This window comes from Nomascus leucogenys, chromosome X, assembly GCF_006542625.1.
Source record: "Nomascus leucogenys isolate Asia chromosome X, Asia_NLE_v1, whole genome shotgun sequence".
Classification (NCBI taxonomy): Eukaryota; Metazoa; Chordata; class Mammalia; order Primates; family Hylobatidae; genus Nomascus; species Nomascus leucogenys.
In genome coordinates this window covers 22,508,017-22,579,933 of record NC_044406.1, presented here as the reverse complement: position 1 = coordinate 22,579,933, position 71,917 = coordinate 22,508,017, and the positions used below count along the sequence as shown (strand labels likewise).

Here is a 71,917-nt window from a genome sequence, read left to right as displayed (position 1 = left end):
TGGGTTGATTCCATGTCTTTGCTATTGTGAATAGTGCTGCAGTGAGCATATGTGTGCATGTATCTTTATAATGGAATGATTTATATTTTAGAGGCTATATACCCAGTAATGAGATTGTTTGGTCTAATGGTATTTTGGCCTCTAGGGCTTTGAGGAATTGCCACTCTATTTTCCACAATGGTTGAACTAATTTACACCCCCACAAATAGTGTAAGAGTGTTCCGTTTTCTCCAGAACCTCGCCAGCATCTTTTGTTTTTTGACTTTTTAATAATCACCATTCTGACTAGTGTGAGGTGGTATCTCATGTGGCTTTGATTTGCATTTCTAGAATTATCAGTGATATTGAGCTTTTTTCCGTGTTTGTTGGCCGCATGTATGCCTTCTTTTGAGAAGTGTCTGTTCCTGTCCTTTCCCCACTTTTTAATGGGGTTGTGTTTTTTTGTTGTTGTTTGTTTTTTTTTTTTTTTTGAGACGGAGTTTCGCTCTTATTGCCCAGGCTGGAGTGCAATGCCATGATCTCAGCTCACCACAACCTCCACCTCCTGGGTTCAAGCAATGCTCCTGCCTCAGCCTCCCAAGTAGCTGATATTACAGGCGCACACCACCACGCCCAGCTAATTTTTGTATTTTTAGTAGAGACCAGGCTTCACCATGTTGGTCAGGCTGGTCTCGAACTCCTGACCTCGTGATCCGCCTGCCTCGGCCTCCCAAAGTGCTAGGATTACAGGCGTGAGCCACCATGCCCGGCCTGGAGTTGTTTTTTATAAACAGCTATTTCAAACCAGAAAAAAAATGTAAGGAGAGGTGAATAAGAACTTAGGTTTTCTGGGCTGGGTGTGGTGGCTCACGTCTGTAATCCCAGCACTTTGGGAGGCCGAGGTGGGCTGATCACTTGAGGTCGGGAGTTCGAGACCAGCCTGACCAAAATCCTGACCTGGCAAAAACCCTCCTAAAAAATAGAAAAATTACCTGGGCGTGGTGGCACATACCTGTAATCCCAGCTACTCGGGAGGCTGGGGCAGGAGAATCGCTTGAACCTGGGAGGGGGAGGTTGCAGTGAGCTGAGATTGAGACATTGCCCTCTAGCCTGGGCAACAGAGCCAGACTCTCTCAAAAAAAAAACAGAATTTAGGTTATCTGTGTGTTCATTGAATACTTAAGTAAAATTTATATGAATATGTGTTTTATATCACATAAATTTTTGGTACAACAATTTAGCTAAAATAGGAAGTTATGTTTCAATAAATGCATGCATTAGTTAAGTGATGGTGAAAACTGGAGGTATTCACTTTAATCTTACATTCTTTTGTTTTTCTTTTTTTTGAGACAGAGTCGTGCTCTCTCGCTCAGGCTGGAGTGCAGTGGTACAATCTCAGCTCACTGCAACCTCCGCCTCCTGGGTTCAAGCAATTACCGTGCCTCAGCCTGCCAAGTAACTGGGATTACAGGTGTACGCCACCACGCCCAGCTAATTTTTTCGTATTTTTACTAGAGACAAAGTTTCACCTTGTTGGCCAGGTTGGTCTCAAACTCCTGACTTCAAGTGATCTGCCTTCCTCGGCCTTCCAAAGTGCTGGGATTACAGGCCTGAGCCACCACGCCCCGCCTTAATCTTACATTCTAAATATTTATACCAGCCAATTACAAAAACACACTGAGGTGATTAAAATGCTGGGATATTATATAGTGGTGATGATTGCACATCTTTGTAAATATGCTAAAAACCAGTTAATTGTACAGTTTAACGGGGTGAATCTTAGGACATGTGAACTTTATCTAAATAAAAAAATCCGGCCGGGCTTGGTGGCTCATGCCTGTAATCCCAGCACTTTGGGAAGCCAAGGCAGGTGGATCACGAGGTTAGGAGTTTGAGACCAGCCTGGCCAACATAGTGAAACCTGTCTACTAAAAATACAAAAAAATTTCCCGGGCCTGGTAGTGTGCACCAGTAATCCCAGCTTCTCAGGAGGCTGAGGCAGGAGAATCTCATGAACCCAGAAGGTGGAGGATGCAGGGAGCCCAGATCGCGCCATGGCACTCCAGCCCGGGATACAGTGCGAGAAGCTGTCTCAAAAAACAAAAAAAAAAAACTCCAGCGAGATGGCGCCACTGCACTCCAGCCTGGCTGACACAGTGAGACCCTGTCTCAGAGAAAAAAAAAAAATACAGGCCATGCGTGGTGGCTCATGCCTGTAATCCTAGCAATTTGGGAAACCAAAGCCGGAGGATCGCTTGAGCCCAGGAGTTCCAGACCAGCCTGCACAACATAGGGAGACCCCCATCTCTACAAAAAAATACAAAAATTAGCTGAACGCAGTGGCTCATGCCTGTAGTCCCAGCTACTAGGGAGACTGAGGTGGAAGGATCGCTTGAGCCCAGGTGGTTGAGACTGCAGTGAGCTGTGATCGAGCCACTGCACTCCAGCCCGGGCAACAGAGAAGACCCTTGCCGGGCGCGGTGGCTCACGCTTGTAATCCCAGCACTTTGGGAGGCCGAGGCGGGCGGATCACGAGGTCAGGAGACCGAGACCACTGTGAAACCCCATCTCTACTAAAAATACACACAAAAAAATTAGCCGGGCGTGGTGGCGGGCGCCTGTAGTCCCAGCTACTCCGAGAGGCTGAGGCAGGAGAATGGCGTGAACCCGGGAGGCGGAGCTTGCAGTGAGCCGAGATTGCGCCACTGCACTCCAGCCTGGGCGACAGAGCGAGACTCCGTCTCAAAAAAAAAAAAAAAAAAAAACAAAAAAAACAAAAACAGAGGAGACCCTGTCTCAAAAGTAAAAATGAATAATAAATCATAAAATCCAATGTTAATAGAATAATAATATGCTTCATCGTCAGAAACATTTATTGGAAGTAGAAACATCATAGGAAATAAAACATTTATTAAAAAAAATAATATAGTTGGCCGGGCGCGGTGGCTCACGCTTGTAATCCCAGCACTTTGGGAGGCCAAGGCGGGCGGATCACGAGGTCAGGAGATCGAGACCACGGTGAAACCCCATCTCTACTAAAAAAAAATACAAAAAATTAGCCGGGCGTGGTGGCGGGCGCCTGTAGTCCCAGCTACTCGGAGAGGCTGAGGCAGGGGAATGGCGTGAACCCGGGAGGCGGAGCTTGCAGTGAGCCGAGATCGGCCACTGCACTCCAGCCTGGGGACAGAGCGAGACTCCCTCTCAAAAAAAAAAAAAAATTATAATAATATAGTTAACAATTACTGGCACTAGCCGAACAAGTATTAACATTAATTCTCACAAAATCCAATGAGGTAGATACTGTTATTCCCATTTTACAGGTGAGAAAACAGTCCTAGAAAGATTGAATAACGGCTAGGCACAGTGGCTCACGCCTGTACTCCCAGCACTTTGGGAGGCCGAGGAGGGCGGATCACCTGAGATCAGGAGTTCGATAACAGCCTGGCCAAGATGGTGAAACCCCGTTTCTACTAAAAAATACAAAAAAAAAAAAAAATTAGCCAGGCATGGTGGTGGGTGCCCGTAATCCCAACTACTCGGGAGGCTGAGGCGGAGAATCGCTTGAACCCAGGAAGCAGGCAGAGGTTGCAGTGAGCCAGGATCCCACCACTGCACTCCGGCCTGGGTGACAAAGCGAGACTCTGTCTCAAAGGAAAAAATAAAAATAAAAGAAAGATTGAATAAATCCAGCACTAGGGGGGGGGATCACAGTCAGAGATCAGTAAGTCACTAAACTGGGGGGGGGGGGGGGGGGGGGGGGGGGGGGGGGGGGGATTCAGTCAGATCCAGTATGAGAGACTCTTAAAAAAAAAAAAAAAAAAAAAAAAAAAAAAAAAAAAAAAAAAAAAAAAAAAAGCAGATGATTATAAAAAAAAAAAAAAAAAAAAAAAAGCTTTTTGAGATTATATTTACATATTACAAAATTCACCAATTTTAGGCTGGGCACAGTGGCTCACTCATGTAATCCCAGCACTTTGGGAGGCTGAGGAGGGTGGATCATCTGAGGTCAAGAGTTTGAGACCAGCTTGACCAACATGTTGAAACCCCGTCTCTACTAAAACACTAAAGAAATTATCCGGGCGTGAGGCGCACGCCTGTAATCCCAGCTTCTCGGGAGGTTGAGGCAGGAGAATTGCTTGAACCCAGGAGGCAGAGGTTGCAGTGAGCTGAGATCGAGCCATTGCACTCCAGCCTGGGCAACAGAGCGAGACTCCGTCTCAAAAAAAAAAAAAAAAAAAAAAAACCAGTGTCGTGGCTCAGGCCTGTAATCCCAACACTTTGGGAGGCCCAGGAGGGCGGATCACCTGAGGTTGGGAGTTCCAGACCAGCCTGACCGACGTGGAGAAACCCCGTCTCTACTAAAAGTACAAAATTAGCCGGGCGTGGTGGCACATGCCTGTAATCCCAGCTACTTGGGAAGCTGAGGCAGGAGAATCACTTGAACCCGGGAGGCGGAGTTGCCATGAGCCGAGATCCCGCCATTGCACTCTAGCCTGGGCAACAAGAGCGAAACTCAAAGAAAAAAAAAAAGCATCCAAAGTTCACTGTATTTTTTTTAAAGAAGCAGATCCAAGAAAACCCCGATGGGCGGGCGCGGTGGCTCACGCCTGTAATCCCAGCACTTTGGGAGGCCGAGGCGGGCGGATCACGAGGTCAGGAGATCGAGACCGTCGTGGCTAACACGGTGAAACCCCGTTTCTACTAAAAAATACCAAAAATTAGCCGAGCGTGGTGGCGGGCGCCTGTAGTCCCAGCTACTCGGGAGGCTGAGGCAGGAGAATGGCGCGAACCCGGGAGGCGGAGCTTGGAGTGAGCCGAGATCGCGCCACTGCACTCCAGCCTGGGCGAGAGCGAGACTCCGTCTCAAAAAAAAAAAAAAACCAAAACAAAAACCAAAAACCAAACCAAAACAAAACAAAATTACTGATCAATCGGTATTTTCAAATTTTTGAGACATTCTTAAACCACTCTTCCTCATGTTAAAAAGCAGTTGAGGCCGGGCTAGGTGACTCACGCCTGTAATCGCAGCACTTTGGGAGGCCGAGGCGGGTAGATCACGAGGTCAGGAGTTAAAGACCAGCATGGCCAAGATGGTGAAACCCTGTCTCTGCTAAAAATACACAAATTAGCCGGGAGTAGTGGCCAGCGCCTGTAATCCCAGCTACTCGGGAGGCTGAGGCAGAGGATTGTTTGAACCCGGGAGGGGGAGGTTGCAGTGAGCCGAGATCGCGCCACTGTACTCCAGCCTGGGCGACAGAGCTAGACTCTGTATGAATATATATATATATGCACACACATATATATATATATGCACACACACATATATATATATGCACACACATATATATGAGACAGCTTTATTGAGATTAAATTTACATACTATAAAATTCAACAATTTTAGGCTGGACGCGGTGGCTCACGCCTGTAATCCATCCCAACACTTTAGGAGGCCCAGGCGGGCGGATCACCTATGGTTGGGAGTTTGAGACCAGCCTGACCAACATGGAGAAACCCCGTCTCTACTAAAAATACAAAATTATTCGGGCTTGGTGGCGCATGCCTGCAATACCAGCTGCTCGGGAGACTGAGGCAGGAGAATCACTTGAACCCGGGAGGCGGAGGTTGCCGTGAGCCGAGATCCCGCCATTGCACTCTAGCCTGGGCAACAAGAGCGAAATTCCGTCTCAAAAAAAAAAAAAAAAAAAAAAAAAAAAAAAAAAAAAAAAGCGTCCGAAGTTCGCTGTATTTTTTTTAAAAGCAGATCCAAGAAAACCCCGATTACTGATCAATCGGTATTTTCAAATTTAAATTTTTTTTTTTTTTTTTTTTTTTGAGACGGAGTCTCGCTCTGTCACCCAGGCACCCAGGCTGGAGTGCAGTGGCGCGATCTCGGCTCACTGCAAGCTCCGCCTCCCGGGTTCACGCCATTCTCCTGCCTCAGCCTCTCCTAGTAGCTGGGACTACAGGCGCCCGCCACCACGCCCGGCTAATTTTTTGTATTTTTAGTAGAGGCAGGGTTTCACCGTGGTCTCGATCTCCTGACCTCGTGATCCACACGCCTCGGCCTCCCAAAGTGCTGGGATTACAAGCGTGAGCCACCGCGCCCGGCCTCAAATTTAAATATTTTTGAGACATTCTTAAACTACTTTTCGTCGTGTTAAGAAGTTGAGGCCGAGCTCGGTGACTCACGCTTGTAATCGCAGCACTTTGGGAGGCCAAGGCGGGTGGATCATGAGGTCAGGAGTTAAAGACCAGCCTAGCCAAGATGGTGAAACCCCGTCTCTACTAAAAATACAAAAATTAGCCAGGCATGGTGGCGAGCGCCTGTAATCCCAGCTACTCGGGAGGCTGAAGCAGGAGAATTGCTTGAACCCGGGAGGCGGAGGTTGCAGTGAGCTGTGATCGCGCCACTGCACTCCAGCCTGGGCGACAGAGTGAGACTCTGTCTCAAAAAAAAAAAAAAAAAAAAGCAGTTGAGTGATTTTTTTTTTGTTTATCGCCATGCATTTCTGTACAAATTTTATCATAAAGTGCTATTTCTTTTGTTTGCAATAAATTTATTTCCATAAACACTTATTAGACAACTATTATGCAAAAGTATAGTAAGAAGTGAAAGGATAATATGAAAGCCACAATGAAGAATACTGAGAAGCCAAGCTCACTCACTTATAAGTACTCATCAAGGTTGATTATTTAGGAAATAAATATTATAAATGAAAAAACGAGGAAAATTAGGGAAAGTGAGGCACAATATGAGAAGTGAAGAAAGGAATTCATTAAGGTGATAATTGCTACCTCTCTGTTTTTTTTTTTTTCCCCGACTTTTAAGTTCAGGGGTGCATGCGCAGGATGTGCAGGTTTGTTACATAGGTAAACTGTGTGCCATGGTGGTTTGCTGCGCAGATCATCCCATCACCTAGGTATTAAGCCCAGCATCCATTAGCTGTTCTTCCTGATGCTTTCCCTCCTCCCACCCCCAACCCTCGGACAGCCCCCAGTGTGTGTTGTTCCCCCGCATGTGTCCATGTGTTCTCACCATTCAGCTCCCACTTATAAGTGGTAACACGCGGTATTTGGTTTTCTGTTCCTGCGTTAGTTTGCTGAGAATAATGGCTTTTGGCTCCATCCATGTCCCTGCAAAGGATATGATGTTGTTCCTTTTTTATGGCTGCATGGTATTCCATGGTGTGTATGTACCACATTTTGTTTATCCAGTCTATCATTAATGGGCATTGTGCGTGTATCTTTATAATAGAATGATTTATATTTTGGAGGGTATGTACCCAGTAATGAGATTACTTGGTCTAATGGTATTTCAGCCTCTATGGCTTTGAGGAATCGCCACTCTGTTTTCTACAATGGTTGAACTAATTTACACCCCCACGAGTAGTGTAAGAGCATTCCTTTTTCTCCACAACCTTGCCAGCATCTGTTGTTTTTTGACTTTTTCTTTCCTTTTTTTTTTTTGTGACTGAGTCTCACTCCGTCACCAGGCTGGAGTGCAGTGGCACCATCTTGGCTCACTGCAACCTCCACCTCCCGGGTTCAAGTGATTCTCCTGCCTCAGCCTCCCAAGTAGCTGGGACTACAGGCACGGGCCACCATGCCCAGCTAATTTTTGTATTTTTAGTAGAGACGGGTTTCACCATGTTGGCCACGATGGTCTCCATCTCTTGACCTCGTGATCCGCCCGCCTTGGCCTCCCAAAGTGCTGCGATTATAGGCATAAGCCACCACGCTCAGCTTTTTTTTGACTTTTTAATAATCACCACTCCGACTGGTGTGAGGTGGTATCTCACTGTGGTTTTGATTTGCATTTCTCAAATGATCAGTGATGTTCAGCTTTTTTCCATATGTTTGTTGGCCGCATGTATGTCTTCTTTTGAGAAGCGTCTGTTCATGTTCTTTGCCCACTTTTTAATGGGGTTGTTTGTTTTTTATAAACAGCTATTTCACACCAGAAAAAAAATATAAGGAGAGGTGAATAAATAAGAATTTATGTTTTCTGGGCCGGGTACAGTGGCTCACGCTGTAATCCCAGCACTTTGGGAGGCCGAGGCTGGCTGATCACTTGAGGTCAGGAGTTTGAGACCAGGCTGGCCAACATGGCAAAGTCCCATCTCTACTAAAAAATACAAAAATTACCTGGGCGTGGTGGCACGTGCCTGTAATCCCAGCTACTCAGGAGGCTGAAGCAGGAGAATCACTTGAACCTGCGAGGCAGAGGTTGCAGTGAGCTGAGATTGCACCACTGTACTCTAGCCTGGGGAACACAGCGAGACTCCGTCTCAAAAAAAAAAAAAAAAGAATGTAGGTTATCTGTGTGTTCATTGAATACTTAAGTAAAATTTAAATGAACATGTGCTTTATATCACATAAATTTTAGGTACAACCATTTACCTAAAATAGGAAGTTATGTTTCAGTAACTGCATGCATTAGTTAAGTGATGGTGAAAACTGGAGGTATTCCCTGGAATCTTACATTTTTTTTTTTTGAGACAGAGTCTTGCTCTGTTGCCCAGGCTGGAGTGCAGTGGCACAATCTCAGCTCACTGCAACCTCTGCCTCCTGGGTCCAAGCAATTCACGTGCCTCAGCCTCCCAAGTAGCTGGGATTACAGATGTGTGCCACCAGGCCCAGCTAATTTTTTATTTTTATTTTTAGTAGAGACAAGGTTTCACCTTGTTAGCCAGGCTGGTCTCGAACTCCTGACCTCAAGTGATCTGCCTGCCTCGGCCTCGCAAAATGCTGAGATTACAGGCGTGCACCACCGTGCCCAGCCTTAATCTTACATTCTTTTTTTTTTTTTTCTTGAAACGGAGTCTTGCTTTGTCCCCCAGGCTGGAGTGCAATGGTGCCATCTCGGCTCACTGCAACCTCCGCCTCCAGGGTTCAAGCGATTCTCCTGCCTCAGCCTCCCGGGTAGCTGGGATTACAGGTGCGTGCCACCATGCCCAGCTAAATTTTTGTATTTTTAGTAGAGATGGGGTTTCACTGTATTAGCCAGGATGGTCTCGATCTCCTGACCTCGTGATCCACCCGCCTCAGCCTCCCAAAGTGCTGGGATTACAGGCGTGAGCTACCGCGCCTGGCCCCATTCTAAATATACCAGCCAATTACAAAAACCCATTGAGGTGATTAAAATGCTGGGGAATTATATAGGGGCAATGATTGCACATCTTTGTAAATATGCTAAAAACCAGCGAATTGTACAGTTTAACCCGGTGAATCTTAGGACATGTGAGTTTTATCTATATAATAAAAAAATCCTTGCCAGGCGCGGTGGCTCACGCTTGTAATCCCAGCACTTTGGGAGGCCGAGGCGGGCGGATCACAAGGTCAGGAGATCGAGGCCACGGTAAAACCCCGTCTCTACTAAAAATACAAAAAATTAGCCGGGCATGGTGGCGGGCGCCTGTAGTCCCAGCTACTCGGAGAGGCTGAGGCAGGAGAATGGCGTGAACCTGGGAGGCAGAGCTTGCAGTTAGCCGAGATTGCGCCACTGCACTCCAGCCTGGGCGACAGAGCGAGACTCCGTCTCCAAAAAAAAAAAAAAAATCCGGTGAGACCACGCCAGTGCACTCCAGGCTGGGTGACAGAGTGAGACCCTGTCTCAGAGAAAAAAAAAAATCTAGGCCAGGCGTGGTGGCTCATGACCGTAATCCTAGCAATTTGGGAAGCCAAAGCTGGAGGATCGCTTGAGCCCAGGAGTTCCAGACCAGCCTGCGCAACATAGGGAGACCCCCATCTCTACAAAAAATACAAAGATCAGCTGGGCACAGTGGCTCACACCTGTAGTCCCAGCTACTAGGGAGACTGAGGTGGAAGGATTGCTTGAGCCCAGGTGGTTGAGGCTGCACTGAGCCGTGATCAAGCCACTGCACTCCAGCCTGGGCAACAGAGGAGACCCCGTCTCAAAAATAAAAATGAATAATAAATAATAAAATCCAGCCGGGTGCGGTGGCTCACGCCTGTAATCCTAGCACTTTGGGAGGCTGAGGCAGGCGGATTGCCTGAACTCAGGAGTTCGAGACGAGCCTGGGCAACACGGTGAAACCCCGTCTCTACTAAAATACAAAAGAAATTAGCTGGGCGTGGCGGTGTGCGCCTGTAGTCCCAGCTACTCGGGAGGATAAGGCAGGAGAATTGCTTGAACCTGGGAGGCAGAGGTTGCGGTGAGCCGAGATCGCGCCACTGCACTCCAGCCTGGGGGAGAGAGTGAGACTCCGTCTCTACAAAAATAATAATATTAATAATAATAATAATAATAAAATCCATTGTCAATAGGCAGAATAATAATATGCTTCATCGTCAGAAACATTTATTAGAAGTAGAAAAGTCATAGGAAATAAAATGTTTATTAATTTAAAAAATTGTTAACAATTATTGGCACCACCCGAACAAGTATTAACTTTATTTAATTCTCAAAAAATCCAATGACGTAGATACTCTTATTCCCATTTTACAGGTGAGAAAGCAGTCCTAGAAAGGTTGAATACGCTTGTAATCCCAGCACTTTGGGAGGCCGAGGTGGGCGGATCACGAGGTCAGAAGATCGAGACCACGGTGAAACCCCCCGTCTCTACTAAAAATACAAAAAAAATTAGCCGGGTGTGGTGGCGGGCGCCTGTAGTCCCAGCTACTCGGAGAGGCTGAGGCAGGAGAATGGCGTGAACCCGGGAGGCGGAGCTTGCAGTGAGCCGCGATTGCGCCACTGCACTCCAGCCTGGGCGACAGAGCGAGACTCCGTCTCAAAAAAAAAAAAAAAAAAAGAAAGGTTGAATAACATGCCCAAGATTCTACAGCTAGTAAGTAGCAGAGGTGGAATTTGTAGTCAAGTGTGAGTGTACTCTTTTTTGTTTTTTTTTAAAAAAGGTTTATTTATATTAAATTTACATACTATAAAATTCACCAATTTTAGGCCAGGCGGAGTTGCTCACACCTGTAATCCCAGCACTCTGGAAGGCTGAGGTGAGTGCATCACTTAAGGTCAGGAGTTGGAGACCAGCCTGGCCAATATGGTGAAACCTTGTCTCTACTAAAAATACAAAATTTATCCAGGCAAAGTGGCGCGGGAGTGTAATCCCAGCTACTTGGGAGGCTGAGGCAGGAGAATCGCTTGAACCTGGGAGGTGGAGGTTGTAGTGAGCTGAGATCGCGCCACTGCACTCCAGCCTGGGCAACAGAGTGAGACTGAGTCTCAAAACATAAATAAAATAAAATTCACCAATTTTAAATACACAATTCCATGATTTTTAGTGAGTTTACAGAGTTGTGCAACCATCGCAACAATCCAGATTTGGAACATTTCCATCACCCCAAATAAATCCTTTGCATCTATGTTCATTCAATCCCTGTTTCCATCTCCAGTCCCAGGCAATTACTAATGGACTTTCTTTCTCTAAAGATTTGCCTTTTCTAGACATTTCTTTTAAATGGAATCATATAATATGTAGTCTTTTGTGTCTGACTTATTTCATTTAGCATAATGATTTTGAGGTTCATCCATGTTATAGCATGTATGAATATGATGTTGAATAAAATTTCATATCACATTTTATTGATCCATTCACGAGTTGAATAGATATTTGGATTGTTTTCACTTTTTGGCTATTGTGAATAATTCTGCGAATGAAAATTTGTGTACAAGTCTTTATGACAACATATTGTCATTTCTCTTGGTAAATATCTAGTTGTACAATTGCTGAGTCCTATGGTAAATCTAGGTTTAATAGTTTGAGAAACAGGCCGGGAGCGATGGCTCACCCGTGTAATCCCAGCACTTTAGGAGGCCAAGGCAGGTGGATCACCGGAGGTCAGGAGTTCAAGACCAGCCTGTCCAACGTGGTGAAACCCTGTCTCTACTAAAAATGCAAAAATTAGCTAGGTGTGGTGGTGGGCGTCTGTAGTCCCAGCTACTCGGGAGGCTGAGGCGGAAGAATCGCTTGAACCCCAGAGGCGGAGGTTGCAGTGAGACAAGATTGCACCATTGCATTCCTGCCTAGGAGACAGAGTGAGACTCCGTCTCAAAAAAAAAAAAGTTTAAGAAACATTTCAATTGTTTCCCAAAATGGCTGTATCGTTTTACATTCCCACCAGCAGTATATGAAGAAGGCTCCAGTTTCTCCACATCCTCATCCACCCTTGTCTTTTGTTTTGTTTTTGAGACGGAGTCTTTCTCTGTTGCCCAGGCTGGAGTGCAGTGGTGCAATCTCAGCATACTCCAACCTCCATCTCCCGGGTTCAAGCGATTCTCCTGCCTCCCGAGTAGCTGGGATTACAGGCAGGCGCCTGCCACCATGCCTGGCTAATTTTTTGTGTTTTTTAGTGGAGACGGGGTTTCACCATGTTAGCCAGGATGGTCTCGATCTCCTGACCTAGTGATCCGCCCGCCTCGGCCTCCCAAAGTGCTAGGATTACAGGCGTGAGCCACTGCGCCCAGCTTTTTTTTATTTTGTAAAGGAAAGACGGGGTCTTGCCGTGTTGCCCCAGCTGGTCTCAAAATCCTGGCCTCAAGCAGTCATCCTGCCTTGGCCTCCCACAGTGCTGAGATTATAGGCATGAGCCACCATGCCAGTTCGGTGTGGTTTCAATTTGCATTTCTTTAATGACTAATGGATGTTCAGCATCTTTTCATGTACTCATTAAGCCATTCATATCTCTTCTTTGGTAGAATGGCTATTCAAATATTTTGCCTACTTTTATTTTTATTTTTATTTTTTTAGAGAAAGGGACTTGCTCTGTCATCCAGGCTGGAATGCAGCAATCATAGTTCACTGCAGCCTTGAACTCTTGGGCTCAAATGATCCTCCTACTTCAGCCTCACAAGTAGCTGGGAGTTCTGTCATCCAGGCTGGAGTGCAGTGGTGCAATCATAGCTCACTGCAGCTTGAACTCCTGGGCTCAAAAGATCCTCCTGCTTCAGCCTCACAAGTAGCTGGGAGTACAGAGGCATGCCACCATGCCCAGGCAATTTTGGATTTTTTTTGTAGAGATGGGATCTTGCTGTATTGCCCAGGCTAGTGCCCTTTTTATTTTCTTTCTTTCTTTTTTTTTTTTTTGTTTTTTGGAGACAGAGTTTTGTTCTGTCACCGAGGCTGGAGTGCAGTGGCATAATCATGGCTCACTGCAGCCTCAACCTCCTAGGCTCAAATGATCCTCCTACCTCAGCCTCTCAAGTAGGGATCTCAACTGGGATCACAGGGGTGTGCTGCCAGGCCTGGCTAATTTTTAAATTTTTTGTAGAGACAAAGTCTCAGTATGTTGCCCAGGCTGGTCTCAAACTCCTGGGCTCAAGTGATCCACCCGCCTCAGCCTCCCAAAGTGCTGGGATTACAGGTGTGAGCTACTGCACCCAGCTCGGTGCCCATTTTTTTTGAAAAATTTAAATATTTTTTGAAATAGAAACAGGGTCTCACTATGTTGCCCGGGCTGGTCCTGAACTCTGGAGCTCAAGCAGTCCTCCCACTTTGGCCTCCCAAAGTGTTGGGATTACAGGCATGAACCACCGCACCAAGCCCATTTTTAAATTGGGTTATTTAGCTCCTTAATATTGGGTTGCAAGAGTTTTTTTTTTTTTAATATTCTGGATTTTTTAAAATATTCTGGATACAAGTCCTTTATCAGATATTTGATTTGTAGATGTTTTCTCTCAGTCTGTAGTTTGTCTTTTCATTTTCTTACTGGTGTCTTTGAAGAGTAAAAGTTTTTAACTTTCTTTTTTTTTTTTTTTTTGAGACGGAGTCTTTCTCTGTCCCCCAGGCTGGAGTGCGGTGGCGCGATCTCGGCTCACTGCAACCTCCATCTCCTGGGTTCACGCCATTCTCCTGCCTCAGCCTCCCGAGTAGCTGGGACCACAGGCGCCCACCAACACGCCCGGCTAATTTTTTTGTATTTTTTAGTAGAGACAGGGTTTCACCGTGTTAGCCAGGATGGTCTCGATCTCCTGACCTCGTGATCCACCCGCCTCGGCCTCCCAAAGTGCTGGGATTACAGGCTTGAGCCACCGCGCCCTGCCTTAACTTTCATGAAGTCAATTTATATATTTATTTTCTTTTTTATGAATCATGCTTTTCGTGTCATATATAAGAATGCTTTGGACCAGGCGCAGTGGTTCACACCTGTAATCCCAGCACTTCGGGAGACCGAGGCGGGCAGATCACAAGGTCAGGAGTTTGAGACCAGCCTGGCCAACATAGTGAAACCCAGTCTCTATTAAAAATACAAAAAATTAGCCAGGCATGGTGGCAGGCGCCTGTAATGCCAGCTACTCGAAAAGCCGAGGCAGGAGAATCTCTTGAACCCGGGAGGCAGAGGTTGCAGTGAGCTGAGATTGCGCCACTGTACTCCAGCCTGGACGACAGTGCGAGACTCCATCTCAAAAAAAAAAAAAAAAAAAGAACACTTTGCCTAACCCAAGGTCACAAAGATTTACTTTTATATTTTCTTCTTAAAGGTTTGTAGTTTTAGCTCTTACATTTAGGTATGTGATCCATTTTGACTTAATTTTTGTGTATGGTTTGAGGTGATTTTTTTTTTTTTTTTTGAGATGGAGCCTGGCTCCGTTGCCCAGGCTGCAGTGCAGTGGCACGACCTCAGCTCACTGCAACCTCCACCTCCCGGGTTCAAACGATTCTCCTACCTCAGCCTCCTGAGTAGCTGGGATTACAGATGTGCATCATCATGCCCAGCTAATTTTTATATTTATTTTAGTAGAGACAGGGTTTCATCATGTTGGCCAGGCTGGTCTGGAACTCCCCACCTCAGGTGATCCGCCCACTTTGGCCTCCCAAAGTGCCGAGATTACAGGTGTGAGCCGCTGCACCCGGCCAAGGTGAAGGTTTAAGTCTATCTTTCTTTTTGCCTGTGGATATCCAGTTGTCCCAGCACTATTTGTTGAAAAGACTACCCTTTCCCTATTGAATTGTTTTAGCACCTTTGTCAAAAATAAATGGACCATTAAAAAAAGAGTTTAGTGGCCGGGCGCAGTGGCTCACGCCTGTAATCCCAGCACTTTGGGAGGCCAAGGCGGGTGGATCACAAGGTCAGGAGATGGAGACCAGCCTGGCTAACACGGTGAAACCCTGTCTGTACTAAAAATACAAAAAAATTAGCCGAGCGTGGTGGCGGACGCCTGTAGTCCCAGCTGCTCGGGAGGCTGAAGCAGGAGAATCGCTTGAACCTGGGAGGCCGAGGTTGCAGTGAGCCGAGATTGCACCACTGCACTCCAGCCTGGCCACAGAGCGAGACTCTGTCTCAAAAAAATAATAATAATAATAAAAGAGTTTATTTCGCCTGACGTGGTGGCTCACACCTGTAATCCCAGCACTTTGGGAGGCTGAAGTGGGCGGATCATGAGGTCAGGAGATCGAGACCATCCTGGCTAACACGGTGAAACCCTGTCTCTACTAAAAATACAAAAAATTAGCCGGGCGTGGTGGCAGGCGCCTGTAGTCCCAGGTACTCGGGAGGCTGAGGCAGGAGAATCGTGTGAACCCGGGAGGTGGAGCTTGCAGTGAGCTGAGATCAGGCCACTGCACTCCAGCCTGGGTGACAGAGCAAGACTTCGTCTCAAAAAAAAAAAAAAAAAATGGTTTATTTCTGGACTGTCATTCTGTTCTTTTTTTTTTTTTTTTTTTTTTTTTTTTTTTTTGAGGAGTCTCGCTCTGTCCCCAGGCTGGAGTGCAGTGGGTGATCTGGCTCACTGCAAGCTCCGCCTCCTGGTTACGCCATTCTCCTAGCTCTCAATAGCTGGACTACAGGCCCCCACCACGCTGCTATTTTTGTATTTTTAGTAGAGCGGGTTTACGGTCTCGATCTCCTGACTCGTGATCGCCTGCCTCGCCCCAAGTGCTGGATCAGCGTGAGCCACCGCGCCCGGCCCCATTGATCTATAAGTCTATCTTCATACCAGTATCACACTGTTTTGATTTTTGTAATTTTATACCACATTTTGAAATTGGGAAGTAGTCCTTTAACCATGTTCTTTTTCAAAATTATTTGGCTATTTTTGGGGCCTTTGCATTTCCATATCTATTTTAGGATCAGCTTGTGAATTTCTATAAAAAAGCCTGCTGGAGGCAGTTGGGACAAAACTATAGAGCCCAGGGGCAGTCCCTGAATGACCAGGCCAGTGTTGCCCCTGGTGTCACTAAGTGGTCCCCTGCTGGTTTGTTGGGAGTGAAGGGAATCCAGGCTGGCAGAGCTGGAGCCAGTTGGGGAGCAGGGTTCTGGGAGCTCTGCAAAATCAGTAGCAAGTGCTGGGAAAGGTGCATGCCGGAGACACTCAGAGCTCTGAAGACTTGCTTGAGGCTAGCCCAGTGAAGAAAAACCCAGAGATTCATGTTTCAGAGCTCCCAAGACTTGCTTGAGGCTAGCCCAGTGAAGAAAAACCCAGAGACTCATGTTTCCAGAGGTCAGTCTGTCAGGCAGGAAGGACCCAGGATTTGAACCCAGCTTCAGTCTGCAGGCTCTGAGGCTGCCCAGGCTGGGAAAGTCCAAGGATGGGTCCTGGTGGTGCTCCACTTCCAGTTCTTTAAAGAATGCTGCTTTTTATTCTCTTAACCCCTTCAAGTGGGTGCAGACTTCTCATTAGCAGCTGGAAGACATTCTTCCCACATTTTACCCTTCCTGGCCCAAGAGAGCATCCAGAAGGCAGTAGGACCTGGTTTTTCAGGTACTGGGAACAAGGGTCTCACTGCTTGGACTCTGCTTAGAGTAGGGATGGTAAATATCCTGCCTGCATGGCTTTACCCCCCTGCTAATCCCAAAGCAGGTATGTTCTGGTTGTCACAGAGTTTCATTGAGCCCAGCTGCAGCCACGTGGCCATCTGGAGCTGGTGCTGTAGGTGACCATCTGGTACACTGAGGGGACCAGTTTGCCTCCTCCACTCTATAAGTTGTCATCTTGGGAGACAGGGAAGAGAAGGTGGTGGGCCAGTCCTGTGTCCTCCTCCACTTCCCATGCCCCTACGTTACCCATCTGTGTCTCCTCTGCAAAAGGAGAGGAAGAGGCATTAAGGGATGAAGGGTGATTATGTATTACTTATCCATTTCTAAATAAACATTTGTTATTCCAAAAAAAAAAAGAAAAAAGCCTGCTGGATTTTCTTTTATTGTGGTAAAAATTTACCATCATAACCATTTTTAATTGTACGTAGTGTTAGTTTTTTGTTTGTTTTTGTTTTTGACGGAGTTTATCTCTGTCGTCCAGGCTGGAGTGCAGTGGCATGATCTCACTGCAACCTCTGCTTCCCAGGTTCAAGCGATTCTCCTGCCTCAGCCTCCCGAGTAGCTGGGATTACAGGCATCTGGCACCATGCCCAGCTAATTTTTGTATTTTTAGTAGAGATGGGGTTTCACTGTGTTGGCTAGGCTGGTGTCAAACTCCTGACCTCGTGATCCGCCTGCCTCAGCCTCCCAAAGTGCTGGGATTACAAGCGTGAGTCATAGCGCCCGGCCAGTTGTGTTAGTTATATGTGCATTGTTGTGCAACCGATCTCTAGAACCTTTTCATCTTGCAAAACTGAAACCCTGTACCCATTTAATTTTTAAGACAGGGTCACGCTATGTTCCCCTCAGGCTGGCCTTGAACTCCAGGGTTTAACAGATCCTCCTGCCTTAGTCTTCTGAGTAGCTGGGACTACAGGCATGTGCCATCACACCCAATTAAGTTTTACCCTGCTCTCCTGCTGGGTGGTTTTTTTTTTTGTTGTTGTTGTTGTTTGTTTGTTTGTTTTGAGACGGAGTCTCGCTCTGTCGCCCAGGCTGGAGTGAAGTGGTGCGACCTCGGCTCACTGCAAGCTCCGCCTCCCGTGTTCACGCCATTCTGCTGCCTCAGCCTCCCAAGTAGCTGGGACTACAGGCGCCCGCCACCACACCTGGCTAATTTTTTGTATTTTTAGTAGAGACGGGGTTTCACCGTGTTAGCCAGATGGTCTCGATCTCCTGACCTCATGATCCGCCCGCCTCGGCCTCCCAAAGTGTTGGGATTACAGGCATGAGCCACCGTGCCTGGCCATCCTGCCCGGCCAGCCTGCTGGATTTTTAATAGGAATTGTTTTGAATCTGTAGATCAATTGGGAATAACCATCATCTTGACAATATTGACATCTCTGGCCGGGCGCAGTGGCTCACGCCTGTAATCCTAGCACTTTGGGAGGCCCGAGGCGGGTGGATCACGAGGTCAGGAGATCGAGGCCATCCTGGCTAACACGGTGAAACCCCGTCTCTACTAAAAATACAAAAAATTAGCGAGGCGTCATGGTGAGCGCCTGTAGTCCCAGCTACTCCGGAGGCTGAGGCAGGAGAATAGCGTGAACCCGGGAGGCAGAGCTTACAGTGAGCCGAGATCATGCCACTGCACTCCAGCCTGGGCAACAGAGCGAGACTCCATCTCAAAAAAAAAAAAAAAAAAAAAAAAAAAATAGCGGCGGGTGGCGGGCCTGTAGTCCAGCTACTCGGAGGCTGAGGCAGGAATGGGTGAACCAGGGCGGAGCTTGCAGTGAGCCGACATGCCATGCACTCCAGCCTGGGCGACAGAGTGAGACTCCATCTCAAAAAAAAAAAAAAAAAAAACCCTCCAATCCCAGAAGGCTATCCTGCCTCACCTATGCTTAACATTCTCACCTCCCTCACCAAGACAGTGCTGCCTCTTCTAACAAGTCCCTAAGACAGCATGAAATTCACCCCTCCTTTTGTCCAGGCCTGTGCCCAGACGTCTATGTGTGAAACTATACCCCTGCTTTCTCTTCCACTACCCACACACAAAGCTGAGGAGGCCAGAATTGACTTACCTAAAGTCCCTCTCTGCCCTGTATCTAGAAAGAAATTCTGTCTTAGAGATAGTTTTGCAATCACTAGGTTTTTATTAATTTTTTTTGTTTTGTTTTGTTTTTTGAGACAGAGTCACACTCTGTCACCCAGGCTGGAGTACAGTGGTGCAATCACGGCTCACTGCAGCCTTGACCTCCCGGACTCAAGCGATCCTCCCACTTCAGCCTGGGTAGCTGGAACCACAAGTTCACAGCACCACGCTGGGCTAATTTTTGTATTTCTTGTAGAGATGGGGTCTCCCTATGTTGCCAGGCTCGTCTCAAACTCCTAGGCTCAAGCCATTCGCCCCCCTCGGCCTCCCAAAGTGCTAGGATTACAAGTGTGAGCCACTGCACCCAGCCTGTTTTTTAGTTTTTTTAATTTTAATTTTAATTTTTTTTGAGACGGCGTCTTGCTCTGTCGCCCAGGCTGGAGTGCAATGGCATGATCTCAGCTCACTGCAACCTCTGCCTCCCGTGTTCAAGCGATTCTCCTGCCTCAGCCTCCTGAGTAGCTGGGATTACAGGTGCCCGCCACCACGCCTGGCTAATTTTTGTATTTTTAATAGAGACAGGGTTTCACCATGTTGGCCAGGCTGGTCTCGAACTGCTGACCTCATGATCTGCCTGCTTCGGCCTCCCAAAGTTCCGGGATTACAGGCGTGAGCCACCGCACCCGGCCATCACTGTGTTTTTAAGAACTTAGTTTTAGAATCAATAAATAACCTCAGAGCCTACATTCAATCTTCTCTATCCTTAACCACAGTCCCCAAACCCTGAAGTTGTGCTGCTGGCAACAATAGTTACTGGAGGTTTTTTTTTCTTTCTTTCTTTTTTCTTTTTCCACTTCTTTCGTCATACAACACCATGTAGCAGCTCTTTATTCCTGCTACTCACCTCAACTCTGGCACTCACACTTAGAATGTGTGCATGTTTGGGTACACATCTACTGAAATGCAGTACTTAAGAATATGTAGCTTGGGCTGAGTGCGGTGGCTCACGCCTATAATCCCAGCACTTTGGGAAGCCAAGGCGGGCGGATCACCTGAGGTCAGGAGTTCGAGACCAGCTTGGCCAACGTGGTGAAACCCTATGTCTACTAAAAATACAAAAAATAAGCAGGGCGTGGTGGCGGGTGCCTGTAATCCCAGCTACTTGGGAGGCTGAGGCAAGAGAATCGCTTGAACCCAGGAGGCAGAGGTTGCAGTGAGCCGAGACTGCACCATTGCACTCCAGCCTGGGCAACAAGAGCGACACTCCATCTCAAAAAAACAAACAAAACAAAACACAAAAACAAATATGTGGCTCGTATCTTGAGGCTTCTAAAGCATAGTGTTATTTTTCATTGGTTCATAAAGAACTTAAAAGTGATTAATTTTGCTGAGCACAGTGGCTCAAGCCTGTATTTTGAGCTACTCAGGAGACTGAGGCAGGAGGATCCCTCGAGCTCAGGAGTTCGAGGCTGCAGTAAGCTATGATCACTATGATCGCACCATTGCACTCCAACCTGGGCTACAGAGGGATACCTCATCTCTTAAAAAAAAAAACTTATTTTTTAATGATTAATTTTGGGAAAGGGGGTATGTTACTCCTTTTAACATTTTCATTTACTAAGAGGCATTGTCTACGTTGCATTTCAAAGTAAATAGATGTAGTTAAAATTATGACATTCGTTTCATCTTTCATTGATAGTGGATGTTTAGCAATTACAGTACTTTTCTATCTGGCTTAGCATAGCACACTCTTTGTCTTACTCTTATCTCACTGGCTACTCCTTCTCTGTCTCCTTGACAGTCCCGTATCTTCTCCCGGATGACTCCCTCACACTGCTGTGCCTCAAAGCCCACTCCTCACTGTACACTCAGCCCCTTGATAATCTCATAACTGAAGCTGAAGCATAATGTTATTTTTCATCGGTTCATAAGGAGCACACAGATGATTACTTTCTTTTTAAGGTTTTCATTTACAAGGGGGCATTGTCTACACCATGTTTCAAGGTAAATATATTCCATTAAAATGGCAATATTCATTGCATCTTTTATTGATAGTGAATGTTTAGCAACTTCCAGTAACTTTCTCTCTAGCTTGTAGCATTCCACACTCTTGTCTGATCTCCTAGAACCAGTTCCCTCTGTTCTCCAGGATGGCTCCCTGGGCCCAGTCCTACCTCTGGGCCCAGTCCTTGCAGCTTTTCCTTCCTCCCCACTCCCTTCAAAACTGATCCTCCTGAGGTCTTTGCGATGTCAGGAAATGACAATTCCGTCCTTCCAGTTGCTCAGGACGGAAAACCTTGATGTTATCCATGACTCCTCTCTTTTCCTTTATCCCTACCTCCAGGAAATCCTGTTGGTTCTTCCTCCAGAATATTTGCAAAGTCTAAGCACTTCTCACCATCTCCACTGTAGCCTCCATTCCATTCCATTCCATTCCATTCCGTTATCCGAATAGTCTCCTAACCCATCTCCCTGCTTCTGCCCTAGTCCATCTAAATTCTGTTATTTACATAGCAGCCTGAGTGTCAAATCATACTGGTCCTCTTCACAAAACCTTCCAGTGGTTCCCAATTTCTCACAGGCCAAAGACCTTACAGTTGCCTACCAGGTTTTATGCACTCTGGTCCCTAATTTCATTCAAGGCAAGGCTCAAATGATACCTCCTACTTTGATCATCCCAGTTAAAACTGGAACACCCTTCCCCAGCTCTGTTATTTTCCATAGCATTTATCACATTCTGATTTGGGGAATAGACGCCATAGAATTAGTCCAGGCTGACCACCACACAAACAACAAATCTAAAAATAGCAAACTCCACCACCACCTGGATTGGGAGTGGGTTAATACAGAGTCCAGAGTTGCTACAACATATTATCTAAAAGAAACAGGATGTACAAAGAAACAGCAAAGTGTGACCCATACTCAGGAAAATAAGGAGTCAACAGAAAACTACCTCTGAGGGTTCAGTGTTACTGCCATCAGTGCAATTATAGTTTTTTTTTGTCCTGCATTTTCACATAAGATTATATTAGAAACAATTTCATAAGTCATTAAAACTTCTATGAAAATAATATATATATTTTTTGAGGCAGAGTCTCCCTCTTTCGCCCAGTCTCCCGGATTCAAGCACTTCTCCTGCTTCAACCTCCCAAGTAGCTGGGATTACAGGCATGCGCCACCACGCCTGGCTAATTTCTTTGTATTTTTAGTAGAGATGGGGTTTCCCATGTTGGCCAGGCAGGTCTCAAACTCCTGACCTCAAGTAATCCACCCACCTCAGCCTCTCAAAGTGCTGGGATTACAGGCGTGAGCCACCACACCCGGCCACATTTACCACATTCTAACAGGCCACATAATTTGCTTATTTATTACCTGACACATGTAATCCGTACAAGGGCTAGAGTTTCCATGTTTTATTCACTGATGGATCCCCAGTGGGTAGAACAAGACTTGGCATGTACTAGGCACTTACAAATACTTATGGAATGAATAAATGAATAGTATAGTAGATTGCAAACCAACAATTTGTGGAATTAAGTAGGAATAAAAATACAACAATGTGAAGATCATTTACTATGTTAATATAATTACATGGTACAGTGGAAAGATCATGGGGTGGCTGGGTGCGGTGGATCACGCCTGTAATCCCAGCACTTTGGGAGGCCGAGGTGGATGGATTACTTGAGGTCAGGAGTTCGAGACCAGCCTGGCCAACATGGGAAAACCCATCTCTACTAAAGTTACAAAATTTAGCCGGGCGTGGTGGTGTTTGCTTGTAGTCCCAGCTACTTGGGAGGCTGAGGCAGGAGAATCACTTGAACCTGGGAGGCAGAGGTTGCAGTGAGCCAATCACGCCACTGCACTCCAGCCTGAACGATAGAGAGAGATTCTGTCTCAAAAAAAAGAAAAAGTAAAAAGAAAAGTGATTACCAAGACAACTACCACAGACTGGGAATTTCTGAAAAGCCTCAACTTTTCTTTTTTTTTTGAGACAGCGTCTAGTTCCGTTGCTCAGGCTGGAGTGCAGTGATGCAATCTCGATTCACGGCAACCTCTGCCTCCTGGGCTCAAGCTATACTCCTACCTCAGCCTCCTGAGTAGCTGGGACCGCAGGCCTGCGCCACCATGCCAGCTAATTTTTTGTATTTTTAATAGAGACGGAGTTTCACTATGTTCGTCAGGCTGGTTTCCAACTCCTGACCTCTAATGATCCGCCCAACTTGGCCTCCCAAAGTGCTGGAATTACAGGCGTGAGCCACCACGCCCGGCCTCAATTTCTTAAAAAACAAAAACAGGTGGGAGGAGGAGGGTATACAGTATCCTAAATCCTCAGAACCCCTGGGGAGGAACCTCATTCCAACTCCACCAGCACTCCCAGGCCCAAGCCTCTAGCATGCTTCCGACCTCGCTAGCTGCTAAATAGATAGCTATTGAGGAATGTGTATTCTCAAATACTTAGGCTAGAGGGCTAAGAAAAGACAGCTTCCATCTACCTCTGTGGGACTCTACCAGTGTGAAAGGATACTCTGAAGGTATTTAACAACTCCCATTACAGTCCAGAAGTTGGTGGGGAAAGTTAAAATATATTTTCTTTTCTTTTTTTTTGAGACGGAGTTTTTGTTCTGTTGCCTGAGCTGGAGTGCAGTGGCTCACGCTTGTAATCCCAGCACTTTGGGAGGCCGAGGCGGGCAGATCATGAGGTCAGGGGTTTGAGACCAGCCTAGCCAACACAGTGAAACCCCGTCTCCACTAAAAATACAAAAATTAGCTGGGCACAGTGGCGAGCGCCTGTAATCGCAGCTACTCGGGAGGCTGAGGCAGGATAATCGCTTGAACCCAGGAGGCAGAGATTGCAGTGAGCCGACATCCACTGCACTCCAGCCTGAGAGACAGACTCCATCTCAGAAAAAAAGCAAACAAACAAAAACAAAACAAACAAACAAAAAAAAAAAACAAGAAAAGTTAGCCGAGCATGGTGGGGCACGCCCGTGGTCCTAGCTATTCGGGAGGCTGAGGTGGAAGGATCGCTTGAGCCCGGGAGGTCAAGGCTGCAGTGAGCTGAGATCATGCCTCTGCCCTCCAGCCTGGCCAACAGTGAGACCGTCTCAAAAAAAAAAAAGTAATAATAACATAAAAATAAGAAATAAGAGTGAAAGAGGCATCATTGATTGAAGATAACTTGGGGGGGGGGTTATATAGTAAACGTATAGATCGATCGAAAGACACAGCCCAGTTTTAGAAACTACATAAATATCCAAAAAAGCACATTTGAAATTCCACATATGAGACCTTGCACGGCCGGGCGCGGTGGCTCACGCTTGTAATCCCAGCACTTTGGGAGGCCGAGGCGGGCGGATCACGAGGTCAGGAGATCGAGACCACGGTGAAACCCCGTCTCTACTAAAAATACAAAAAATTAGCCGGGCGTAGTGGCGGGCGCCTGTAGTCCCAGCTACTCGGAGAGGCTGAGGCAGGAGAATGGCGTGAACCCGGGAGGCGGAGCTTGCAGTGAGCCGAGATCGCGCCACTGCACTCCAGCCTGGGCGACAGAGCGAGACTCCGTCTCAAAAAAAAAAAAAAAAAAAAAAAAAAGAGACCTTGCAACGTCAAAATAAGGAGGGACGGGGAGCATGGTGATCACACAATGGCTTATGACATCACTCACTACATTTATACCTGGTACACAGAGCGCAGAAACGTTTCAGCTCTTGCTTGAATCAAGAACAGAAGTCTCTCTTTAGACAGGTCAGTGCCACATAGTAATGTATAGCTTAAAATGTTAGTTAATGTACAAAAATCCAAATTCAGCGTTTAGATGTTCGGGAATAATGCATGAAAATTTAAATATTCAGAAGTGGAATGTATGCATTTTTAAAGTTTATTTTATGATTTAATTTTCAAAAATTTGTTTTAATGTGAAATTCTGGGGTAATTTGTCATGTAGTAATAGAAATACAGCAAGCAGGGATTTTTAAATAACAGAAATATCTTAAAGGAGCTATTGGAAAACATGGAAAAAAGTGTGAACAACTTGGGAATTTCAGTGTCTTACAGTTTTTTTTAAAGCTTGTTATAGTTTAAATTGGAATAAGGAAGCTTATTTCCAAAAGATTGAAGTGATTCTGTTATCTCTCCCACGAAGTAGTCTACTTCAGCAAAACAGTACACCGTGTGCTATTTTGGCCTCTTGGGAAAGATGGCATGTTCAAGTTTGCTAGAAAGAGGTAATGATCGCTTTTAGCGACACCTCTCACGGAAAGTTCATCGAGATATTGGTCTAGAGAGAAAATGGCGGCGGGGGGTGGGGGTGGGGGTGGGGGAAGCCGAAATACCTCAGTTTAGGATCTGCTATGGGCAATGGATGCCCTAATTTAAGGTTAATTGTAGAACCACGGGCTTCCAACTGTGTATTTCCGTCATCTACACTTTTCCCAGAAAGAGATGCCATAATAAATTTACAAAACAGTCCTATAGTCTAGTTTTATATTCTTGCCAAGAAAAGGTAATACTTAAAAAGTACTAGCTAGAATTCTATAGCTGATGTGTTAAAAACGAACAACAAAAAATCACTGCCCTCTGAATGTTCGTTCTTGATTATTTTGACGTAAGTAGAGACAGAACAGCTTTTTTAAATCCGGCATTATCTCCGGGTGGTGCAGACATGCAATTTTTTACGAATTTTCCCACCCCTGGGAAATCGATTTCTGAAACGTGTAATTGTTGTGCAGTAAGCCAAGTGGACAGTGACGCAATAGTCCACTGCAAGTTGCTGTACAAAAATGATGTCATTTGGCGCAGATCTAGTCACTTTTATAACAGGTAGCTATGGAAAAGCTCCCTCCACCTTGTCCCCGATTCCCCCACCCCCACCGTGGCCAAGATGCAAAGACACTTTCCTGGCTTCCTAGCCCTCAACTTGTCGAGGGTGGGCGCACCGCAGTGGCTGGGGGCCCATCGCTCGTGCAGGCGGAGAGAGACCGCTGCAAGGAGACGAGGACAGCTGAGTGTCCTCAGCCCCGACGGCGGCGCCGCGGGGGAAGCTGCGTCGGGCCCAGTCCGGGGCCGCGACGCCCGGTCGCCTGTTTTCCTCGGTGGGAAACCGCTGGCGTGGCGGGCCAGCAGCCGGGACGCGGGGCGCCGCGGGCGCGGGACAGCCTTCCCCGCCCCCTCTTCCCCCCAGTTCCCACACCCGCTCCCGCTCCCGTGGCGCCGGAAGTGACGCGTTTTGGGCTGAAAGATGGCGGCATTGGCGCTAGACCAGGGGGAAGGTAAACACCAGCCAGGCCACGGGCTGGCCCCCTCGGGGCGCCAGCAGGGGCCGAGGGGGGGCCTCCCCGGCCAGCTCCCCGCCCCCAACGGCTTCCCACCCTCCGCCCTCTCTCCCAGCGTGGCGGGCTTCCGCGTCAAGACGACGGCGCACGGGGCCCCCTGCCGGCCAGCCCCGCCTCCCTGGGCGGGCCCCGGGCGGCTCCCGCGGCCCGCAGGGGGCGCGCGGCCCGGAGCGGCCCCCGGCTCGTGGCCCCGCACGCCCCGCCCCTTCCCCGCCCCTTTCCCGCCTTCCTCCACCCCCGGCGTGGGTGATCCCGAGGCTCGGCGCGCTTCGGGGCAGAAGCCCAGAGACGCCGTCCTCGACGCTGCCTCAGCTGGTGCTTCTGTCTCTGCCTGCTGCCCCCTCAGCCCTTTCCCCCTCCCGCGGCCCCAGTCGGCCCTCCCGCCGAGCCCCGCCGGGTGCTGCGAGGCCCCCGGCGTTGGCAAGGTCGGTCCGGGCCCCGACGCCGCGCCGCCTCGTGCGGAGCCCGACTGTCTGGTTTCGCGACTCAGCGCTGTCTTCTTTCCCAGGACTTATCCAGAGGGGGCTGCAGGCGAGCACGCTCGTGCCCCGCCGGAGCGACCCGGCTCGTGCCGGGAGCGGCCGCTCGTAGACGTCCGAGGAGCCTGCCGAGTGCCGTCCCGGCGCCCGACCGCCCACCCATCGGCCCGCTGGCCCGGTTCTTCCTGATGCAGACTGCCGTCCACTAAAGGCTGGACAGGACCCCCCGAGGTACGTAGCCGCCCCTGGCCGCCGGCCTGCGGAGCCCGGGCTTCGCCCGCGGCCCCGAGCTAGGCACGAATTCGCCGGCCCTCTCCGCACGGACCCGAGTCAAACATTTGGTAGACGCCGGGACCTCATTTGTCTTCGAGTTTACTTAAATTGTTTGAAATGTAATTTTTTTTTTTTCCAGACAGAGCGAGGAAGAAAAAGGAAGAAGCATAATTCAGCCATTTTTTGCAGCACACAGCTGCAGGTACCATGATTATTTTTTGCCTAACCCGTTCCTTCCCTTTAACAATTCAATTTATGCCTGAAATAGAACTATGCAAAATGCGAGGCATAAAACTAGGAATCGGAAGGTCTGGGTTCGACTTGGGTGACTCCGAGAAAAAATCGCGTACCGAGCCTCGGTTTCTTATCTATGAAATATAGTCGGTACTACCAACATCGCAGGGTTGAGAGGACTATATGAGGTCATATATGTGAAAATAAACCTTAACTGTAGAGTGTTATAAGAATACAAGGCCGTTTTTTAAGTAACCTTTGGTAGAGTGGTTAATGTAGTGGCTAACTGTTGCTGCCTCTTTATTTCTATATTATAAATATAAGCAAATAAGTACAGAATAATAGTAAAGCAGTGCTGTGAATCCATAGATCTATAATAGTCACGTTGCTTGGCCTTCCTCCTACGAAGTGCTAACTGCTTATTTAAATAACGGTATTCTTTAATTCAAATGTAACGTTACCGTAGGGGCTTTGCTTTTTCATCGTTCTAGGCCGCTTTAGGCCCCTTTTCTTACTCCAAATATTTAACACCTTACATTTGTTAGTCTTTTCTATTTTCCGAATTTGTTTGCCTTTGTTAATCTGATTAAGTGGTAATTTAGAAAATGCCTTGCAGACATATATGCCCTAATTTTAATTCCTGTTTTTCATATCTAGGGAGCAGGATGCTTGAATACTTCTACTAATTTGAAAATTGGTTTTGAAGAGCTTATCAATGCATTCATGTTTCAGTAATCCTTAATAGATCTAGAAATGTATAGAACATTTCAACTTTTTGGCACTTAATGTAATTATATAATTTGATTCTCATTTTTAATCATCACAACACGTAGTAGGTGCTTAGAGTCACAGTTTATCAGTGGTAGAGGATGTTAACTTGCACTCTTCATTGCTGATTAATTTGGGGAAAGAATAGGATAGTAAATGTTTGTGGTTTGAAAATTGAATTTATTTTGCCAGGATTAATATGTGTAACAGATCAGTATAGATCATTTTTACTTGGCATATCAAAAATATAGTATGGTTTGGCTTAAATGGTCCACAAAAAGTGAAAGAGAAGCATTTTTGGGTATATTGTTATTTTCAGCTAACATGGTTTTGAGTAGTAAGACGTTTTATTAAATGTATAATCCTCTAGTCGAATACCAGTTGTCTTTCAGAGTATGCTTTTGTGTTTTGTAAAAAGGCAGAATAATAGAAGTTGGGCAGGATTTACATAGTAAAAGGAAAAGCCTACTTCAAAGTGGCTGGTTTTATAGATTGGATTTATCACTTATCTTGAAGATAAAATTTTGACAAATCATTGCTTTATTGGGAATTTCAAGGTTTGATCTTCTCTCTACCTCGAGTCGGGTTATCTCAGAAACCTAACCTTGACCAGGGCAGGCTTGGCTTCATGGATGTTCAGAAGGGCCCCACACTTGGTTTAATAATCTGCATGTAAAACTGGGATTGTACAGTATAAGGGTGAATGGTAAAATTCATGCTAATTTAAATTTTTAATTTTCCTTTACTCAGAACGACATTAAACATCAAATTTAAAAAACACCGTGAGAGCCGGGAGCGGTGGCTCAGGCCAGTAATCCCAGCACTTTGGGAGGCCGAGGCGGGCGGATCACCTGAGGGTCGGGAGTTTGAGACCATTCTAACCAACGTGGAGAAACCCCGTCTCTACTAAAAATACAAAATTAGCCGGGCGTGGTGGCGGGCGCCTGTAATCCCAGCTACTCTGTTCCCAGCTACTCGGGAGGCTGAGGCGGGAGAATTGCTTGAACCAGGGAGGCGGAAGTTGCGGTGATCCAAGATGGCGCCACTGCACTCCAGCCTGGGCGACGAAAGCAAAACTCCGTCTCAAAAAAAACCGCGAAACAGTTGAGAGATACAGAAGAAAGTTTTGAAAAAGCTTTACATTTTACTACCTTTAACAACTTTTTTTTTTTATTATTTTTTTAAAGACAAAGAGTTTTGTTCTGTCGCCCAGGCTGGAGTGGAGTGGTGCGATCCCCGCTCGCTCATTGGAACCTCCACCTCCCGGCCTCAGGCGATTCTTGGGCCTCAGCCTACTAAGTAGCTGGGATTATAGGCGCACGCCACTACGCCCCGCTAATTTTTGTATTTTTAGTAGAGATGGGGTTTCACCATGTTGGCCAGGCTGGTCTCGAACTCCTGGACTCAAGTTATCCACCTGCCTTGGCCTCCCAAAGCGCTGGAATTACAGGCGGCAGCCGCCGTGCCCAGCCTTTTTTTTTTTTTTTTTTCTTTTGAGACACAGTCTTGCTCTGTCTCTCAGGCTGGAGTGCAGTGGTGCGATCTCGACTCACTGCAACCTCCACCTCCTGGGTTCAAGCGGTTCTCCTGCCTCAGCCTCCCGAGTAGTTGGGATTACAGATGCGCGTCACCATGCTTGGCTAATTTTTGTATTTTTATTAGACACGGGGTTTCACCATGTTAGCCAGGCTGGTCTCGAACTCCTGACCTCAAGTGATCCGCCCGCCTCGGCCTCCCAAAGTGCTGGGATTACAGACATGAGCCACCGCGCCCGGCCATCGCCCAGCCTTTTAACATTTTTCCCTGATTTTGAACAAGAGTCCCCGCAAATGATGTAGGTGGCCTGTTGTCAAGCCTGGCCTTTCCCAGTGCAAATGTTTTGAGAGTGAATAATGTTAACTGTGAGGAGAATGAATCTTTAGCTTAGAGGAGGTGGATTACTTTATTAGCATCTATTTTCTCTGAATTGGAGTGCTGTAGCTCATGTGGTGCTTTTTTTTTTATTGAAGAGAAATGAAAGATGGAGCCATGGGTGAGGCATTGTAGAACAGTGTTTAATCGGGGAGGCTCTGAAGTCAGGCGGACCCCAACTTCACAACTTACTAGTAATTATAGCCTTGGGCAAGTTACTTAACCTCTGTGAGCTTTGATGTTCTCATCTTTAAGTCAGGGATGGATACAAAACATGGAAGATTGCGAGAATTAAATTTATCAGTCTTTCCAACAAATATTTATTAAGCACTTACTATTTGCCAAGCACTGTTTTAGGTGCTGGAGATACAACAGTCAATGAAGCAAAACCGACAAATTGAAGCAGAAAGGAAACTAAGTAAAATGGATAGCCTGTATTGCCATTTAATATACTGCAGAGAAAAATAAAGTGGAGGGGCATGGGGATTGTCAGGTTGATGGGGTAGATGGGGTTTTGCAACTTTAAAAGAGGGTGTTTGAGGAAGGCCTCACTGAAATGACGCCAAAGACCCTAAGGGAACCATGTATATCTGGGGATAGTGTGATCCAGGCAGAGGGAACAGGGTGTAGAGAGGCCTTAAGTTGGGAGTGTAGCTGGTTTTCAAGGAACAGCAGCACCAAGGGAGATAGTAATATAAGATTATTATTATTGCCATTTTAAGAATCATTGGAAAGGCTCTCATAGTTCGTCTTTGCCAAGGGTATATGTTGTATTGCTGCTGGTCCAAAAGTGGAAGGCCTTTTTGAAATTTTAACTTTGGAAACAAGAAATTAGGAAAGGCAAAATATGTTGTCAGGTTTTCTGTTTTTAACGTAAGTCCCTTAAAGCTCATCAGGCTCAATCACTGAAACATACAAGAATGGATAGAAAAAAATACCCTTTGTCTTTGATAAGATCTTTGAATTTAGTAAATGATATATATCATAGACTAATGATTTGCAGGAAATCTATCATAACAGCAAGACCTTCCAAAATATTTAGTTTGGTTGTATAATTCTTAGGAGGAACTAAAAGGCTAACATTACAGTATTTGTGATTTCATGTTAGAATAGAACTTAGAAGATTTGGGGTTTTATTCCCCAATAGAGGCTTTTCCTAGAATTCTCACTGGATCCAATCTCTAAAGGCTTAGGGAGGCTGTTTTCCATGACATCACTCTTGGACTACTTCTAGTCATAGTGTGGAATAAGCAGAGAAGCATTAAATTAAAGTCTTCTGATGAAAAATAGCATTCAAGCAGGGGTTTTTTTTTCTTATAAGGCTTCTTGTATTATAGGATGACGAAATGCTAAACATACCTGAAAAGTGAAGTAATTTGGTGCAAGTCTGGAGGCTGGAGGACCCAGGGCCCTCCTAATAGCTTAGTTAAATGGTCATTTGCAATTTGGTCCTGAGTTATAAAAATATTTTGATGACAAGAAAGAATTTCCAGTATTAAACAAATTAAAGTTAACTTACACAATCTCTCCTCCCATATTAAAGTGAGTTTTCAATTTGAGTAGTGTATTGAGTAAAGTGACCACTAATAGAGCTAAAAAGTCTGTCTTTAAATTTGTCTTTTCTTTTATATTGGTATGTTGAGAAGTTGGCTGCTTTGAGATTGTCAAATTTACATTTTTTACTTTATAGGTTAGAAGTGAGAAATGTTATGACTCAGAAATTAATTCTGTTTTTATCCGTAGTAAGCCTTTGCATTCTCTTTTCGATATGCAACTGTGGCATTTTCTGCATAGGCATCAATTTTGGTAGGAGAACAGTTTGGGGATGAAGATAGTATGAAATCATTTAAATTTTTCATTGAGGATAAGTATATCAACCTCTGAGAATCTAGCTTTTGCATTGAATACCTTAAGCTTTTGTATGAATTTTCAAGCAGCTGTGGAAGGAATGTGAAAGCAATAAGTTATTGCTTATGGCATAAGCACAGAGGTTAATTTTGAATGTCTTTTAATTAATTGCCTATAATTTTGCCTTCACATCAGAATGGCAGCCTTATAACTGAAAAGGAAGCATTTAATTTCTTTGCCTTTAATTTCCCGTCCAGTTTTACCCCCACCAAACTTCTTTTTTTACTGGTCACTAGAGAGTTTGAAGTGTTCAAAAATTCTGTGATATAAATAGCAGTAATAGTCTTCCAGGGCAGAGGTAGGAAGAGGTTGAGGTTTGTGCGTGCACGTGTGTGTGTGTGTGTGTGTGTGTGTGTGTGTGTGTGTTGTCACTTATACTTTCAGTTGTTCTCAAGCCTGTGGTCTCAGGACTTCTCTGTACTTATTTGTACTCTTAAAAATTAGTGGGGGCTGGGCTTGGTGGCTCACGTCTGTAATCCCAGCACTTTGAGAGGCCGAGGCGGGTGGATCACTTGAGGCCAGGAGTTCGAGACCAGCCTGGGCATCATGGTGAAACCCCGTCTCTACTAAAAATACAAAAATGAGCCGGGCGTGGTGGTGGACTCCTGTAATCCCAGCTACTCAGGAGGCTGAGGCAGGAGAATCGCTTGAACCCCAGAGGCAGAGGTTGCAGAGATCATGCCACTGCACTCCAGCCTGGGTGCAGAGTGAGACTGTCTCAAAAAATAAATAAGCAAATAAAAATTAATTCTATTACATGGTAACCTAAATAACATTTTTTTATGAAAAATAACTTTCCTAAAACAGTTAAGAACTTGGTGAAAAGAGTAGCATTGTTTTAAATTTTTGCAAATCTCTTTAATATCTGGCTTAATAAAAGCCAATGGGCTTCTCATCAGCTTCTGCATTCAGTCTGTTGCAATATCACATACCATGTGTAAACCTCTGGAAAACAGAATGAAAGTGAAAAAGACAACTAACTATTCTTTATTTATGTATTTATTTTGAGAAGGAGTCTTGCTCTGTTGCCCAGGCTGGAGTATGGTGGCTCAATCTTGGCTCACTGCAACCTCTGCCTCCTGGGTTCAAGCAATTCTCGTGCCTCACCCTCCTGAGTAGCTGGAATCAGATGCACATGCCACTACCCCTGGCTAAGTTTTGTATTTTTTAGTAGAGATAGGGTTTCACCATATTGAACAGGCTGATTTTGAACTCCTGAGCTCAAGTGATCAGCCCACCTCTACCTCCCAAGGTGCTAGGATCACGGATGTGAGCCACTGTGCCCAGCTGACCAATAACTTTAAAAAAATTATTTTGATAATTTGACATTGGGAAGCCCCTTTAGTGGGTACTGGGATCTTTTAGGACAACTGGATTCACTTGTCCCCAGATCATGCTTTGAGAATCCCTATACTGATCATTCTTAGGCACAAAAATGTGAGGCTTTCTTTTTAGTCAGTACCAAGTTTATGAAACAAGACACATTATTCAGTATTTCTTTCCTGGTAGCATAAGTATGTCTTGTCATTTGGTCTAATTGGTTCCCCTCTTGAAAAAAAAACCCTACTATTTGAAATTCTAAAGGCCATGTATAAAGTGTTGATAACCCTATATATGAAAAGTAAGGATACAGAATTTTTGTACATTGAACTTTTTTCAGTAAATGTTTTTTCTCAAAGCCTCTTAAATTTTTCCTCCAGCACTCATTGATTTAAAGAGTTCTTATTTAAGGTTTTTGTGTTTTACAGTGATTCGTTTTTTTCTTTTGGGAGAGTGGGGCTACGCACTTCTTGTTGAGCACGCTGCTGCTGCCGCGGCTGTCTCTGCCATTGCAAAGTAGTTCTTATAATAGTTTTCTTCCTTAAATTGATATAATTCTGTACTTAGATTTCTTTTTAGAGACAGGGCCTTGTTCTGTCGCCCAGGCTGGAATGCAATGGCTTCATCGTGGTTCACTGCAGCCTCGACATGGTCAGCGCAAGCGATTTTCCTGCCTTAGCCTCCCAAGTAGCTGGGGCCACAGGAGCATGCCACCCAAGCTCTGCTATTAAAAAAAATTTTTTTTTTTGCAGAGAAGAGGTCTGACCACGTTGCCCAGGCTGGTCTTGAACTGGATCAAGTGATCCTCGTGCCTTGCCTCCCAAAAATGTTGGGATTACAGGCATGAGGCTGCTGTACCCAGTTAAAGAATTATGTACACAATTTTTTTTTTTTTTTTTGAGACATGGTGTCACTCTGTTGCCCAGGCTGAAGTTCAGTGGTGGACTATAGCTCATTGCAGCCTTGGCCTCCCGGGCTCAGTTTATCCTCTGACCTGAGCCTCCTGAGTAGCTGGGACTACAGTTGCACACCACCACGTCTGACTAATTTTTGTGTTTTTAGTAGAGATGGGGTTTTTCCACATTGCCCAGGCTGGCCTCGAATTCCCGGGCTCAAGCGATATGCCCATCTCAGCCTCCCAAAGTGGTGGGATTACAGACGTGAGCCAGTGCGCCTGACCCTGATCTGTTACAAATCTACAAATCTGCATTATGATAAACCCTAGGGAGGCATGGGGTCGGTAGAGAGGAGATTGAGGGTTCTCACTTACATTAATTCATTTATTCACCACCCTAACTTGATAATAAGATGATGATGATTATTAGTAATGTATGGATGGAAACCAAGATTAGGAAGTTAACAGAATTTCTCTAGGTCACACAGTAAGTACTAGTAAGCACTCTTATTTCAGAGATTTTGCTCTTCCCGACCACACTATTTTGTATTTTTTGCAAATAGAATTTAATCTTTTTTTTTTTTTTTTTTTTTTTGAGACAGGCTCTTACTCTGTTGCCCAGGCTGGAGTGCAGTGGCGCCATCTCAGCTCACTGCACCCTCTGCCTCCTGGGCTCAAGCAGTCTTCCTGCGTCAGCCTCCCAAGTAGCTGAGACTAGAGGCACACACTACCATGCCCAGCTAATTTTTGTAGAGACGGGGTTTTGATATGTTGCCCAGGCTAGAATCTAGTCTTAACTTTATTTCTAACCACTAGTTCTATGACCTTGAATAAAAAGTCAGTTCACCCGTGGACATTATTACTGTCTTCATCTGTGGAGTTAGAGTTGACCTGGGTCCTGAGTCTTGAGAAACTATACTCAGAAGGTGGGCCGGGGGGTTTCTTCAAAGTTACCTAGATCAGGCTTACTATTTTGGCTATAGTAGTACCACACGAAGGGGCATGATAATAAGCCTTAGTGTTACAGTGTACTTAAGGTCCATGCACCGTTCTAAGTGCTTTACATCCATTAACTTATTTAATTATCGCAGCAACCTGTAAGGTAGGTTCTATTAATATTAGTACCCCAATTTTTTTTTTTTTTTTGAGACATGGTCTCACCCTTGCCCAGGCTGGAGTGCAGTGGTGCCATCTCTACTCACTGCAACCTCCGCCTCCTGGGTTCAAGCGATTCTCCCACCTCAACCTCCCGTGTAGCTGGGATTACAGGCGTGAGCTACAACGCCTAGCCAATTTTTTTTAAATTTGTAGTAGAGATGGGTTTTTGCCATGTTGGCCAGCTGGTCTCTGAACTCAAGTGATCCACCTGCCTCAGCCTCCCAATATGCTGGGATTACAAGCATGAGCCACTGCACCTGGCCAAGTACCCCATTTTTTTTTTTTTTTTTGAGATGGAGTCTCGCACTGTTGCCCAGGCTGGAGTGCAGTGGCACCATCTCAGCTCACTGCAAGCTCTGCCTCCCGGGTTCACGCCATTCTCCTGCCTCAGCTTCCCAAGTAGCTGGGACTACAGGCTCCTGCCACCATACCCAGCTAATTTTTTGTATTTTTAGTAGAGACGGGGTTTCACCATGTTACCCAGGATGGTCTCGATCTCCTGACCTCATGATCTGCCCGCCTTGGCCTCCCAAAGTGCTGAGATTACAAGCGTGAGCCACCGTGCCTGGCCTGAAGTACCCCAATTTAAAAATTTTAGATTTTACACTTTTTAAATTAATTAATTAATTTGAAGCGGAGTTTCACTCTTGTTGCCCAGGCTGGAGTGCAGTGGCCCGATCTCAGCTCACTGCAACCTCCGCCTCCCAGGTTCAAGCGATTCTCCTGCCTCAGCCTCCCAAGTAGCTGGGATTACAGGTGCCAGCTACCATGCCCGGCTAATTTTTGTATTTGTAGTAGAGACGGGGTTTTACCACATTGGCCAGGCTGGTCTGGAACTCCTGACCTCAGGTGATCTTCCCACCTCGGCCTCCCAGACTGTTGGGATTATGGGTGTGAGCCGCCGCGTCCGGTCCAGATTTTACATTTTAGAGCACAGGGAGGCTGAGTAGCTTGCCCCAGTGTCACAGAGCTAATAAGAGGTAGAACCATGCTTCAAACCTAGGCATCTGACTCCAGACCTATACCCTTACTTACTACTACCATCTAGAAGACTATCATGTTGGTCACTTAATCACTGAGTGTTTCACTGTTTTCTACTTAATACACGCTTACCATAAAAGTGTAAAGGACTGCTGCTGCTCTAAAGTTGTTAGTCTTATTGATAAATGCACTAAGCTTTTTAGGTAGAAAATAAGTTATGGCATATGTCTCGGCTATCGCAGGTGAGTTTTAAAAGTGTTTAGATCAGACTTTTAGATCAAACTTCACAAATGTGTTGCTGAGACTTTAAAAGTAGCTATAGTTTATTTAACTGGCATGTGTATTTAGTGTGTTGCATATTTACAAAATCATAAAAAGAATGAGAATTTTAGGACTAAAAATATTTTAGAGATCGTGTCTAGTGCTCTTGTTTTTACAGATGCAGAGAGAAGGCCAAGAAAATTTGAGTAACTTACAGATATTTCTGTTCTAAAACTATTAGCACCCTTGGTTATAAGTAGGAAAAATCAACCTAAGGTATTAAAGAGGAAGAATTTATTCTAAGAATGTAAGGTTCTCTCAGAACCCAAGGGCAGACATAGAACTGGGCTTAGCAACTGGGAGAACGAGGCGTTCAGGAGCACTGCCTGTCCTCTTTTTGACTTTATTCTTTCTCAGTTGACTGCCTTTCTCTGATCTTCAGCCCACATGGCAGACAGAAGTGGGTGCCCACAGTTGCTCTTTGACATGTTCCAGTTCCCGTCATACACAGTCAATACACGTCTCTCTCTTTTTATCTTTGTTTCTCTTTCCCTCGCCTTTGCTAAGTTTCTGTTCATCTTGATTCATATTTCCCACTCCTCTATGACCATGAGTGACTGTGGCCAGGATCACAGAGTGGGAGGCTGCCTGCTAGGAATCTCTCAGCAGGCTGGGTGCCCAGAGGAGAGTGCTGTGTACTCAGGCAGGAGCTGTCTTTACATATGTCTTTGGGGTCTTCTGACTCACAGTTTACCAATCCTCCTCCTCCTCCTTCTCTTTTTTCCCCCGCTGCTTCTCTGCCTTATAATGTTTCCATCATGGTAAGTATCTGGAGCCTTGATTGTTGGTTGTTTTTTTTTGTTTTTTTGAGAAAGCATAGTTTCTCCTTTTATAAATTTCCTTTAGATGGAGTATTTTTCAGAAATGTGAATATTAGCTGTTTTAGACCTTTTCAGGTAGTGATTAACTGTTGAATAGAGAGGGTGACTTTGACATGAAGTGAAATATGGTATTTTTAGGCATCGTCAAAATTACATTAATGAAACACAAAGCAGTTTACTCTCAAGTATCTGAACACTAATTTCCAGCCCTCTGTTATTAAATCTTCATTAAATGTGACCAATAAATCTTTTCTTTCAGAGTTGGGGTCTTGTTCTACTGCCAAGGCTGGAGAGCAGTGGCATGATCATGGCTCACTGTAGCCTGAAATTCCTGCCTCAGCCTCATGAGTAGCTGAGACTGTAGGTGCATGCCACCATGCCCAGCTGATTTTTTTTTTTTTTTTTAATTTTGTTAGAGATGGGGTCTGTGTTTCTCAGGCTGGTCTTTCAAGTGATCCTTCTGCCTCAGCCTCCTGAGTTGCTTGGATTACAGGCACAAGCCACCGCTCCCTGCAGACCAATACAGCTTGACAAGGCAGAGTGATCGTTGGTGACCATAATGATCCTGAAAAAAAATGTAATATCAAATTTTTCATCCAGTTTAATTTGTTGTTTTTAATTCTAATTGTTTTTTTCTATTATTATTCCTTTTTTTTAGAGACGGGGGCTCGCTATGTTGCTTAGGCTTGTCTCAAACTCCTGGGCTTAAGCAATCCTCCCACCTTGGCTTCCCAAAGTGTGGGATTACAGGCGTGAGCCCCACACCCAGCCCTATTCTAAATATTTTGAAAACTGATAATTAGTGTGATGTTGATAGGCTTCTTAGAATGGTTATTCAAACACTACACTGTATGAGATTCCTTTTGTTCCCAGTATGCATTTGTGTATGTAGGAAAATTCTTAGCTCATTAATTTTACCTTTAAAAATAATTCAAGCCTGGGTGTGGTGGCTTACGCCTGTAATCCCAGCACTTTGGGAGGCCGAGGTAGGCAGATCTCTCGAGGTCAGGAGTTCGAGACCAGCTGGCCAACATGACGAAACTCCTTCTCTACTAAAAAAAAAAAAAAAAATGAGCCGAGTCTGGTGGCGCGTATCTCTAATCCCAGCTACTTGGCAGGCTGAGGTAGGAGAATCACTGGAACCCAGAAGGTGGAGGTTGCAGTGAGCGGAGATCGTACCACTGCACTCCAGCCTAGGCAACAGAGTGAGACTCTGTCTCAAAAAAAAATTTTTTTTAAGCTGGGTGCAGTGGTGTGCCTACTCAGGAGATTGAGGTAGGAGGATTGCTTGAGCCTAGCAGTTCAAGACTGTTGTGTACTATGATCATGCCTGTGAATAGCTACTGCACTCCAGCCTGGGGAACATAGCAAGACCCTGTCTCTAAAAACTAAATCAATAATTCAGATAAACAAGACCAAACTTGTAGCTTACTTTTATCTTAAATGTATTAGTAAAGTTGTTTTGCCAAGCATTGATTACAGTTTCCAGAATATATTTTTTTTCCAAATTATAGATAGCCCTCTCGTGTTCTGCCTTTCCAAATGAAATGATATAGCTTTCGATTAATGGAGTACTAATAAAAATTTGTTATTAATTTCATCTTTTACATACTTTGCTGTCTGAGATAAGTGAACCTTTAATGTGGTAGAATCAATAGGACTTAAAGGTAGGTTAGGGGACAGAAGGGAAGAAAGAGGCACCTCAAATGCCTCTTGAGAAGATAGGGAATACTGAAAAATCTGATGTGGAGGCAGAATAGAACTGATTGTTTAGACATGTTGATTTTGAGATGTCAAAATGGGATCATTCCAAAATGGAGCACCCAGAAGTGTCTACTAGGCAGTTGATTCCACATATATATGGACTGGAGTAAGGATGGAGATCTGGACAGAGATTATCCAGGTATTGGTGAAAGTACGTATAAGTAGAAACCATGGATTAGGTGAGCTCATTTAGGGAGACACACACACTGTTTAGGTGAGAAAAGAGGCAAGAACAGAATCCTAGGGAATACCGAAGTTTAAAGGGTAGCTCAAGAAAAGTGAGCCCATGAAGGAGATTGAGAAATGAGCAGCCCAGGACTAGGAAGAGAATCAGGAGCACAGTGTCATAGAGCTGAGAGTGTGATGAGCTGAGCATAATTTATGCTACAGAAGGATCCAGGGAAATGGGGACTAGGATGTAACCTCTGAATTGGACCAATTAGGGCCTTTTAAAGATATTTTTATGAACTTTTTTAAAAGCAATAATACACTTTCATTGGAAATAGATTAGAAAACACAGATTAGCAAATAGGAAGGGATAAAAGTAAAACTACCTGATACTCTTACCATTTTTTATTTTTAATTTTTTTGAGACAGGATCTTCCTCTGTCATTCAGGCTGGAGTGCAGTGGCACGATCTCAGCTCACTGCAACCTCCACCTCCCAGGTTCAAGCAATTCCCCTGCCTCAGCCTCCTCCCACCTGAGTAGCTGGGATTACAGGTACCCGCCACCACACCCAGCTAATTTTTATATTTTTAGTAGAGACAGGGTTTCGCCATGTTGGCCAGGCTGGTCTTGAACTCTGACCTCAAGCAATCCGCCTACCTTGGTCTCCCAAAATGCTGGGATTACAGGCATGAGCCACCGCACCTGGCCTACTCTACCATTTTTAATGTTTTTGGCATTCTATCCTTTTAGACTGTGTTTTTTTTTTTCTTTTTTTCTTTTTTTGAGACAGGGTCTCACTGTGTCATCCAGGCTGGAATGCAGTGGCACAATCATGGCTCACTGCAGCCTCAACTTCCTGGGCTCAGGTGATTCTCTCATCTCAGCCTCCTGAATAGCCAGGACTACAGATGTGGGCCACCATGCCCAGCTGATTTTTTTTTTTTTTTTGAGACAGAGTCTTGCTCTGTTGCCCAGGCTGGAGTGCAGTGGCATGATCTTGGCTCACTGCAACCTCCACCTCACAGGTTCAAGCAATTCTCGTGCTTCAGCCTCCCAAGTACTTGGGGTTACAGGCATGTGCCACCACACTTGGCTAATTGTTGTATTTTTAGTAGAGATGGGGTTTCACCATGTTGGCCACACTGGCCTGGAACTCCTGACTTCGTGATCCGCCTACCTTGGCCTCCCAAAGTGCTGGGATTACAGGCGTGAGCCACAGCGCCTGGCCCTTTTTTTTTTTTTTTTTAAGAGAGTGTCTCACTATGTTGCCGAGGCTGGTCCCGAACTTCTGGCCTCAAGCAATCCTCCTACCTCAGCCTCCTGAAGTGCTGGGATTATAGGCATGAGCCACCATGCCTGCCTTTTCTTATTTATTAACAAGGGTTTTTCTTTTTTTTCTTTCTTTTTTTTTTTTTTTTTTTTTGAGATGACTTTGGGCTGGGATAACTTGAATAAATGGGTTAATCTGTCAGGAAGTTGAATAAAGGGTATCATGGACAACATATTGATGAAACAAAGTAATAAATCTAGTGATAGTTTATTCATGAGAGTGGAGAAGTGGTGTCTTTTTAGTGTGTACATAGATGCCACCTTTTCCTTCTTGGCAACTGAGGGCTCAGCCAAACCCAGAGTACAGAGGGATTCCCAAATGGCACTTACCTCCATACCTACCACAGTACCTGGCGCACAGAAGGGCTCTTCCTTTTAGTAAATGAAATGGGAAGGCATTGACAGAGTGGTGACACTGGCAGTGACAGCCTCCCTAAAGAAGGAGGTAGAGCAAGTGACAGCAGTTGACTGCAGTGCCCGCTGCTTCTCTGGAGGGCATCTAAACACCTAACCAGGGGAAGGACAGAACTTGGGAGATTGGGTCCCAGCAGTGGCAGTGGTGGAAATTCAGAGCCGTAGATGTTGCCTGCCACATCCTTAGTAGTCTTTTAGGCTAGTGTGGTTTGTAGATCATGTTCTAGAAAATAGCTGCAACATATGATTCCAAGTCATGAGGTATTCTAGAAAGTGGTTAAAAAATGGCTGTAGTATCCCAGAGATTTGTCCATATCTGTTGTCCTTAGTTTGGGAACATCTTTCATAGGGCATCAGTGTTATACCAGCAGGGAATGCCTCACAACTGTTCAGTGGATGAAACTGCCCAGAGGCACTGAAGATTGGCCCAAGATTAAAGGACCAGTTGGCATAGTTTTTGTTTAGCAGGGCAGGCATGGAGGATAGACAGAGAGTTAAGGGAAATGAAGGCCCTAGTAAGAAAGTAGTTGCTCTGATATGGGAAGGTCTAAGCTGGAGGACAGAAGTAAAGTTAGGCGATGATAGACCAAATGAAAGGAGAGTAGGAAGGTTAAGTAGGAAGTTGACAGTTAAGATTTCAGATGTAGACCAGTTCTGGATCAGGAACAGGTCCAAGTGGGGTGGGAGTAGGGTTTGCAATGGAATAAGTGGGGAGGTTGTAGGAGTTGAGATGGTCAGGAAGTTTTGACTTACAGTTTTTGGATGACTGATCTTATGTGAACATTGAAGAGGTGTGAAAGATGACTTAGTCAGGTGTTGAAGTCTTTTTTTTTTTTTTTTTTTTTGACATGGAGTCTTGCTCTGTCGCCCAGGCTGGAGTGCAGTGGTGCGATCTTGGCTCACTGCAGCCTCCGTCTCCTGGGTTCCAGCGATTCTCCTGCCTCAGCCTCCTAAGTAGCTGGATTACATGTGCCAGCCACCACACCCGGCTAATTTTTGTATTTTTAGTAGAGACGATGTTTCCCCATGTTGTCCAGGCTGGTCTTGAACTCCTGACCTCAGGTGATCCACCCTTCTCAGCCTCCCAAAGTGTTGGGATTACAGGTGTGAGCCACTGAGCCCGGCTTTTTTTTTTTTTTTTTTTTAAATGGAATCTTGCTCTGTTGCCCAGGCTGGAGTGCAGTGGTGCAGTCTTGGCTCATTGTGACCTCCACCTCCTGGGTTCAGGAGATTTCTCTTGTCTCAGCCTCCGCAGTAGCTAGGACTGCAGGCGCCTGCTACCATGTGCGGCTAATTTTTGTATTTGTTTTGTATTTTGTTTTATTTATTTTGAGATGGAGTTTCACTCTTGTCGCCCAGGCTGGAGTGCAGTGGTGCAATCTCAGCTCACTGCAACCTCTGCCTCCCGGGTTCAAGCAATTCTCCTGCCTCAGCCTTCCGAGTAGATGGGATTACAGGTGCCCGCCACCACGCCCGGTTAATTTTTGTATTTTTAGTAGAGATGGGGTTTCACCATGTTGGCCAGGCTGGTCTCAAACTCCTGACCTCAGGTGATCCACCCATCTCGGCCTCCCAAAGTGTTGGGATTACAGGCATGAGCCACCACGCCCGGCCCTTAATTTTTGTATTTTTAGTAGAGACAGGGTTTTACCATGTTGCCCAGGCTGGTCTTGAACTCCTGACCTCAAGTGATCCGCCTGCCTCAGCCTCCCAAAGTGCTGGGATTACAGGTGTGAGCCACCATGCCTGGCCCAGGTGTTGAAGTTTTCATCAAATGTTTGAGAGTGATTGATCAGAAGATATGTATGGAAGTGACAAGGGGTGACAGAAGATGGATTTTTATCTGAGCAAAAGGCCAAGTTTTAGAAAAAGAACAATAGAAAGCTAAGAGAAAGAAGGCTTGGAAAGTAGGGCTGTAAGCTCTAAAAGTTTTTTTTTTTTTTTCTAACATGCATGGGAGTAGAGATAGAGGTTGGAGGCAGGAGGCCTGGAAGCTGTGACTTTTAGGAAAACTGTCTCATTTAAATCAGGTTGAGGAGGGAACTTCCTGTGACCAACCTGAGCATGTAGGAGTTTGTTTATGTTGAAGTAAGGTTCCACAGGGTGCAGTGGAAAGGTTTGGGAGAGAATTCAGGGATGGAGGATGGGTCATTGGGGAGGAAGCTGGGAGCTGTGTAAGGATGAGAATTAAGAAGATAGATGGCCTGGGGTGGGGGTATGTGAAAAGGAGAAAATTAATTTGCTTCATAAATAACCCAGTAGACTGAATTAGTGGCCAGGTGCAGTGGCTCATGCCTGTAACCCCACCAGTTTGGGAGGCCGAGTCAGACGGATCACCTGAGGTCAGGAGTTTGAGACCAGCCTAGCCAACATGGTGAAACCCGTCTTCGCTAAAAATAGAAAAATTAGCTGGGCATGTGGCAGGTGCCTGTAGTCCCAGCTACTCGGGAGGCTGAGGCACGGGAATCGCTTGAACCCGGGAGGCGGAGGTTGCGGTGAGCCGAGATTGTGCCACTGCACTCCAGCCTGGATGACAGAGCAAGACTCTGAAAACAAAAAAATAGACTGAATTAGTTTATTCTGCTGTATTTAAGAGATCTAATTATAGTTCTCTGCTATTTTACCTTCATTTCTCTGATATGGAAAGATTTGTTTAATTTCCCTTAAAATTATATATTTATATTTTTAAATATATAAGCATTAAATCATTATTGTTTTTCAAAGTAAGGGTAATGGGGTAAATGAAAAGAAAGCCCCTGAAAACCTACTACCCAGGGACATTATTTTGGTATATATTTCTCCAGACTTTTTCTCATCTAACAAATATATGTGTATTCAGTTTTTGAAGATGTACTCAGTATACTGCAGTCACTTTTTTCATACAATATCTGATAAATATTCTTTGTAAAAATAGTTTAACTGTTGACATCATTTTAAATTGTTAAAGTAATTTATTGTAGGACTGTATCGTGTTTTAATAATTTGTTATTGGACTTTTGGATAGTTTCTGATTTTTAAATAATAAGCCTAGATAGAAAAACATTGTATGTACAACTTGGCTATTTATTTGAATATTTCCTTTAGGTAAATTTCTAGGAGTTTTCAGGTATACTTTTTAGTTTCATTTTTGTCCCTTTTCTCATAATTTAGTATTTGGCTGTGAAATCCTTTTTATGTTGCTAATTTTGGAACCTGTTTAAAGTATATTTGATGAACAATATGAAATCAATGGAATAGGCATATATTATTTGTAAGAACAATTTACCATTGTTTGACATATATATAAATATATACATAAATATATATTAATATAAATATATATATAAATATATATTAATATAAATATATATATATCTATTTTTTGAGATGGAGTCTCACTGTCTCCCAGGCTGGCGTGTAGTGGCGTGATCTTGGCTCACTGCAACCTCCATCTCCTGGGTTCAAGTGATTCTCCTGTCTTAGCCTCCCGAGTGGCTGGGACTATAGGTGCATGCCACCACACTGGCTACTTTTTGTATTTTTAGTAGAGTTGGAGTTTCACCATATTGATCAGGCTGGTCTTGAACTCCTGACCTCAGGTGATCCACCCACCTCGGCCTCCCAAAGTGCTGGGATTACAGGTGTGAGCCACCGTGCCCGGCCGACATATCTATTTTTAAGAGATAGGGTCGGCCGGGCGCGGTGGCTCACGCTTGTAATCCCAGCACTTTGGGAGGCCGAGGTGGGCGGATCACGAGGTCAGGAGATCGAGACCACGGTGAAACCCCGTCTCTACTAAAAATACAAAAAATTAGCCGGGCGTGGTGGCGGGTGCCTGTAGTCCCAGCTACTCGGAGAGGCTGAGGCAGGAGAATGGCGTGAACCCGGGAGGCGGAGCTTGCAGTGAGCCGAGATCGTGCCACTGCACTCCAGCCTGGGCGACAGAGCGAGACTCTGTCTGAAAAAAAAAAAAAAAAAAAAAAAAAAGAGATAGGGTCTTGCTCTGTTGCCCAGGCTGGAGTGCAGTGGTGCTATCATAGCTCACTGTAGTCTCAAACTCGTGGGCTCAAGGGATTCTCCCACCTCAGCCTCTGAAGAAGCTGGGGCTGCTGGCAATGTGCCACCATGCTCAGCTACTTTTTTTTTTTTATTGTTATTATTTTGTAGAGACAGGGATTTGCCATCTTGCCCAGGCTGGTCTCCAACTCCTGGGTTCAAGCGATCTTCCTGCCTTGGCCTCCCAAAGTGCTGGGGTTATAGGCATGAACTATTGATATATCTTTAATAGATTGTTTTCCTTAGGTAGGGAAGCCAAAAACATTAGTCTGCAAACCTTTAGATTGTCTTCTCCCAAAGGACTTGTACATTTTGGACTTAGGCAGTAGAATTGAGATAATAGCAAAAATTGTTAAAACTCTAAGTTAATATTTTCTTCTGAATGCATGGAAGTGTTTAATATTGTTGTCTTTGATTACTTTTTTTCCAGGTGATTCATGGCAGGGGACGTGGAAGGATTCTGTTCCTCCATCCACGACACCAGTGTCTCTGCTGGGTTCAGAGCACTGTATGAGGAGGGATTGCTTCTTGATGTCACTCTGGTTATTGAAGATCATCAGTTCCAGGCCCATAAAGCACTCCTGGCCACCCAGAGTGATTACTTCAGAATTATGTTTACTGCAGACATGAGGGAACGAGATCAGGACAAAATTCATTTAAAAGGTCTAACAGCTACCGGTTTCAGCCATGTCCTGCAATTTATGTACTACGGAACTATAGAGCTGAGTATGAATACTGTTCATGAGATTCTTCAGGCTGCCATGTATGTTCAACTTATAGAAGTGGTGAAGTTCTGCTGCTCTTTTCTCTTAGCGAAGATCTGCCTAGAAAATTGTGCAGAAATTATGAGACTCTTAGATGATTTCGGCGTAAACATCGAGGGAGTCAGGGAGAAGTTGGACGCCTTTCTGCTAGACAACTTTGTGCCACTCATGTCTAGGCCTGACTTTCTGTCCTATCTGAGCTTTGAGAAGCTCATGTCTTACTTGGATAATGATCATCTGAGCAGGTTCCCAGAGATAGAGCTGTACGAGGCTGTGCAGTCTTGGCTGCGGCATGATAGAAGACGCTGGAGACATACCGATACCATCATTCAGAATATCCGGTTTTGCTTGATGACCCCAACCAGCGTTTTTGAGAAGGTTAGTGCGTTTGAAAGCAATAGACAGTACTCATCATTTAGTTAAGGCAGTATATGTCTTTATAGATAAGATTCACAGACTTAGGAGCCAAGAATGAATAACTTCATTTTGTTATTTCTTACGTTATTCAAGAATGAATAACATAAGAGTACTTTATGTATAAGAAACCTGATTTGTTGTGCATTTAGGTTTTGTAAAATACATTTTGTGGGTGAAAGATAAACCACGTAGGTAGTAGAATAGTTTTATTTTAAAAGTACTTTTAAAGTTGAAACATAATTACTTTATGCAAAATATTACATGTTTGCTATAGCTTTTCATTTCACAAATTAAATTGGAACCGAGTCAGGCTAGATCTCTTTAAAAATAAATTTAAGTAATACATGCAGAAATTGGCATTGAGAAGAGTTCTGCATGGTATACGTTAATAGAGTTTCTTATTCCTCTAAAATATAGCAAGGACATACAAAATAGCTCTTGAAAACCAATAGGCCCTAATGGTGATTTTCTTCCCTGCTCTTACCTTCTGGTTTTCCCCGTTTTACTGTGAATACTAACTAAATTTGACAATGAAAACATGTTATATGTCTAAAAACATCATTTTGGCATTTCTAAACAAGTAGACTATAACTCTTCTATCTACATTGATCAACCATCCCTGGGCACATTTTACCATGCAAATAGTTCTCTTAAAAATAGTCTTTCTCTGAAACAGCCTTGGCCTTTTTTTGCATGTAAGCATTTTCATTTTTATATCAGAGTTTCACTTGTGATCCTTTCTTGCCCAAAGGTCATAGAGCACTTTTAGTAATTGCTTAACTTAATTGGTTTCTAATCACATGGTTACCTCTGGGGCTCTGTTTACTTCTTGCATCTTCTCTTTTTTCTAGAAAGCACACTGAAAACTTGGTCAGTCACCTTTCATGTTAAATAGTTCCTCAGCTTTAGTTATTAGACCTGGTTATAAAAATACAGTATCTGCAAAGGAGGGTTGTCTACACCATTTGAAAAATAAACCCATTTGCGCCTTTGAATAACAGCAGCCTGGCATATTTTTTTTTTTCTCCAAAATGCTGTGAAACTGAGAATTCAGTTTTGTGGATTTTTATCTTTTATTCTCAGAATGTATTGATGTGGCAAAAATAATTGAAACTAAAGAATATATATATATGTTTTTTTTTTTTTTTTTTTTTGAGACAGAGTCTCGCTCTGTCGCCCAGGCTAGAGTACAGTGACGCAATCTTGGCTCACTGCAACCTCCGCCTCCCGGGTTCAAGCGATTCTCTTGCCTCAGCCTCCCGAGTAGCTGGCATTACAGGCGTCCACCACTGTGCCTGGCTAATTTTTGTGTTTTAGTAGAGACAGGGTTTCACCATCTTGGCCAGGCTGGTCTCGAACTCCTGACCTCATGATCCACCCGCCTCGGCCTCCCAAGGTGCTGGGATTACAGGTGTGAGCCACCCTACTCGGCCAAGAATATATTTCTTTTATTTTTTTGTTCAGTGATAATCAGCCCCACATCAATTATGTAAATCATTTGTCTCTGATGTTTTGATTTTTTTTCCTGTTGTTTTTATTGCTCTTTTTCCCTGGGGAATCCTGTTTTGTTTTGTTTTGTTTTGTTTTTGTTTGTTTTGTTTTGTTTTGAGAGGAGTCTCACTCTGGCCCTGGAGTGCAGTGCTTTGATCTCAGCTCACTGCAGCCTCCACCTTCTGGGTTCCAGCAATTCTGTTGCCTCAGCCTCCCGAGTAGCTGGGATTACAATTACCCACCACCACGCCTGGCTAAGTTTTTGTGTGTGGAGATTCTTAACCCTTCCTTTGGTAGTAACAGATTTGAGCAGTGACCTAATAGTGTAGGGAAGGGGGCATTCTGTCTCAACCCAAGGAAAAGCCCTCATTCGTTCTAGGGACACAAGTCATGTCCTCCAGCTATGCTGAAATCTTTGGGTTTATCCTTCTGCAGTATCTATGTAGTCCTCTACTGGATTTTCTCCTTAGGTGAAGATAAGATTGTCTTAACTTTTTTTTTCTTTTTTTAGTATACTTTTTTCTTTTTTAATATTTAACATTTTTTTGTAGAGACAGGGTCTCACTGTTGTCCAGGCTGGTCTTGAGCGGGCCTCAAGCGATCCCCCTGCCTCAGCCTCCCAGAGTGCTTGGATTATAGATGTGAGCCACCGTGCCTGGCCAGATTGTCTTAATTTTTGTACTAAGTATTCTGTGGTACTATCATCGAAGAGGCCAAGGCTTCCAAATTTCCTGAGTTCCTTAGAGGCAGCAATACTGTTATCTGAACACTGTGCGTGCACGCGAGCACACACACACACATATTTATGCTAGGTCATGCACTAAGTGCTCTTACTGTACACATAGGTACCATCTACATGTTTTTTTGGGTTTTTGTTTTTTTTTTTTTTTTTTTTTTTGAGACGGAGCCTCACTCTGTTGCCCAGGCTGGAGTGCAGTGGCGCGATCTCGGCTCACTGCAAGCTCCGCCTCTAGGGTTCACGCCATTCTCCTGCCTCAGCCTCCTGAGTAGCTGGGACTACAGGCGCCCGCCACCATGCCCGGCTAATTTTTTTGTATTTTTTTTTTTTAGTAGAGACGGGGTTTCACTGTGTTAGCCAGGATGGTCTCGATCTCCTGACCTCATGATCCGCCCACCTCGGCCTCCCAAACTGCTGGGATTACAGGCGTGAGCCACCTGCACCCGGCCATGCATCTACATGTTATCCTCATTTTGTAGATAAGGAAACAGGCACAGAAAGGTTAAGGATCTTATTCCAGACCAAGTGGCACTGTCCAGACTGAAAGCCAGGGCAGCTGCTTCCCAATCTGGGACTTCCTGTTACAGCTAATAGAATAGGGAAAAGACCCTAAAGTGCAGGAAGCATGCTGTTAACCTGTGGCCCAGCCTGGGTCATTCAGAAGTTGTTAAAGAGCTATGAAAATTCTAAACTGTTTGCATTAACAAAACATAGCCTAAGGGCAAGTGTATGTTACAGAGTTGTAAAAATTCTAAGGTGTTTACATGAGCAAAACATAGCTGAAGGGCCAGGAAGGGTGGCTTACACCTATAATCCCAGCACTTTGGGAATCCTAGGCAGGAGGATTATTAGAGCCCAGGAGTTGGGGAACAGCCTAGGCAACGTAGGCAAACCTATCTCTACGAAAAATTTAAAGATTAGTTGGGTGTGGTGGCACATGTCTGGAGTCCCAGCTACAGGGGAGTTTGAGGTGGGAGGGATTGCTTGAGCCCAGGAGGTCGAGGTTGCAGTGAGCCACGGTCGTGCCACTGCATTCCAGCCTGGGCGATAAAGTGAGAACCTGTTCCCCCCAATCCCCTACCCCACCCCATCCAAAAAAAAGAAAACATAGCCTAGGAAATTTAATGGCACTGAAAAATATATATAAAGTGTGGGAAAACTTTGATATGAAAGCACAAATCTTGGGTTTTCACTGAAATAATCAAAGAAATTGAAATTTTAAGGCTCTTGTCCTTCTGACACAGTTATTTAAGGATTTTTTTTTTTTTTTTGAGACGGAGTCTCGCTCTGTCGCCCCGGCTGGAGTGCAGTGGCACAATCTCGGCTCACTGCAAGCTCCGCCTCCCGGGTTCACGCCATTCTCCTGCCTCAGCCTCTCGGAGTAGCTGGGACTACAGGCGCCCGCCACCACGCCCGGCTAATTTTTTTGTATTTTTAGTAGAGACGGGGTTTCACCGTGGTCTCGATCTCCTGACCTCGTGATCCGCCCGCCTCGGCCTCCCAAAGTGCTGGGATTACAAGCGTGAGCCACCGCGCCCAGCCTATTTAAGGATTTTTATGACTCATTTGATCTATAGTGGATTCCTAGTTTTAAAACTAGACTATAGTTTCAGTTTTTACTTATGCAAATGTCTGCGGCATGTATTTTTACTAGCTCTGATGGTCTTTGCACATGTTAACAGATAAGGCCTGACATTTGTCATTCTGAATTTCAGTGATGTGAAGATTTAAATCGTTTCAACTGCTTTCTTTGGTCTTTGGTTTTTTAAAAACAATGATTGTTTTATTGAAAACATTTTATGAAGTAAATGTATATTTGGCAAAATGCATATTATACTTTTATTTATTTTTTTTTTTTGAGACAGAGTCTCGCTCTGTCGCCCAGGCTGGAGTACAGTGGCGTGATCTCAGCTCACTGCAAGCTCCACCTGCCGGGTTCACGCCATTCTCCTGCCTAAGCCTCCCGAGTAGCTGGGACTACAGGCACCTGCCACCACGCCCTGCTAATTGTATTTTTAGTAGAGACAGGATTTCACCTTTTTAGCCAGGATGGTCTCGATCTCCTGACCTTGTGATTCTCCCTCCCGCCTTGGCCTCCCAAAGTGCTGGGATTACAGGCTTGAGCCACCGCGCCCTACCTATATTTCTTTCTTCTTTTTTTTTTTTTGAGACGTGTCTCGCTCTGTCTCCTAGGCTGTAGTGCAGTGGGGCGATCTTGGCTCACTGCAACCTCCGTCTCCCGGGTTCAAGTGATTCTCCTGTCTCAGCCTCCTTAGTAGCTGGGATTACAGGTGTGTGCCATCACGCCCTGCTAATTTTTGTGTTTTTAGTAGAGACGGGGTTTTGCCATGTTGGCCAGGCTGGTCTCAAACTCCTGACCTCAAGTGATCTGCCCACCTTGGCCCCCCAAAGTGCTGGGATTACAGGCGTGAGCCACCGTGCCCGGCCTATACTTGACTTTTGTACATAAAAGTTTTTTAAAGCAAAATTGTTATTCATTAAAATACCCATATGTTGATTCTCTAGTACAGTGACATTTTAATATTTTTGAACCCAGGGTATCTTCAGTATTATAAATATGCATAAGGTAAGATTCAGCATCCCAATGATCCCCTTAGAAATTGTATTAATATGTAAAATACAGTATCTTACATAATCATAAAATCTTTCAATTTCTCAAAGGGAAAGAAATCTATTTTAAATCCGATAAAGAGAAAAAACACATTAGTTCAGCTTTGTATTTAGGATTTTATAGTTCATTTTTCATTGGCTATTAAGGAAGTAGATTATATAGAAGTATTCTGCTTTAAATAAAGCCATCATGCTTATTCCAAATATTTTATTTTATAAACTGGCTCATGATAGACCCCTTAATGTACTTTTTTCCCTAGTCTGTTAAATGTAATTCAGTATATCTCCCCAAAATTGGATTTCTGTAACTTACAGAGAATTTATTATAAGAATATTCACAACTTTGGGCCGGGTGTGGTGGCTCACGCCTGTAATCCCAGCACTTTGGGAGACCGAGGCAGGCGGATCACAAGGTCAGGAGACCGAGACCATCCTGGCTAACATGGTGAAACCCCATCTCTACTAAAAAATACAAAAAAGTAGCCGGGTGTGGTAGCGGGCGCCTGTAGTCCCAGCTACTCGGGAGGCTGAGGCGGGAGAATGGCGTGAACCCGGGAGCCGGAGCTTGCAGTGAGCTGAGATCGTGCCACTGCACTCCAGCCTGGGTGACAAGAGTGAGACTCCATCTCAAAAAAAAAAAAAAAAAAAAGAATATTCACAGCTTTGAGATAATTTTGATAGCTGATAAAGATGACTTCACTATTTTGGAAAATCTAAGCATGTGTAAAAAATTAATGCCTCAGAAAAGCTTTTTATTTATTTATTTATGTATATTTTTGAGATGGAGTCTCACTCTGTCACCCAGGCTGGAGTGCAGTGGTATGATCTCGGCTCACCGCAACCTCCGCCTCCTGGGTTCAAGGAATTCTCCTGCCTCAGCATCCCTAGTAGCTGGGATTACAGGCGTGCACCGCCACACCCAACTAATTTTTGTATTTTTAGTAGAGATGGGGTTTTACATTGGCCAGGCTGGTCTTGAACTCCTGACCTCAGATGATCCGTCCACCTCAACCTCCCAAAGTGCTGGAATTACAGGTGTGAGCCACTGCACCCGGTGAGAAAAGCTTTTTAACATTTTTAAAAAATACATCTAATTTAGGGAGCAGAATTAGTTTTTTTTGTTTTTTTTTGAGACAGGTTCTCACTCTGTTGCCTGGGCTCAAGCGATCCTTCCACCTCAGCCTCCCAAGTAGCTTGGACTACAGGTGCACACGACCATGCCTGGCTAATTTTTTGTAGACATGGAGTTTTGCCATGCTGCCCAAGCTGAATTTGTGGCTTTAAAAGCTACATTTTAAAATGGGGATAAGGGGTCCTGGACTCACCTTGAAACTGACAGAATTCAAAAATGGCAAATTAGGCATCCAAAGTACACATTACTTAGAATGTAGTAGCTCCCACAGCTGGTCTTCACAAAACACTGATAATCTTCCACATATTTTCTCTATGAGCATAGTTGATCTTTATAGTATTAACAATAGCCTATGACACATAAGGACAGTTATTGTCCGTAATATAATCTCATGCTTAGGTGGTATGCTGTTCTGGTTAATTGAGGCACAACCCATTTGGTAAATGAAATTGCCTGGGCAAAGCCACATCTGTGTAAACTGTAGGTGCTGTATGCCCCTCCAGAATTCCTTCACTTAGGCATTGGAACATGTTTTAACTAATCCAGCACTTGACCAATGCAAAATTTCTGTCCAGGAAACCATCACCTGCAGTGTTACCATAATTTAACCAAAAACTCTTTGGAAAAAAACAGTTCATTTATATCTAATGACTTCAGCTAGAGCCAGATAAATCTAGAGAAGTAGAAATTTCCCTCTAACCCTCAGTTTTGGAAGTACATGAGAAATATAAGCCCTCAGTTTTAGAAGTATGTGAGAAATATAAGCAATGCTGTGTTTGACAGTAACAAACTTTATTTATTTATTTATTTTATTTATTTATTTTGAGATGGAGTCTCACAGGCTGGAGTGCAGTGGCGCAATCTCTGCTCACCGCAACCTCCAGCTCCCTGGTTCAAGTGATTCTCCTGCCTCAGCCGCCCAAGTAGCTGGGGTTACAGGCACGCACCACCACGCCCAGCTAATTTTTGTATTTTTAGTAGAGACGGGGTTTCACCATGTGGGCCAGGCTGGTCTCGATCTCCTGACCTCGTGATCCGCCCGCCTCAGCCTCCCAAAGTGCTGGGATTACAGGTGTGAGCCACCATACCCGGCCGGGCCAACTATTTTAAAGACAGTAACCTCTGTTTCAAATGTGAGATTTGATTAGAATTTCTAATAAGCTTGAGTTGTTTTTGAAAAAGTTTTAAATCGCCTTCAGATACCAGATAATACGCAGCTAGAACTTGAAATTGCTTAAATTAACAATGAACTCACCTCTTGGAGTGAAAGCATAGAGATGAGCAGGTTTTCTGTTAGAAACTAGGTCAGTGGGTTAAGTGTACTTTCTCAGTTAACTTAATGTCTTTTTCTGCATCAGACTCCTTTTTGCCAACCCTTCCTCCCCAACCCCGTGGACTTTGGAAGATTGTAATTAATGCATGTGCAGTTCTTTAGAAATCACGCAAGGTGTTTTTCTCCTCTACAGTTTTCTGCCTTTTATGTATAGATTTAGAGTGCTCTTATTTTCTACCTTTGACTTGCATTCACTCCAGGTTCACAGATTCCTGAAGAGTGCCTGTAATCTAGGTATTGACTACTATTAGGGCCTTAGGAAAGATAGTATCTTGGGGAGTGTGTTAGACAGGAACCTCTTGAAAATTGGAGTGTAAAAATTCAATCTTACTTGCTGATTCTCTTTTTTTTTGAGACGGAGTCTCGCTCTTTCGCCCAGGCCGGACTGCAGTGGTGCTATCTCGGCTCACTGCAAGCTCCGCCTCCCAGGTTCAAGCGGATTCTCCTGCCTCAGCCTCCCGAGTAGCTGGGATTACAGGCGCCCGCCACCGCGCCTGGCTAATTTTTTTGTATTTTTAGTAGAGATGGGGTTTCACCGTGTTAGCCAAGATGGTCTCGATCTCCTGACCTTGTGATCCGCCCGCCTCAGCCTCCCAAAGTGCTGGGATTACAGGCGTGAGCCACCACGCCCGACCTCTCTTTTTAAATAAAAGATGAAAACAAGCATAGGACAACTGGAAATTAAAAAGGAAGATATGGAACAGGGACAGCTTTGTTGACATTTAAAAGGAGAAAACCGTGGCCAAGCACAGTGGCTCACGCCTGTAATCCCAGCACTTTGGGAGGCCGAGGTGGGCAGATCACCTGAGGTCAGGCGTTTGAGACCAGCCTGGCCAACATGGTGAAACTCTGTCTCTACTAAAAATACAAAAAAAATTAGCTGGGCTTGGTGGCAGGCGCCTTTAATCCCAGCTACACGGGAGGCTGAGGCAGGAGAATCCGCTTGAACCCAGGAGGCGGAGGTTGCAGTGAGCCGAGACTGCGCCACTGCACTCCAGCCTGGGCAACAAGAGTGAAACTCCGTCTCAATAAATAAATAAAATTTTTAAAAAATGAGAAAACTCTTTTTAAGAAACTGGAAGAAAAAAGCAAATGATAAGCAGAAATAGAAAAGGATCAGAGAGTCTGGAAATGACCGGAGAAAAGGTTTGGAGCAGGAAAAGAAGAAGGGGAAGTACTATGAGTTAAGGCTTTTAAGTTTTAGTTTCAAATTTATTATTCAGAAAATGCCACTTGTGTAATAGGTAAGCATTGCTCATTCAAAAGTTAGAGGATGAAACCTTTTATTTGGCTTTCCTGTTCTATCATAAATAGGAAAAAAAATCCCTCATAAGTTGTGAATTCTATAACTTAGTTGTACTATCTAAATATTAATATAACCAGAAAATAAAAAGATGGTCGTAAGTCACATCTGTAATCCCAGCACTTTGGGAGGCCGAGGCGGGCAGATCACGAGGTCAGGAGATCAAGACCATCCTGGCTAACACAGTGAAACCCCATCTCTACTAAAAAATACAAAAAATTAGCCGGGCATGGTGGCGGGCACCTGTAGTCCCAGCTACTCGGGAGGCTGAGGCAGAAGAATGTCGTGAACCCGGGGGGCGGAGCTTGCAGTGAGCCGAGATCGCGCCACTGCACTCCAGCCTGGGCGACAGCAAGACTCCGGCTCAAAAAAAAAAAAAAAAAAAAAAAAAACTGCTGGGCATGGTGGCACACGCCTGTAATCCCCCAGCACTTTGGAAAGCCAAGGCGGGCGGATTACAAGGTCAGGAGTTTGAGACCAGCCTGACCAACATGGCAAAACCCCATCTCTACTAAAAATATAAAAATTAGCCAGGCCATGGTGGTGTGTGCCTGTAATCCCAGCTACTGAGGAAGCTGAGGCAGGAGAATAGCTTGAACCTGGGAGGCGGAGGTTGCAGTAGGCTGAGATTGTGCCACAGTACTCCAGCCTGGGTGACAGAGTGAGACTCCGTCTTAAAACAAAAAAAAACAACAAAAAACACATTTTCTACCTTGGAGGCTTGTTAGGGTTTTTTGTTTGTTTGTTTGTTTGTTTGTTTGGTGGGGATGGGGTTTTTTTTGTATTTTTTAGTAGAGACGGGGTTTCAATCTGTTAGCCAGGATGGTCTTGATCTTCTGACCTCGTGATCTGCCCGCCTCAGCCTCCCAAAGGGATGGGGTTTTGCCATGTTGTCTTTGCTGGTCTCAACTCCTGGCATCAAACCGTCCTCCCGCCTCAGCCTCCCAAAGTGCTGGGATTATAGGCATGAGCCGTGGCACTTGGCTAAGGCTTGTTAGTTTCTTTTTCTAAAATTTAAAAAAAAAAAAAATTTTTTTTTTTTTTTTTTTTTTTTTGAGACAGAGTCTCACTCTGTTGCCCAGGCTGAAGTGGAATGGCACAATCTCGGCTCCCTGCAACCTCCACCTCCCGGGTTCAAGTGATTCTCCTGCCTCAGCCTCCCGAGTAGCTGGGACTACGGGTGCACACCACCACGCCCAGCTAATTTTTGTATTTTTAGTAGAGATGTGGTTTCACCATGTTGGCCAGGCTGGTCTTGAACTCCTGAGCCCGCCTCCCAAAGTGCTAAGTCTACAGGCATGAGCCACTCCCCCTGGCCAAAAATTTTATTTTTTTAGAGACGAGGTTTTGCCTTGTCGCCCAGGCTGCAGTGCAGTGGTACCATCATAGCTCACTGCTGCCTTGAATCCCTGGGCTCAAGTGATCCTCCCACCTCGGCCTCCTGAGTAGCTGGGACTACAGGAGCACACCACTATGCCCAGCCTTTTACATTTCTAATAGTGTTCTATTACTATTGCACTGAAATTGGAAGGAAATTAGACTTTGTAAGCACATTTATTCTTTAAATATTTTTTACTCTCTAGAAGGGTTGAAGGGATAGAGAACTTTACCAAATTGTGCTAAAACTCTTAGAATCTTGCCCTGAGGGCACCTCTCCCTCGCCCCTATTTACCCTGGTCACTTTACTTCTGAAGTTCACTTCTGAAGTTCAGTTCGCTTTTGACTTTGCCTGCTTGGAGAGAAGAGGGTGAGTAAATTCTTACTACAATTTGTCTTTATTTACCATTTGGTATTTGACTATAAATACAGTATTACTGAAAGGATTTGTGCTTAGCATGAACTGATTTTTCATAGCTTTATCCTTGGTCATTAACTCAGTTTTTCAAGACAAAGGGATTAATTAAAGGCGTATTGCACCTAGCTTTTTTTGTGATGATTTTGTTTTACGTAAATCAATATAAGCTTTAGTTCTGAGCAAGATTTTACAAATAAAGACTTTTCATACTAGGGTAGATAGTTTTGCAATATAGCATCTAAAGACTGCTCCATGTTTTACTGAGAATCAAAATTATATCAAATGTAGCTGGTAACAGGGTTTTTTTGTTTTGTTTTGTTTTTTGAAATGGAGTCTCGCTCTGTCACTCAGACTGGAGTGCAGCAGTGCAATCTTGGCTCACTGCAACCTCCGCCTCCCGGGATCAAACGATTCTCCTACCTCAGCCTCCTGAGTAGCTGGGATTACAGGTGCCCCCACCACGCCCAGCTAATTTTTGTATTTTTAGTAGAGACAGGGTTTCGCCATGTTTGCCAGGCTAGTCTCTTACTCCTGACCTCGTGATCCGCCTGCCTGGCCTCCCAAAGTGTTGGGATTACAGGTGTGAGCTACCGCGCCCGGCCTGAAATGGTTTTTTTCAGCATTAAAGCACCATGATAGCAACTATTTGGGAAGATTGTATCGTGGTGGAGAGAAGATGATAAAACTGACAACCAAGACTCAGTCTGGATACCTCCTTGTACTTGTCATTCAAGCGATTAGATTAGCATTTTTTGGATGTAGAAAGGGCCAGAGAGGTGCCTGTTCACACAGGTAACCTCTTTTATAGGGCCAGGCACCATCTCAAGTTCAGGAATTGCTCCCCCACTCCCACCCCTTCTGATAGATAAACTAATAAAAGGTATTTTGTTTCTTTGATTTAATATAAGCATATTGGGTACTTTAAAAATTATTTCGTGGCCGGGTGTGGTGGCTCATGCCTGTAATCCCAGCACTTTGGGAGGCAGAGGCAGGCAGATCACCTGAGGTTAGGAGTTCGAGACCAGCCTGGCTAACATGGTGAAACCCCATTTCTACTAAAAATACAAAAAATTAGCCGGGCATGGTGGCATGTGCCTGTAATCCCAGCTACTCGGGAGACAGAGGCAGGAGAATCACTTGAACTCAGGAGGTGGAGGTTGCAGTGAGCCAAGATTGCACCATTGCAGTCCAGCTTGGGCAACAAGTGAAATCCTCTCAAAAAAAAAAAAAAATTTTTTTTTTTTCTTCCCAAAATGTGTATCTTGAATTGGCTGGCTAGGCTGGGCATGGTGGCTCACGCCTGTAATCCCAGCACTTTGGAAGGCTGAGGCAGGCAGATTACGATGTCAGGAGTTCAAGACCAGCCTGGCCACATAGTATTCAAATTCTTAAGTTTTAAAGGTAATTTATATATACCGTCTTTAATTTTGAGAGAATTAAAATGTAACTTGCAATATAATTAAAATAGGGATTTCCACAGAGTTTACTACCTTTATTTGATTTAAAAAAATCTGGAATTAAAAAAATATATACTCTAACTGGCTACAGTCTAGAAATATTTTAGGCTTTTAGCCAGACTTTTTTTTTTTTTTTTTTCCTTGAGACAGAGTCTCGCTCTGTTGCCCAGGCTGGAGTGCAGTGGCGTGATCTTGGCTCACCACAACCTCTGCCCTCCGGGTTCAAGCAATTCTCCTGCCTCAGCCTCCCGAGTAACTGGGACTAAAGGCGCACACCAACATGCCCGGATAATTTTTGTATTTTTAATAGAGACCGGGTTTCACTATGATACAACATTTTGACAGTGAATGGAGAAACATGAAATTTTTGCCCAGCTGTAATGCCTAGTTATTTCTCCAACTATATATATATTTGTGTGTGTGTATATATGCATGTGTGTATACATATTTACAGGAACTGTTCAAAAATCATTTCTCATACTTCATTATCAACAATATCATACATGCACACAATTACATTAAAGTAAAAGATGTTTAGAGGAAATGGCCAATTTACATTTTCAGGCTGGGCATGGTGGCTCCTGCTTGTAATCCCAGCACTTTGGGAGGCCGAGGTGGGAAGATCACTTCAGCTCAGGATTTTAAGACCAGACTGGGTAATATAGTGAGACCCAATCTCTATTTTATTAAATAATCAGTAAATTTAAAAAAAATTTTTTCAGACCACTGAAATTATATATAATTATATGATATATTCAGAATAAGACAAAATGTTTTTCGTTATACAGTTTTTTAAAGTATCAAAGCAAGAAAAGTAGTAACATTCTTTCCAAGCTTTAAAACATGACAGCTATTTAATCCTATGAAAGGCAAAGGAAAATAATTCAGAACATGAAAGAAATGTCATTCTTTCCATACCTCTTTGAGAGTACCTGATACACAGATAGTTAAACTGTTATATGAGAAATGAAGGATGGGAGAAGTGCCTTCTCTATGAAAAGATGAGCCACATACTGTTCTGCAGTTTTCTCATTTAACATTTTGAATATCTGTGTTGGTGCATATGGATTAACCTCACTCTTTTTCACAGCTGTGTGTGGTACATACCAGAGTGTATCCAACCAATGTCTTATTGATAGGTGATTGGAGTTATCCCAGGTTTTGTGCTCTTACAAACAGTAATGCAATAAGCATCCATTCTCTTGACAGTTCTTACTACAGAACTTTTTCTTACATTGGCGTAAAATCTTCCTCTTAACTTCCACTTACTGGTCCTGAAAATAGTTGCCATCTTTCTGAGTCTTCTCTTGTGTTGAAACATTCCTCACCCATTTGACCATTCTCCCTTTGGATCCCTTCACTGTCTTCCAGATGTGGTCCACTTTGTCAGTGTTTAATAGTATAGTGATATAAGTTAACACTGTCTTGGTTGTGGTTTTACCTGAATAGAGAGGGTGGGCTTGCCTATTTTCTTTTTTTTTTTTTTTTTTTTTTTATTTTTTTTGAGACGGAGTCTTGCTCTATTGCCCAGGCTGGAGTGCAGTGGCGCGATCTTGGCTCACTGCAAGCTCCGGCTCCCGGGTTCACATCATTCTCCTGCCTCAGCCTCCCGAGTAGCCGGGACTACAGGCACCCGCCACCACACCCGGCTAATTTCTTTTTTTGTATTTTTGGTAGAGACGGAGTTTCACCGTGTTAGCCAGTATGGTCTCAATATCCTGACCCCGTGACCCGCCTGCCTCAGCCTCCCAAAGTGCTGGGATTACAGGTGTGAGCCACCACACCTGGCCTTTTTTTTTTTTTTTTTTGAGACAAGGTCTCACTCTGTTGCCCAGGCTGGAATGCAGTGGCACTATCACGGCCCACGCAACCTCAATCTGGGCTCAAGCTATTCGATTCTTCCACTTTATCCTCCCAAGTAGCTGGGACCACAGGTGCATGCCACCACGCCTAGCTAGTTTTTGTATTTTTTTTATTATTATTATTTTTGTAGAGACGGGATTTCGCCATGTTGCCCAGGCTGGTCTCAAACTCCTGAGCTCAAGTGATTTGCCCGCCTCGACCTCCCAAAGTGCTGGGATTACAGGTGTGAGCCACCGTGCCCAACCAGGATTGTCTGTCCTTTTAATTTAGTTTACAGTTTTGTTCCTACAACTGCCATATCACTTTAGTTCATATTGAGGATAGTCAGTTGAAGCTTTACATTTGGAGTTCGTGGGTCCCTGGAACACCTGATAAAAACTGTGAACTTCCAGTCACCTCACCCTACCCCCCAAATGCATTAACACACAATTATTGCTGCAATTTCAGGTGGTTCATGGGTCCCTGGTGTTTCTCTTTTCTTTATGATTAGACCTTGTTGATTCCTTTGCTGAAGTCATAGGTTCTCTCATTCTCTACCAGTGCTGTTACATCATCAAAAATTAAACAGGAAACTGAGTCAGCCTTGGCATTACCCAGTGAGTTCATGCTGCCTCCAAGTGTGGGGCGGTTTTTTGTTTTGGTGGGCTATTTTTCAACAATACAGGATCTACCTCAGGCTAACCAGTCTGTAGTTCAGGAATCTGTCTGGCTTCTAGTCCTCTCCCATTCATCGCAATTCCACACAGATTGCAGAAAGCAATTAAGCAGCCTTATCTACTAAGCCTCAGGATCCCAGGACATTATTTGTGAGATCGAATGACTTGAACTTGCTGAGAATAACTAGCTAGTTTTTCTTTTTGTTCTCAACCATCTTGGATTTAAGTTTCTTCTTAATAATTGTATTTAATCCTCAGATTAGAAAGAATAAGACATTATTAGCTAAGAATGGAAATCAAATAGGAGTAGGGTTGTTTCTCTTTGTTATTTGTTAATATTACATTAACCACCCCATGGGATGGGGGTGGGCTTCACTCTTCCTTTAACCTATAAAATGACATTTATTCCACATCTCTTACTTCGTCAAGTCACAGTTCATCCTGAGGCTTTAGCCTTATTCACTATATTCTTGTAGCTCTATTTCACTCGTTATAATACTTGTTTTATGTGCCCAATTTTTACCATCTGTTGTAAGTGGTTTTTTAACATCTGAATTCCAGAAAGCTCTCTGTGCAGCGCATCAGATTTTTTAGATACATTCCCCTTTTCTACCTCTTATCAGTGTATTTTGCAATTATGCAGTCAGCGTTATGCTTTTGAGAGCTTCCAAGCCTTCTTGAGCTTCCTTACACAGTTTCTGATCTTGGAATTGATCCTAATTTTCCTTTGAAAAACTTGAAATCTGCCTATCCAATATGTGCAGCATTCTCCTTCCTTTGTTTCTTGATCTCCAAACAACATGGCTTCTTTCTCTAAAGCTTCCTTCCATTTGCACATTACCAATCATGTTTCACCAGTGAGGATTAGGTCCAAAGTAACAGTTTCTCTCATTTCTCCTCGATCTTCTGAAAGACCAGATTTTTACACAGACAAAAGCATGTCATGAGATGCACTGATTTAAGCTGAGTGACACTTTCACAAGTGTCCCCTGGTCATTAATAATAGCTGATACTTTTTGCACACTGCCACATGACAGGCACCATACTAAATCCTTTTCACGTACTCTACTTCTATCATAGGGTAATGAATGTGTTATCCCAATAATACAGTTGAGGATATGGGCTTAAAGATATTGAGCTATGTGCCCAAGATTGCCACAGCTTATGAGTGCCAAAGTCAGAAATTTCCTAAATTGGATCCTTAATCACCAGACATGGTGCTTAATTACCATGCTGGACAGGATTCTATTACTTGAAAACCTGTGTAGCTCTCAGACCACTGGCTGTGCACAGTAGGCACTTAAATATTTAATTTGAGGTTTATGATTCTTGCTGATTTTCAGAATATTGCCCTTCAGCTCCTACAACTCAATAAGAAAAAGATGAGAAAAATCGGTAAGGCACACTATTAGGCAATTTATAGAAGAAATGAATGGAAAATACTCCATTTTGTTTTTTGTTTGTTTGTTTTTTTCAGGTTTTTGTTGTTGTTTTTTCGAGATGGAGTCTTGCTCTGTCACCCAGGCTGGAATGCAGTGGCGTGATCTCAGTTCATTGCAACCTCCGCCTCCCAGGTTCAAGTGATTTTACTACCTCAGCCTCCCGAGTAGCTGGGATTACAGGCAGGCACTACCACACCTGGCTAATTTTTGTATTTTTAGTAGAGACGGGGGTTTCACCATGTTGGCCAGGCTGGTCTTGAACTCCTGACCTTGTGATCCGCCTGCCTCGGCCTGTCAAAGTCCTGGGATTACAGGCAGGAGCCACCGTGCCCAGCCTGGTTTTGTTTTTTTTGTTTGTTTTTGGAGATAAAGAGTTTTGCTGTTGTTGCCCAGGCTGCAGTGCAATGGCATGATCTTGGCTCACTGCAACCTCCACCTCCCGGGTTCAAGCGATTCTTCTGCTTCAGCCTCCCAAGTAGCTGGGGTTACAGGCATGCGCCACCACACCGGGGCTTGCTTTTTTTTTTTTTTTTTTTGAGATGGAGTTTTGCTCTTATTACCCAGGCTGGAGTGCAATGGCGCAGTCTCAGCTCACTGCAACCTCTGCCTCCCAGGTTCAAGTGATTCTCCTGCCTCAGCCTCTTGAGTAGCTGGAGTTACATGTACCTGCCACCATGCCCAGCTCATTTTTGTATTTTTAGTAGAGACAGGGTTTCACCATGTTAGGCTGGTCTTGAACTCTTGACCTCAGGTGATCCACCCACCTTGGCCTCTCAAAGTGCGGGGATTACAGGTGTGAGCCACCGCACCAGGCCTGTTTTTTGTTTTTTGTTTTGTTTTGTTTTTTGAGACAGAGTCCTGCTGTGTCACCCAGGCCAGAGTGTGGTGGCATGATCTCAGATCACTCCAGCCTCTGCCTCCTGGGGTCAGGTGCTCCTCCCACCTCACCCTCCCAAATAACTGGGACTACAGGCCTGTGCCACCACTACCCAGCTAATTTTTGTAGAGACATTGTTTTACAGTGTTGCCCAGGCTGGTCTTGAACTCCTGGGCTTTTAAAATCGTTTCGATGGAGAACCAGTTTTTGAATGGCAAAAACTCTTTCTGTTTATAAATAAGATACATAAAAAAACAAAGAATGCAAAAATGTTTGTGTGAGCTACCGTGCCCAGCCCACTTTAACTTTCTGTGTGTGAAGTAAAGGTAGTAAAATAGAAGATCTTAAGTTGTTCTCACCTTTTTTCCTTTATTATATTATTTGTTTTATTGAAGTTACTTGTTTACTGTATTCATCATTTGCTGTGATTTTTTTTTTCCAGAGTTACTATTTTTGCTAGGAAGAATAGGGCTGGATGCCCAATCACTGTGATTCATATGATTGATTTTTTTTTTATTAAGAGCAATTCCACTGTCTTTTATTTGAGAAGGGTCATTAGGCTCATTCATTGAACTTCTACTGTTTTAATAAATGAGTATATAATGTAAAGATTTTTCTAAAGAATAATGGAAGCTGTGTTGTAACATTCTGGAAATTACATGAGCTTAGAAGTAAAATTGTCCTCATTCAAGGTTCAGATCACAGCCTACCAGTTTTAGTTACGTAAACAATTTGGGCAAGTCACTTCACATTCTAAGCCTCAGTTTTCTTATCAGGAAAACAGGGATGGTTATTGCACTATCACTGGAGGAATAATTTAATGTAAGATGCACATGTAAAGCACCCAGTGCAGTAACAGTGTTAGTTTTTAGTTTGTTTGTTTTTTTCCGTTGAGACAGAGTCTCGCTCTTTCGCCCAGGCTAGAGTGAAGTGGTGCGATCTCAACTCCCTACAACCTCCATCTCCCAGGTTCAAGCGATTCTCCTGCCTCAGCGTCCTGAGTAGCGGGGATTACAGGCGCCCGCCACCACGCCCAGCTAAATTTTGTATTTTTAGTAGAGACGGGGTTTCACCATGTTGGCTAGGCTGGTCTTGAACTCCTGAGCTCAGGTGATCTGCCCGCCTCGGCCTCCCAAAGTGCTGAGATTACAGGCATGAGCCACCGTGCCTGGCCAATGTTAGTTTTCTCTCCTATGTAGTTGGAAAAGGGGTTCTCAGCCTTTTTTGTGCTATTTACCCCTTTGCTGATGTTGTGAAGCCCATGGAAGGACCCCTTCTCAAAATAATGATTTTAATGATAAAATGCCTGACATTACAAAGGAACCCAGTTATACTGAATACAGTTTTCAAAATACTTAAATTTGTGACGTTTTTTGTTTTGACCACTGTTTTGGACTAAGGCGAGGAATAAATTAGTGAATGGGCTAAAGAAAGAAAGATAGAGGCCGGGCGCGGTGGCTCACGCTTGTAATCCCAGCACTTTGGGAGGCCGAGGCGGGCGGATCACGAGGTCAGGAGATCGAGACCACGGTGAAACCCCGTCTCTACTAAAAATACAAAAAATTAGCCGGGCGTGGTGGCGGGCGCCTGTAGTCCCAGCTACTCGGAGAGGCTGAGGCAGGAGAATGGCGTGAACCCGGGAGGCGGAGCTTGCAGTGAGCCGAGATCGCGCCACTGCACTCCAGCCTGGGTGACAGAGCGAGACTCCGTCTCAAAAAAAAAAAAAAAAAAAAAAAAAAGGAAGGAGGAAAGTAAAGAGGAGAAGGAAGTGGGGGGAGGAAGCTCATAAATATATACACCTGGTTTTGACTCCCTCCCAAGCTGTCATCCCAGATTTCCAACAGGCTCTTAGACATTTCCACCTCAGAACCCTATCAAGGAAGTTGAGTACCTCTCCCAAACCAGCTCATCTTCCCTGCTTTCCCTGTTGATAATCAACACTCTCTCCATCACCTCAAGTCTAAATGCTCAAATCACATTTGAGTCCTCATTCTTTCACCCTATTTCAAATCAGTCATGGTTGTCTGTAGATTTTATCTCTACGCTATCTAATTCCTGTTACCCAGATTTAAGACCCTCTTATCCTTGTCTTATTATGACAAAGGATTTTTCTGCTTGGTCCCCTACTTCTTACATCTTCCACAAAGTATCCCTTGAATGTCTTGGGACAGTTTAATATAATCTGTATCTCTAATTCTGCTGCACTCACAGATGTGCTGTTTGGCTTCATACCTAATTGTCACCTGACTCATTTACCTGTTGGTAAATTTGTATTTGTTTCCACTTTCCCAAATACATTCTAGGTTCTTTAAGGAAACGGATTACATCTTAAACTTATTTTTGTTTCTCCCTATAGCACTTAGGACAATACTTAAAAGTGTTTATTTATTTTTATTTTATTAATTTTTATAGAGATGAGGTCTTGCTTTGTTGCCCAGGCTGATCTCAAGTGATCCTCCCACCTTGGCCTCCCAAAGTGCTCAGACGACAGGCATGAGCCACTGCACCTGGCCAAAAATGCTTTATAAAATCTTGGGTAGTCATCATAATTAGGTAGCTCCAGCTCCAGAAGCAAAAAGGAAAATGTTTGCCAGGTACAGTGACTCACACCTGTCATTCCAGCAGCTCAGGAGGCTGAGGCAGGAGGATCGCTTGAGGCCAGGAGTTCAAGACCAGCCTGGGCAACAGAGCAAGACCCCATCTCTAAAATATATAGTAATAATAATTTTAAAATAAAATTTTAAAAATTAAAGGAAAAAGTTTGACCTGATATCTACTGAATTCTTACAGGAGTTGATATCAGACCAAGTCTTTATGTCAAAACGCCGAAATTTTACATGTATTTAAATTTTCACTAGCTTAACTCCCCAAATGATTCAGTCACAGCTTTATGGTGTTACTTGTGGTTAAGAAAACTGGATATGGTTTCCTCTACTGTGAAGCCCTGTACTTGTCCTCATACCTGCTACTTGTAGCCCAGGGCTTCACATAATAGGTGCCTAATTGTTTGTTTACTCTTAAAAGCTTGGGAATGTACATAGATCATTATAAATTAAGAAAACATAGGAGGCCCAGTGCAGTGGCTCACGCCTGTAATCCCAGCACTTTGGGAGGCTGAGGCGGGTGGATCACAAGGTCAGGAGTTCAAGACCAGCCTGGTCAAGATGATGAAACCTCATCTGTACTAAAAATAAAAAAATTAGCTGGGTGTGGTGACAGGGCGCCTCAGGAGGCTGAGGCAGAGGTGTTTGAACCTGGGAGGTGGAGCTTGCAGTGAGCCCAGTTCGTGCAACTGCACTCCAGCCGGGCAACAGAGCAAGACTGTCTCAAAAAAAAAAAAAAAAAATTTTTTTTTAAAAGCTTTGTAGAAAACAAAAGTAAGTAGGTGATCTTAGCGGGAAAAGCAGTTTTAGTAAAGTGAGCCTAAGATGATCATATTAGTCAGCTTTGATAATTCGTTTGCAGCTGATGCTTTTTCCTTTGGTTAAATTCTTTTTCTTGTGTTCTTAGGTTAAGACATCAGAATTTTATAGATACTCCCGACAGCTCCGTTACGAGGTTGACCAAGCATTGAATTACTTTCAGAATGTTCACCAGCAGCCTTTGTTGGATATGAAGTCAAGCCGCATCCGTTCTGCAAAACCGCAAACTACAGTATTTCGAGGAATGATTGGACATAGCATGGTTAACAGTAAAATACTTCTCTTAAAAAAACCAAGAGTCTGGTGGGAGCTAGAAGGCCCACAAGTACCTCTGCGACCTGACTGCCTTGCTATCGTCAATAATTTTGTGTTCCTGTTAGGCGGGGAAGAGCTGGGCCCGGATGGTGAATTCCATGCTTCTTCCAAAGTATTCAGGTATGACCCGAGACAGAACTCCTGGTTGCAGATGGCAGATATGTCTGTACCACGCTCTGAATTTGCTGTAGGTGTTATTGGGAAGTTTATTTATGCCGTAGCAGGCAGAACCAGAGATGAGACTTTCTATTCAACTGAGAGATATGACATCACCAATGATAAATGGGAATTTGTGGATCCTTATCCAGTTAACAAATATGGACATGAGGGGACAGTGCTCAATAACAAATTGTTTATCACCGGTGGAATCACCTCATCTTCCACCTCCAAGCAAGTGTGCGTGTTTGACCCTAGCAAAGAAGGGACCATAGAACAGCGGACCAGGAGAACTCAAGTGGTTACCAACTGTTGGGAGAATAAGAGCAAGATGAATTATGCGAGATGCTTTCACAAGATGATTTCTTACAATGGCAAGCTTTATGTCTTCGGTGGCGTCTGTGTGATCTTGAGGGCCTCTTTCGAATCTCAGGGATGCCCTTCTACAGAAGTATACAACCCAGAGACTGATCAGTGGACCATCTTGGCATCCATGCCGATTGGTAGAAGTGGCCATGGTGTGACTGTGCTGGACAAACAAATAATGGTTCTTGGAGGCCTTTGTTATAATGGTCATTACAGCGATTCCATTCTCACTTTTGATCCGGATGAAAACAAGTGGAAGGAAGATGAGTACCCTCGGATGCCCTGCAAGCTGGATGGTTTACAAGTATGCAACCTGCATTTTCCGGACTATGTACTGGATGAGGTCAGGCGTTGCAACTAATGACATCCTTCTCCCTAAAAAAAGAGGCAAACAAAGTATTTGTTTGTGCAAAGTAGTTAATTAAAACATATAAAGAAAAACCTCACCAGTTTTACTATCAAAGCCATTGGTCTAACATTGTAAGAATTTTTCATTCTGTGCTAGCATCCTTTTTTTCTTTTCAGTGGCCTCAAACTCATGCAATAAGTTAATTCTAAGTGCTAGCTCTTGAAACTACTTCCAGAAGCAGTTGAATAGAATGCTCCACTTATCTGGGAAATTGATTTTCTGCTTTAAACATTTCTTTCAGATGTTAGCGTAGGAGTCATGCGTCTTCTAAGACCAGACCCGATAAGTGTCACTGGATGTGATTTCAGTCTCTGTCTCTATCTGAAACCTTTTTGAAGATTTATTTCAGTGTATTTCAGTCTGTTATACTTTTTAGTTTTATTATTTAAAAGTTTAAAACTCTTGACCTTTTTGCATGGCTTTTTGCTGAAAATGCAAAAATATAAATTTTCTACAAAGTTAACTTTTTATATTCAAAACACTATTTCTAAGCTGCCTTCTCTTATCCGCATTGTGTTAGTGAAAGCATATTCATACTCGCATACAACCTATAAATACACAAGGCACATCCCTTTTATGCGTGGTTAGGATTCTATATTTTTAAGCTAGTGCACTTGCACACACAGTTCGCCATACTTGTTGAATTTTAGATGTAACGTCTTTTCACATATTAACATTTTTAGAAAGTTAAAATAACTGGAGTCCTCATTTGCTATCAAAGTAGCCTATCTTCAGTCCATACTGATTCAGTAATATTTGAACTCCTTATATTTCTGAAACATGTATGGTCATGAAAACTAACATTTTATATTTTATTTTCAAAAGTAAATGTTAGTGTTCTTTGTTGATGTATGTCTTTTCTTTTTGAAAGTGTTTTTCTTTGCAGTCTGTTGAACGTTGCCCTGTTTTTAGTGAGAATCGGAGTGGTATATGACAAGTTCTGGCCCTGCAGCATGTAAGCACTTTTAAAGAGCATTTAGGTAATACCAGACTCCTAAATCAAGGCCCATTAAAAGTAAGTGCAACTCCCATTTTTTACATTCAGTAAGGCTGCTGCATTTGTTATTGAATGGAAGGTAGAAACTCTTAGAAAATTTGAGCTCAGTTTTGACTTAGAGGTAAGAAATAGAATTATAATTATAATGTTACTGGTTTTATCTACTTGTTTATTTTGTACAAAATACCCAGCGATATTAGGGATGTAAGCCCTCAGTTTTTGTTTTATTTACTAAAAGCTATTAGCATGAAGGATAGTAACCACAAAGTTCAGAATGGATCAAGAATAGCTGTTTAAAAGCATTTATAGTAAGTGTTTTAGGATTAGCTGCACCTTTCAACTCTAAATGCAGAGGAAAAGACATAGTTGACAAAGTTAAGCAAGAATAACCTGGGAGTGGATCACTGAAATTGATGCCATTTGCGCACGAGTAGTCTATATCTGATACAGACTAGATCTATACTGGCAAAACTTGCCAGATCTTAGAATATTGGTGCAATATTGCAATGCCTTCTATATGGCTGCTGATGTATAAATTTTCTAGTTTCACTTTGTTTGTTTGGTGTTTTTTGTTTGTTTGTTTGCTGCTGCCACCATTGAACATAAAATGGAAGTGTGAAGTCATGGAAATGTGAAGACTGGTTTTTGGGGGATTTTTGGGCAGTTATTAGACATACTATGAGATTAAACCTGATATTCAAACTCCAGAATTGGAGGCATTTGGGTTTAAGAAACAGGTACATAAGTAGCTTTTGAAAAAACCATTGGCATTGATTTCAGAAATCAATAATAATCTTATTTTATATACGAGACTTAAATTTTCATTAACTAGTCCTGTCATTTACTTACAGTTTCCAAACACGAAATTTGGTATCTTGTTTCCCATGGTAATATGGGTAAAAGGCTTTTTCTACATTTAAAAAAAATATATTTTATTTTTGAAAGCTAGGAATAAGTTAGCCATTTAATTTTTTTTCTACATTAGTTTAGTGGCTTTGTATGTGTGCTATGTTGCTTTAAAGAAAATAACGTCTTCATTATTTTCCTCATTGATGTCTTTTGCTAGAAAAGACCAAGAAAGAGCCATCAGGCCAGGTATCCATATCTAAGGCTTTACACTATAGTGGTGGTTCTCTTTAATTGCTTAGATATGACTTCATGACCCTAGTTAGGGTGACATCTGGGCAAACATTTGAGTATTCTTGGTCTTCCATTTTAAGGACAGAGGCCAAGATCAAAGTTCATGTTTTGTAAAATTCGTAAAATCTTAACTTGAACTAACTCTGGGTTCAGCTTTACGTAAGTCACGTCGGACCTGATGTTAGCTGTAATCAGTTTTGAGCTTTAAGGATAGTTGCTGTTGCTTGGGTTCTGAATGTATGAGAAAACTCCCTGTTTATATGTAGTTCTAATTTAGGTTATTTTAAATCCATGATTAACTTACATTCCCTTTTAAAATTATGGTTTAATTGCTGCAAGAGATTTATTTTTGTTATACTAAACTATGGAAAAGTTTTTCATAGCATTTTTTTCAAGTTTATTTTTCGTGTGCTTCATTTTGGAGTTTTTGTTTATATACATTGCGCTCAAAAAAGTAGTTTTTTGAAAAATTCAGTAGGATTTGAATCTATACAGTTTAACTGTTATGACCTTTATGCGTGTTGTTTTCACTTTATATCTTAAATGCCAGAGTTCACAAAAATAGCTGATCTTCATTAATTACATCTTAATTAGAACCATTTGTTCTCTTCCGTGTCTTTGACCTTCTAAGTTTTGATTTTAAAGAAATTCCTTGCACTACAGCCTTTTCTTAAAATGCAAGATTCTTACTTTGAAGGTTTTGTGTTGGAAGAAATGCTACTGGTTTTTAAAAAGCAAAGCTTAACTAATAGAATTATTAGCTTTTCTTGAGACAGCTTTCTGTGTCCTCATTACTCTGCTCTGTGTGAGTGTTACTAGAATTTGTGAAATACTGACTGAGCCCTTCACTTATCTTTTCTAAAGCAGCACCTTTGGACACCTCATTCTGGGAAGCCTGCTCGAGTCATAGTAAAGGACACACGCTTTATGTGGGGAAAAGTGGTAAAAATGGAGTTTTGTCTTAATTACATGAAACTAAGCTTTAAAATATTTTATAACAGATTATTTGAGCTGCATAATCTAAACATGTCAAACGTTCAGTGGGACTATTTTTATATATGTATATGTGGGTGTAGGTCATAACATTTCAGTTTATAATATAAATTGTTATTTCAGTTTATAAGCTATCTCTCAGAGGAGACTAGCTCTTTTGAGAATTCATAATTTAAAGTTTTAGACTGAAGTAAAATGCAACATAGATAATAGTGTAAATCAGATATAATTGAGGGCTATATGGCAGTAAAACTGCTAGTGCCAGTTTTCTTGTTTGCCTGTTATACATTTTTGATTTTTGTTTTGTATTCTGAACATTTTGAGAGATCATATGTTTGTTCAATTACATTTAGAGTTGGTTTGGGAATAAATATCTTCTAAAAAGAGATTTATCTTAAAAATGGAAGTCCTAAAAATTAGTTTATCCAGAGTTTATAAAGTCAAATATTCACTAGGCATAGACTGGAATAGATAAATTCATGGAAATCATATCCTTTCAGTACACCGTATAACTTCAATATTACACAAGTAACATTGAGGAGAATGCCATCAGCTTTGTTCTCCCTTAAATTCTTAGGTTTTCTTTTTACATTTTGGGAACAACTGCATTTAAAATGTTATTAATCAGTATATAGTAAGGTTTAGGTGTTTGCTTTCTGAAGGAATGGTCCAGTGAGGTGATTGGGAGTGGTTATTTTCTACCTAACTTGTATATGCCCTATACCTCTTGGGCATACTTTGTCTATAGAAAAATATTTTGACCTTTAGGTACATTTTGGGCCAGTAGTCAAATAATCCTAGGGCCGATATAAAAATCTTAGAATAATTTAAGGTTTGCCTTTTATACCTGTTTTGAAAGCCTTTACATTTTTGTCAGGTAATTTTTCCCAAGCCGTGGATATAATCTATTCAAACATGTTTATGCTATCCATTCTGTTTTTAAATTGAAAAAAATGTTAAAAGTGTTTATGAAGAAAAGTTTAAATAAAATATTTTTAATCTTTAAAATATACTTCTTTATCTCTGATTATTTGCTGTTTTTTAATATATAATCCACCACTTTCAAAGTCACTAATGACTTGATTAGCAGAATACATTTTGTTTTCCTTCAACATGCCAAGGAAGTGCCATGAAAATGTGATTTCTGCCAGTGCTTTCAGCCGCAGATTCAAATGAGAGCATTAGAGTGAAATTATTTATACTCTTATATGCAATGGAAATTTTATAATGAAGCCAAGTAATTAAAGTTCTACTAACACAGAGTTTTGCAGTCTTGGAAAATGAAAATATAGAACTGAGAAAAAGCATTTACAAGCCTCAAGC

The 71,917-nt window shown here is 43.7% G+C and overlaps 1 protein-coding gene across 1 annotated transcript; it reads left to right on the top strand.

Moving 5' to 3' along the window:
• Positions 1-26,623: 26,623 nt before the first annotated feature.
• KLHL15 (kelch like family member 15) lies at positions 26,624-71,606 on the top strand. The gene is made up of 3 exons (XM_003261154.3): positions 26,624-26,825; positions 45,327-46,038; positions 66,307-71,606. Exons 2-3 carry the CDS (start codon positions 45,334-45,336, stop codon positions 67,414-67,416), a joined length of 1,815 nt encoding a protein of 604 aa, XP_003261202.1. The 5' UTR covers positions 26,624-26,825; positions 45,327-45,333; the 3' UTR covers positions 67,417-71,606.
• Positions 71,607-71,917: the final 311 nt, after the last annotated feature.

Coding starts and splice junctions, on each gene's coding strand:
- KLHL15 (XM_003261154.3), top strand. CDS start 45,334: ATGGCAGGGGACGTGGAAGGATTCTGTTCCTCCATCCACGACACCAGT. Junction 46,039..66,306: donor CAACCAGCGTTTTTGAGAAG/GTTAGTGCGTTT, acceptor TTGTGTTCTTAG/GTTAAGACATCAGAATTTTA.